General features: G+C 54.3%; 2 protein-coding genes across 3 annotated transcripts in view; both read left to right on the forward strand.

Moving 5' to 3' along the window:
• The first annotated feature begins 11,803 nt into the window (after nt 1-11,803).
• MTCL2 (microtubule crosslinking factor 2) lies at nt 11,804-40,597 on the forward strand. The gene is made up of 16 exons (XM_084218122.1): nt 11,804-12,100; nt 19,737-19,961; nt 21,522-21,680; nt 24,204-24,266; nt 26,869-28,086; nt 29,047-29,166; nt 29,320-29,445; nt 29,748-29,978; nt 30,126-30,233; nt 30,518-30,685; nt 31,670-31,921; nt 32,054-32,125; nt 32,506-32,576; nt 32,817-34,257; nt 34,353-34,494; nt 35,430-40,597. The coding sequence occupies exons 2-16, from the start codon at nt 19,764-19,766 to the stop codon at nt 35,456-35,458; spliced, it is 4,398 nt and encodes a 1,465-aa protein (XP_084074248.1). The 5' UTR covers nt 11,804-12,100; nt 19,737-19,763; the 3' UTR covers nt 35,459-40,597.
• Nucleotides 40,598-46,989: 6,392 nt separating this feature from the next.
• The window catches only part of ACSS2 (acyl-CoA synthetase short chain family member 2), a 30,239-nt gene continuing 8,251 nt past the window's right edge, over nt 46,990-68,977 (forward strand). The window contains exons 1-8 of one of the 2 annotated variants that reach the window (XM_084218129.1): nt 46,990-47,206; nt 47,398-47,593; nt 63,968-64,059; nt 64,546-64,649; nt 64,932-65,004; nt 65,784-65,859; nt 66,727-66,841; nt 68,374-68,412. In XM_084218129.1, coding sequence (XP_084074255.1) covers nt 47,083-47,206; nt 47,398-47,593; nt 63,968-64,059; nt 64,546-64,649; nt 64,932-65,004; nt 65,784-65,859; nt 66,727-66,841; nt 68,374-68,412 — 819 coding nt within the window. In that variant the 5' untranslated portion in view covers nt 46,990-47,082. The remainder of the gene's footprint in view (nt 47,207-47,397; nt 47,594-63,967; nt 64,060-64,545; nt 64,650-64,931; nt 65,005-65,783; nt 65,860-66,726; nt 66,842-68,373; nt 68,413-68,977) is intronic. The other variant, XM_084218130.1, reaches the window with a different exon arrangement.

A 68,977-nucleotide genomic window follows, 5' to 3' on the forward strand; every position in this document is an offset into this window, starting at 1 on the left:
ATTCCACTCTTCACAGAAGACCCTGCAGTGCTGCCTGCTCAGCTCTCACAACAGGATCAGTGAGAGAAGAATCCATGCCCAGCCCCTGACCTGTACTGGAGTCCAAGAGCTGGCAAAGCCTCCACCTCCTCAGCTGCAACCTCAAACATCCCTGAAAAAAATCCCCAAAGCCATAAAATAAATTCATAAAATCTCTCCTTGGCTAGTCTGAGAGATCTTTCAGTGGACCCAACACCATGTGCCCAAAGAGAAGCTTACAACAGAGATAGATTTCATCATCTCAAGAACATGTTTGTATTTGTGGCTCTGTTTTTGGAGGCCATGACTGAAGTGGACCAGCTATTGCTGGGATGATTTTTCCAATATTTACAAGATTTGCCATGGCTGCACTGCTGGGTGTCAGGGAAAAGGGGTCCAGACCCTGGATATGGGTGAGGTTCCTGCCCAGAGAATGTGCCAGGCTTAGACTCAGAGCCTGCTCTTTCTCCTGAGGTTTCCACATTGGAAGGTGGAATTACCATGTTAAAAACCATTGTTTAATGAATTTTTTCTTATTTTCTACATGGAAAAAGCATGATTTCCATCTCAGCTGTGTATTTACAGGATACTGGGAAAAATAGAGGAGAAAGAGTGCTCTCGACCCTGGGTGCTGCAGGATATCAGCTGAGTCCCACCATGGGCCATGGAGACACCCAAAACCTTCCACCTGCTAGGAAAGCATCACCCAAGCCTGTTTCAACAGCACTGCTTTCCCTGATGGGCCTCCACACAGATATCCCATAAAAACATCTTCTGCTGCATCTTTAATAAAATTATCACCCTTTTCAGAAACTCTCACCCTTCTTAGCCGCAGTGAGAACAGTGGGAGTAGCAAACAGCTGTTCTCTGCTGCAAACATTTGACATAAAGCACATCAAATTAGCAGCTAATGCCTCTTCCCTCCACATCCCCCAGCTCTGGGATCCCTTTGGGAGCAGCAGCCTACACACAAAGGCAGGAGCCACAGATGTTTGGCTGCACCTCCCACCTCCATACCTAAAAGTAGAGTTCAATCTCCAGCTTGGAGCTGTAGGAGCTCCCAGTTCATCCAGAGCCCAGGTTATTGATGTTCTCCATTTATACCAGCACATGGAAATGTGGTGTGTCAGACAGACAGGAAGCTCCCAAGTGTCCTGCTGAGCCAACCTCCAGGATGGTTTATTTTTGCAAACAGAGTGAGTGAGCTGCTGCTGGGGAAAGCACCATGCACCCTGAGCCCAGGGAGCAGAGCCAACACCTCTGTCTGCCCCTTCAGCCCTGGCTGAGGAGGGAGCCAGCAGACAGAGGATTCTGCAGTGATTTCTCCATCCCTCCCCTTCTGCACCAGATGCTCTTTGCTCTGCAAGGCTCAGGACGTTGAGATGATTGAGGAAATGAGGCTGGAGAGGGGCTGGGAACACAAACCGTGAGAGGAACCCCTGAGGGAGCTGGGGGTGCTCAGCCTGCAGAAAAGGAGACTCAGGGCTGCCCTCATCACTCTGCACAGCTCCTGAAAGGTGCCTGTGCTCAGCTGGGCTGGGCTCTGTCTGCAGCAGCACTGACACAGCCAGAGCACACAGCCTCAGGCTGCACCAAGGGAAATACAGGCTGGAGATTGGGAAAAAGCTTTTCATGGAAAGGGTGATAAAGTTCTGGAATGTTCTGCCCAGGGAGGTGGTGGAGTCCCCATCCCTGGGTGTGTTTAACAAAGCCTGGATGTGGCACTGGGGGCCAGGGTTGAGTTGAGGGGTTGGGGCTGGGTTGGACTCGATGATCTTGGAGGTCTCTCCCAACCCAGGGATTCTGTGAATTCTGTGAGTTCTGAGTCCAGGGTTCACCCCACAGCTTCCTCCATCCCCTGAAGGAGCCAGCCCATGCAGGGAAGTTTGTTTAGTTCATGTTTTGCACAGATTTTAGTCTCAGCCATGAGCATTTTGTGCTCTCTCCACTCAGGAAAGGCTGACCTGCCTGCACAGGGAGTCAGCTGCTAGCTGAAACCTCCCAAAACATTCCAAGGGTCCACTCCCATGGGCTTTCTCCAACATTTATTAACCCATTTATTTATCACACCACCAGCCCATCAGCTCCCCAGTGCTTCCACCCTTCAAACTCACTGAAACCAAGCTTGGCTGATCTTTGTTTTTTGGAGAAGTGTCTAAGAGGCAAAGATGGAAAGGATTTCTGTTGGCATCCAGATCTTTGGGAATTAAAGCCCAACATGGAAAAGCTTCAGTCACATTTCAGAGTCACAGATGGAGGCTGAAGTTCCTCCCTAGACTGCAGGACCTGCTTGGAGCAGGGGATCAGAGACCAAACCCTCTACATCAGAGCACAAACTCTCAGCAATTAAACTGAAAAGGGTTTTCCATTAATGAGCAGTAATTAGGGCTGCTGCCCAAAGCCAAACAATTCCAAGCCCATCTGGGGGTGGTGGCTGTGCCCTTGTGCCCTGGCCAGCTCATTACAGGGCCTTCATTTGTCACCTTCAGGTCAGACAGCACTGCAGGCACCTTCCCTTGGACTGTCCCCTGTCACCAGCACCAAGGTGGCCTTCCCTACACTGCACAGAAGAGGGGACAGGGTGGAGTAACAGAGCTCAGACAGGCAACCCAGGGGTTAAGGTGTAAAATCTACCTTATTCTTATACCTCACTGTTATACCTTATCTGGGAATTCTTACCCCTTACACTGAGAATCCACCTTACATTAACTACCTGCTGCTCATTCAACATGGCTCTGCCCCACTGCCTAAAAGCTGCCTTGGCTTTACTGGTATGACATGGTCTGAAGGCCCTACAGTGAATAAAACTTGTAAAAATCCCATTTTGCTCAAGCTCTCAAGAAAAAGCGAAGCCAGTGTGAGTTTTATTTCTGAAGAGGCACTCATCCCAAGAAATCCCAGCTCTCCTAGTTACCAGGGACCTGCTGAGCTTGGCTGAGAGGAGCTGAGAGCACAGGCCAAAGAGCTGCAGGCACATTTCCAGTACTGCTCCTACAGGGAAGCAGGACCCAGCTGCTACAGAGGTCACAACTCAAATTGCCAGAGACACAGCCTTCCTCATACTCCAAATTCAAGCACTTGGGACACAGACTGATCAAAACTTGAATTCAGGAGACATTTCTAAGTGTGCCATTCATTTTTGATTGGACTAAATCCCCTGAAAATCTGAGAGTTTGGTCTCTGCATTGGGTCTCCTCTGGATTTTGCTGTCTGAGTTCTGCTAATTAGAAACAGTCTTCAAACAACACATGAAACAGATGTGAAAGATGGGGAGGACATGGTACATCCAGGGCATGGGGAATGGAGCAGTGCAAAGCCCCCTCAATTGATCAAAGACACCTCCTTGCCATTTTTTAATTTACAACTCATTTAAACTTTTCTGGCTTCCTTTTCACATCCAGCCAGTCTCTTCCCTCACATATGGACACCCTCACTCCTCTTCCTTGCAGGAAGTTTGTCACTGTCATATTTTCTGAAAAATCCCTTCTCCCAGGATTTCTCTCCTGGAAAGCTGAGACACCTCAGAGAAAAGGAAAACAATTTTTATCTCATTTGCTTCTCCTGTGTTTTGCTGCTTTGGAAGCTGGTTGGAGATTAGTCATTAAGTTAAAACAATTCACATGATGGATAAACAATCATGGTCAGGACTCTGGAAGGAGTCACAAGTTTTCATTATTATCTTTTAGCCTTCTGTCTGTATCCTGTCTCTATTCTTTAGTATAATATAATATAATATAATATAATATAATATAGGTCATAAAATAATAAATTAGCTTTCTGAGAACATGGAGTCAGATTCATCATTCCTCCCAACAATGGGGGACCCCAAAAATACCACAGAAGTTGCTGACCCAGCCCTTTTCCCTTCCCACAAGGTGACAGTTTCTTTTCTGAGCCTGATCAGCACAAAGAGCTTCACCCACGGTGGGAGAACCATTCACTGCTTCTTCTGAGCCCTTCTTCCGCACCCAGATTTTCCCTAGAGGAAGGCCAGGCTGAGCAAGATCTCTGATCATCCAAATGAGCTCCAGGATGAGCTGCCCAAGGGTGTGAATCCCTGGACTCAGCAAACAGGGGAGGAGCAGCACAGCAACCACAGGAATTTTCCCCTGTCTCCTAGTAGGGGAAATGCTCCTTGCAACACAGCTCTTCCCTAGGGCTTCCCACTGGAATAGCACTGGCCCTCAGCTCTGTTAGGGCTGGAAACTGCCCTTGGCAGCTGCAAACGATTCCTTTGTGTGTAAATGTGGCTGTTCACAAAGCAGTTAGCAAACAGCAAAGCCATTGCAACACTGTTGGAAAACAGCCCAGGTAGATAAAGGCTGCAGAAGAATTCCCTCACAGCATCACCCCTGAGCAGTCAGGAGAGAGAAACCAGCCCAGAAAGTGCCACGGGCAAGAACTGAGGAGGAGCCATGGCTGGCCCTTAAATAGAATTCCAGAACTACTTGTGGAGTGTTGGGAGTGGGGTCCCAGGTGGGGCTCTTGGGGAGCTCAGGCTCACCAGGGGTAGCTGGTGAAGCAGAGAGCCAGCTTGGATGAGTTGAGCCCCCAAAATGGTCAGTGCAGCTGGCAGAGAAAGCCAAATTACCTCGGGAATCCCGACAAAGCTTAAATATGAGCGGGTTATTTCCTTCTCCTCTGTGATCACTAACTATCGCTTACTACAATTAGTAAATGTTGACAGTTTGTTCTGAAAGCTACAAAGTGCAGTTCTTGCTTTTCTTAGGAGAGCTCTCCTCGGAACAGCACTGATGGTTTCAGGAGCTCTCTTCCTTATCACTGCTCAAGTCCTGCCCTGGTTTCTGATTACAGTCTCTGAAGGGTGAGTGCGAGTGTAGCTGGGCTGGCACTGGGGTCAGAGCTCCTGGGCACTGCTGTAGCTGCAGAATACTGCAGTGACTTCAGAATATTGCTAACTCTTCAGGCTTTGATTGTTTAGTTCTTTCATTTCTGACAGATACATTTTTTTAAAAGCTTGTTATGCATACTACAAACTTCTCAAAAGCCAGTTTGGGGTCAGTGCATCAATGAAAGTGTCCAGCCTTGAAAATCCTCACATAGTAGGAGGTTGTAATTTCTCAGTGGCCAGGTTAACAACAGGAAAGAATTTATTTAGATTTTTCTTTATGTATTCTCCAGCTTTTGGTTAAATTGCTGTCCTTCCTTCCTCCCTCCCTAGTGTTGACCCCTGGCTGAACATCCTCAGGTGTCTCTGGTGGCTGTAGGGGAGATGGACACCTGTGCTCTCAGCTCTGACTAGGATTTACATTTCTAATGTTGTTAAAATGTTCTATTGGGTATCCAGAAAAAAAGAAATTAATAATTTGTATCCTTTGACTATGAGCCAATCTTTGCAGCGTTAATGTTCCTTGCTCAAACCCACCAGTACGGTGGGAGCCAAGGGGAGGCTTTTTGCCCTGCTAAAATGTTGCTGGTAGTGCCTAAAACAGGTTGGAGTGCTCTGGGCAGGGCTGGAGCACAGCTGTGGCTTCCGAGGGAAAGGCACAAAAGCACTGAAGGTATCCAGCACAGGGATACAATAGTCAAATTAAACACTGGATATAAGCTGAAGGAACTTTGTATCGCTTTTACTTATAAAGGCAAACATAATAACATTTCTATGGATGACGATTTATAACCGTGCTTCTACAACGCTGCTGTGTCTGCAGAGTGTTCAGAACTGTTTCCACCTTTTTTTTCCCCTTTTTTCCCATCTTTTTCCCCATTCCCAACAGCAGCGCAAAGGCGGCTGCGCTACTCCCTGTGGCCACCAGGTGGCGACGCAGCCCCGCAGCTCCCGCCCAGCAGAAATGGGGCAGAAAAAGCAAATTTGGGTTTGTTTGGTTTTTTTTTTTTTTTTTTGCACAACTCCGTTGTTAAAGGCCAAGGTTTGCTTTGGGCTTTTGGGTCACGAGAAGACTCATGGGTGACAGGACCCACTTGGCACGTTAGCATTGTCCCTGTCCCAAACAGCAGCCCCTGAAAGCTGAGCTGGGTGAGCTCCCAGCATTTCTAAGGCCACTCTGGTGCTCTAAATTCCCACAGCCATTCCCGGATCATGGCAGCCACATCCAGCCCGGGAGAGAAATGTCCAGCCTGGGAGAGCCCCGTCCAGCCCGGGAAAGCCATCTCCAGGCCAGGAGAGCCAGGCTGCCCTGCCAAGGTGCTGCAAGTGTGGCACCTCCCTGGTCCCACACGAGTGGGATGTGCTGAGGGCTGTGTTGTGTTCCTGGAGCAGGATTCTGCTCCTGAATGTCCCCACCCTGCCACACTGGTGTTGGGGACAGCCAGCCCGAGGGTCCTGCACTGCTGTCCCTGCAGGGCCACATTGCCCAGGGTGGGGGAGAGCAGAGCAGGGCAAGGGGAGGGCAGGATGGAGCTCAGTGTGGTGATCTTGTACCCCAAAAGCAAGAGGACCCCCACTTCCTCCCCAAAGCAGGTCCCAGGAGCACTGAGCAGCAGCAAAAGAGCCCAGGGGGGAGGGCAGAGCAGGCTGGGGGGCTCAGTGGAGCTCTGGGACTCGCTCTGAGGGCTGGGTGAGGAAGCTGTGGTGACAGGAGAGCGTGAGATGCAAAGTGCTGGGAGGTGGGCTTGGCTCAGGGAGAGGCTGGTGGCAGAGCAGTGGGTGCTGATCCTGGCTGAGCTCAGGGCCAGGGAAGGAGAGCCCAGAGTGTCTCATGTTTGGGTTTTTCCCTACACCTGCAGGCTTTCAATCCTTCACTGCCAGTCAAGGAGAAGCTTGTGCTGTGCCATGGAAACTGGGGGCTGCCCTTATCCCAGGGTGCCCTCAGCATTTGGGGGGGCTGTTCTGACTCCCTAAACCCCTGTGACCATTCCTGGGCCCAGGGCCTCCATCTCCAAAGGCCAGCAGCCATTTCAGAGGGCAATGCATTGGCATGGCTGGCTGGCCACAGGCTGCTGCTGAGCCCAGAGGCGTTGGGTGTCTGGTGCTTCCTCCTGTGGAATCCAAGCTGTAGGGCAGAGAAGCAGTGCTGCCCACCCTGCTGATGCTGGAGGAGGGAGCCAGGCTTTGGGATGCAGCTCAGGTTCTGTGGAGGGTCCAGCTGGTGCAGGTGGGATTGGCTGGAGCCTCTGGAGCTGCTCACTGCACCAGAGTCCTCACCTGAGAGGGGACAGCAGAGCCTCAACCTGGGCACCTTCCCAGAACTCCTCTCTCCTGCCTGGCCAGAGGTTTTTGCTGGTGTCTCTCAGGCAGCGGCGAATTTGGCAGAAATCAGCATCATTTCTGCTGGGGAAGGTGGAAATCCAAGGCAGCCCCGTTGCTATGGTTGCTGCAGCCCATCCTGATGCAACATCATGTTTAGCAGCTCTGCAAGCAGATGTGCCACAGCTGGAAAGCAAAGTGATTCCCCAGGTGTGAGCAAGGCATGGCAGGCCACCCAGAGTCCCCTGGGCTGCTTGGCTTCATGTCCCTACTCAGGGCCCTCCCTGGCAGCAAAATCCCTCAGTGGAAGCAGCACTGAGGACGGGGGAGCACAGTAAACAGTAAACAATGTATGGAGGTGTTTAAAAATCACACACTTGGAATATTTGTCATTCAAACAGTGTGTGAGTGTCTGTATAAAGTGCTGGAGAACAGCTGCCTGAGCATGACAACCATTTCTACAGCTTTTTCTCCTAAGAAACTGTAGAATCATCAGCTTAAGGGGGTTTGGTTTTGCTCACCACAGCTTGGGCCAGGTTCCCTGTGTCCATCTGCACCCTGGGGACTGAGGGCTCAGGCCCTGCCTCTGCCCCTCCTCAGGCCCTGCTGCACTTTGCTGCAAGGTTGAGCACCCCAACCTGTGATGCACCTGACAGCCTCATCAGAGGGCTGGAGGGGAGCCAGCACTGCCTCGGGAGCCAGAGGAGGAGCAGGGAGTGTGCAGAGCCCAGAGCCTGCTCCAGAAGGGTGTTCAGGTGTCAACACCTGCTGCTGGTTCATGCTTCTGCCCTTTGCACTGGACACAGAGGTTTGGGATGTCCCCCCAAGCCCCTGGGGTGCTCCTGCCCTTGTGCACACCAATGGTGCCATGGCTCTGGAGGTGACAGCTGGGATCCATCTGCAGGGTTGGTCCCTGTGCCAGGAGCCAGCACAGGTTGATTTTGCCTCTGGCCACCTCTCCTGTGTCCCTCTCCAGGCCCTGGTGAGGCTCAGGACGGGCTGGGTGGGCAGGAGAGCCCTGCTCAGCCCCAGCCCCGCCTGCAGTGTGCTGTGCTGGTGAGAGCTCTCCCTCTGCACTGCTCAGGGCTGTGCTGGATCCTGGCTCCAGCTGGCTGCCAGCCAGACCTCCCGAGGGCCCAGGGGGCTGGTTAAGCTCATTGCTTTCCTTTCAGAGGCTTCAGAAAGCCGCCTGCCCACATTTAATTCAAATTTATTGAATAATTCTCCTGGGAACAACTAGTTCAGGACCAACCACTGCAACAGACCATCAATGAGATCAGTTGGCACAGCCCTGGCCTTTGAGGGCTCTGTCCCCCCCAGCACAGCTCCGTGGCAGTGCCAGGGGGATGGTGGTGAGCACAGGGCCAGGCACCTGGCTTGGCTCAGCTCTAAAGCTGGCTGCCTGCATTGCCTCCAGCCCCAGGGGATGTTCTGAGGTCTGTTCATATCTCTCCCACCCCAAACCTCCTGCCTTTGAGCCCTGTTCCCTTGAGCAGCAGTCCCAGAATGGGGCTCAGCCCTCAGCTGCCTCCCAAGCCTGGTGCCAGCTCTGCAGAGGGGGTGAGACACAGCCTGCCTGTGGGGATGCACAGGTACCACGGGAGGCACATCCTGCTGTGATGGGATTCACATCCTCTTTGATTTACATCCCAGATTTACAGCCAGAGTTCACATCCATCGTGGGGCCACCAGGGATTGGCTCTGCTGGACATGGGGGAAGCAGAAGCCACCCCTGCAGCCCTCCCCCCACTGCCAAAACCCGGCCACACAAACCCAGCAGAGGTACAACAATCTGAGACCACCTGGACAGGAGTGGGGGCAAGCTGGGAGGGCAGGGATGAGTCCCCAGCTCCAGCAAGGGGGCTGTGAGTGGTGAGATCTAACAGAGGTGGGATTCCCTGAGGGAGGCTGCTCTCTGGGAAAGCCTTTCTACCCTGTGCTCAGCCCCAAGCAGAGTTTGGGGCATGTCCTGTCCCTCCTTACATCATCCTGGGGGCTGTTCCAAACATCCTAGGGGCTATTCCCAACATCTTGAGGGCTATTCCCAACATCCTGGGGGCTGTTCCCAAGGTCCAGGGGGCTGTTCCCAAGGTCCAGGGGGCTGTTCCCAAGGTCCAGGGGCTGTTCCCAACATCCTGGGGGCTGTTCCCAAGGTCCAGGGGCTGTTCCCAAGGTCCAGGGGGCTGTTCCTGGGGGTTGTTCCCAACATCCAGGGGCTGTTCCCAAGGACCAGGCTGCCGTCATGCTGCCCTCATGCCTCGCTGCCCTGCAGCTGTGTGGCTCCTCGAGGGCAGCCCACCGTGTGCCCGGCGTTACGCAATTAGCCACCGCCGGGAGCAGAACTAATGATGGTCGTTAATGAGCGCAGCGCTGCTCGGTCAGCGCCTGTCCCGCTCGGGGCATGTGCAGTCATGCAGCAGCACTAAGCCACGGCAGGGCTGCTAATGATGCTGTGCAGGGCAGCCCTGCCGCTAGCCCCGGGCACGGGCACGTACAGAAGGGCAGAGCTGTGCCACCCGCCCTGTCCCTGCGCCGCGGGACAGGACCTGGCGCTGCTCAGCCCGCTTTCCTGCAAGGTGTGGCACCAGGCAACGTGCCAGAGCCTGGAAAGCGGCACCTGTGGCTGCAAATCATCCTGGAAAGGGCAGGATGCCCGGGAACCTTCCTTTCTCAGTGCAGTGGCTGTGCTGCAGTGTGGGGCTCTGACACACAGCCCTTCTCACCTTCCTGGGGTCCCTTATTCCACCCCCACACCCGTTGTCATGCTCACAAGCTGCTGACAGGCTGGAGACACCACCTTGGCATTCATGGAGCCACGGGGGCGCTCAGCAAGCCGTGGCCAGAGGGACACACCGATTTATAGCCCCACCAGCCGCAGGGAGTGATACCAGCAACAAAAGGTATCACTGCAATCCTGGTTTGTCGTACAATCCTGGTTTTCCTGTGCTGGAGGCGCAGCTGGCTCCGGGCAGAGCAGGAGTGCAATCCCAGCCTGTGTCCAGAGGGGCGTGGGGAGGGGGCAGGGGGCTGTGGGCTGAACAGAGAGGGCTATTGAGCAACGTCCTAATAAACCCCACGTGTGTTTATTTTGGGCGGATTAAGACCGAGGTGTGCAGCGGGTTCTGCCCCTCTGCCAGGCTCGGGTTTGCCCCGGGCAAAAGCAGGCGCTGCCTTGGGGCTGCGCTGCCCAGCATTAAGGAATTGAATCTGAGCAGCGAGGGGGTCCCAGGCTCAGTGTGATGCAGCAGAGCATCGCTTCCCGTGCTGAGGCCACGCGGGAAAGCACAGAGGAGCATTTTACAAATACAGCCGAGGAGCATTTTTCAAACTCAGCCTTTGGATGCTCCGCAGTGGGTTTGGGGCCGGCTGGTAACGTACGACAGACGCGGCGGGTGGGTGGGAGCAGACTTGAACAGGCACTCGCTGCTCCAGGCTTCCCCCTGGAGAGGCACTGTGCGCGCTCCCGCTGCTCGCAAGGCAGCTGGAGTGGCCCTGGGCAGCGTGGCGGGGAGCGGAGGTGGCTCAGGGGCCCCAGGGAGCTCCCACCCACGGGGCACATGGGGGACTTCCAGCTCCGAGGATGCCCAGCACTGACAGTGGTGCCCCGGGGGACAGTCACCCTCCGTGTCCCTCGGGGACCTTCACCTCTGAGACTGCCCCGGAGGAGCTGCGCTTACAGGGACACCCTGGGGACCTCCTTTCATAGACCTGTCCTCAGGGACATTTACCCTCAGGGGTGTCCCAGAAGCTGAAATGCACCGGAGTAACCCTCCTCGGCAGGGGTACCCCAGCGACCCGCTCTGCAGGGGACACACGAGGGGACCCTGTCCCCAGGGATGCTGCAGGGACCCGCTGGGGAGAGCCTGTCATGTCACGGCTCCCCAAAGAACACGCGTTGCTGAAGACACCCGCGGGGGACCCCTCACCCCGGGGATGCCCTATCCACCGGGGATGCCCCCATCCACCGGGGATGCCGGCGCTCCGCCGGCACGGTGGGATGGCGCGGCTCCGGGCGGGCGGAGGGGTCGCTGTTGCCGCCAGCACGGCCGCCCCCCGCCTCCCCCCACACTCCCTCCGCCGCCTTTTGTTCGCCGCCCGCGCTCGTCCCCGCCCGGCGGCGGCGGGCGGAGCCGGGGCCGGGGCCGGGCCGGGGCCGCAGCCGCAGCCGGGGCCGAGCCCAGCGCAGCGCAGCGGGAGATGGAGGCCGCGCCGGCAGAGCCGGGTCCCCCCGCGCCGCCGCCGCCGCCGCTCCCCGAGAGGAAGAAGAAGCCGCAGCGGGCGCCGTCGCCCGCCCGCCCCAAGGAGGTGCCCGGCTGGTCGCTGGCCAAGAGCCGGCGCGGCGGCGGCGGGGGACACCCGGGCGCGGCCCCGCGGCTGGCGGCGAGCGGCGCGCACCCGCACCCGCACCCGCGGCGGCCGGGCGGGGGCAAGGACGGGCGGCCCGACAAGCGGGGCCCGGCGGGGGCCCGGGCCGGCGGCAAGGGGCCGGCGGGGCGCGGCGCGGCGCGGCCCAAGGGCCGGCGGCACGGAGCCGAGACGGCGGCCCCCGGGGCACGAAGGAGCGCGTCGGGACCCCGCTCGGTGCCCGCTCCCGGGCCGGGCTCGGGGCTGACCGACAGCAGCTCGGAGGTGTCGGACTGCAGCGCCTCGGAGGAGGCGAAGCTGCTGTCGCTGGAGCTGGGGCTGAGCGGCAGCGATGGCGAGTCCCCGGGCAGCGCCCCGCCGCCGCCGCCCTCGGCCGGAGAGGCGTCGCCGCTGCCCGAGGAGCCCTCGGCCGCCTCCGTGGCCAGCAGCCGCCTGCAGCTCAGCACCTCGCTCGCCTTCTCCGACCTCACCGAGGAGCTGCTGGACGCCGGCACCGACGGGCTGCTCCGCGAGCTGGAGGACTTGCGCTCCGAGAACGACTATCTCAAGGTGGGCACGGCTCGGTGGGGTATCCCTGCCAGGGCTCGGTGTGCAGTGACGTCCCTGTCACGGCTCGGTGTGGCGTGGCATCCCTGGGCAGTAGTGGTACAGCATGGCATCCCAGGGCACGGGTCAGTCAGGGTCAGCATCCCTGGCTATAGCGTGGTTTAACGTCCCAGAGCTTTGCAGGGCATCTGAGGGCATGGCTCAGCACGGTGCAGCATCCCTGGCCTTAGCATGGCATGGTGTGGAGTCCCAGGGCAAGGGTCAGCATGGTGCAGCATCCCTGAGCACAATAGAGCATCCGTGGTTATTGCAGCATGGCGTTGCTGTGCCCGGTGCAGCATGGCACAGCTTCCTTGGCAATGGCATGGCATGGCACAGCTTGGCATGGCATGGCTCAGCATGACACAGCATCCCTGGGAATGGCATGACATGGCATGGCACTCATCCCAAGGTGTAGCTCCATGTGGCACAGCATCCTCAGGTCCAGCCTAGTGCAGTTCAGCATGCCAGGGCATGGCTGGGTACAAGGCACAGCTCAGCTCAGCCTGGCCTGGCTCAGCCTGGCCTGGCTCAGATGGGCAGCACAGCACAGCATGGCTGGGTCCAGGGCTTGGCATGGCTCAGCCCAGCATGGCATCCCTGAACATGGCACAGCCAGGGAATGCTGGCCTGCCATGCTGTGGCTGGGCTTGACTTGGCACAGTGTAGCATGACTGGATGTAGGGTCTAGCTTGTCTAAGCCTGGCATGGCCACGTTGAACTTAGGGCAGAGCTCAGCTTGGCACAGCATGGCCCAGCTGGGCATGGTCCAGCGTGGTGTGGCATGCTGGGCACCACTCAGCTCAGTGTTCCATGGCATGGCCTGGCACAGGGCAGCCTTTGGCACAACGTGGGCCAGGCATGGCTTGCCCTGGCACGGCACATTGGGTGCAGCACCACCCAGCTTGGCATGGCAAGGCTTGGCACAGCCTGGGCTGGCACAGCTTAGCAAGGCTCAGCTCAGCACGGTATGGATGTGCTCAGCCTGGTTGGGGATCCTGGGACATAGTGTGGCATAAACTGACCCTGTGCAGCTGGGCATGGCCTGGCAGCTGGGCATGGCTCCCTGCTGCTCTCCCTGCCTGCTGCTGCTGCCAGACCCTGGGGACATTTTCCAGCTCTCTTCTTCCCGCTGGTTCCTATGCTCCCTGGGGCCTTTTTCCAGGTCTGCCTGGCTTGTAGGGGCATGGTTGAGCCAGGGCAGATATGCTGTGAGGGGACAGGGACACAGAGCCATCACACATCAGCCTGGTGGGCACCAGCACGCACCAGGTGCCACATCCTGGGGTGGCTGCAGGCATTTTGTGCCCTCTGCTCTCCTTCAGGGTGGAGCTGTTTGGGCAATCAGCTGCTGATGAGCTCAGGATTGGGTACCAAGGCTCCTCAGCTGCTCTTTGGGTGCTGCAGGTTGGAAGTCAGGCCAGCTCTCCTCAGGTGCTGCCCAAGTTTGTGAGTGTCAGGGTTCCAGCCCCGAAGTGGGCATTGGGTGGTGCACTGGAAGATGCTCAATCAGGCCCTTTGTCCATTTGCAAAGCCCCAGTGCACGGCTGGTGTCCCAACTCCTGCCAAAATTAGCAGCAACAGCTTAAAGGCTTTGATTTACTGGGGGCTGGAAAAATACAGATGAGGCCCCTGGGTTTCCAAGAACGAGTGCTGCCATTCCTGCTTCCTCCATTCCCACGTGATCTCCTTCCTGGCAAGCTGCAGGCCAGCAGGGTGTGAGTGATTTACCTGCCCTGAGGGGTGGCAGCTGAAATCCCCTGGCCAGGGAGAGTGGGAGAGGGCAAAGCTGCTGGAGTCATGCCCCAGGAATGGCCATGGGGATGCTGGTGGCATCGTCCCTTCTTTGCCAGCACTTGTGTCCCCTCCCTGACATGTGCATCCTGCTTATCTCCGTGTTTCCGTGTTGTAGCTCGCTTCTCCTGACTCTGGAGCAGGAGGTGGCTGGGGTGGTACCCTGGCTCCAGCTGGGCAGAAGCCCAGAGCACACACTCTTATGCTCCAAAAAATGTTGGAAAATTTGCCTTGTTTCTCCAGCAAGGAGCAGAAAACTGGGCTGGGCTGCAGCAGAGTGCTGGCTTGTGCCATCTGTGCTAAAAATTCAGGCATTTCAGGACTTAAAACAAAAATAAAGCCCTAACCCGAAGGATTGGCACTGCCCATCCTGCCATGCAGCTTGGGTGTGGATGAATCAGACTTATCCCAGGTGATTTATTTCCTAGGACTCACCCAAAAAGCTGCAGATGAATATTTTTTTGCACGTATTCATCAGCACCAGCTAAAGCCTAGTGCGTATTTGGAGCGAGATGAGGATTTTTGGGGGCGGGAGGACTTTGGTGACGTTCTGGCACGAGCCAGACGTGTGTGGTGCTACTACACCCGTGTGATGCATGCTGGGCTTGGGAGCTTCCCAGCAGAGCTCCAGCAGTGCCAGCTCACGTCCCATCTTCCCTCGGCTGCCATAATAAAACCCACTTGTTTAAGCACACTTCACCCATTTCTCTTTGCACCCCACATTTGTGCAAGGCTCTGCTTTCCTCCTCCCTCTCTGGGTGTGCTGGGATCTCCTCTTGCCCCTGCTCTCAGGCCTGTGCACCTGCTGTCACCCCCCTGAGAGGGTTATTCTGAGTGTTTCCCCAAAAAGGGCTGCTTTCACAGGCAGCCTGGCAGCCTGGGGAGGGAGGAGGTGGCTTGGTGTCCTTGCCCCAGCTCGCTGTTGCTGAGCTGTGTGATGGAGAGCAGCTCCAAGCCCTGCTCAGCAGGCTGGAAAATGTGAGATGTGATACGGCAGCAGCTGCAGAGGGACAGGCAGACAAAGAGTGGGCACGGGAGGGTTTGGAGCAAGGGGAGGGGATGCCTGCAAAGCCTCTCCTCTCCAAAGGAAGGGGTTTAGGCAAGAGCCGTGTAACACTGGGAGCTGAGTGCCCTTTTCTGCTGCCTGTCCCCCTCCTGCTCCCTGCCCTGAGTCATCCCACATCCCCTGGGGCTCACATGCATTTCCCAGCCCTGTGGAGAAACATTTATGTGGCTGGGTGCCTTGTTTTCCCCAAGACAGTCATGCCACTATCTAGGGCTCTCTGAGAGCCCCAACAGGGTTATTGGGGGCTGTGTCTGGGCAGCTTGGTTGGCACTGAGTCCCTGCTCTGCTGCTGCCCAGACCCTGGCTGGCCACAGGGGCAGGGACCATGCCTGGGAGCCCCAGTAACCACCTGCAGAGCTGGGGACCAGAGCTCTCTCAAGCAGCCACCCTGCAAGGGGTTTTGCAACCTCTTGCCTTTTTGGATGCTGCACAACATGGGATGTGCTGCAGAGAGCCCCCAGCTGTTTGCCTGGTAATTTATGGGGGCAGGTGTAAAGCTGAGAAATGTTGATTTTTCTCCTCAGTCCCATTACCAAGGGGGAGCTGCCATGCCAGCCAGGGGCAGGGATCAGCAAACAGGCTGCTGCACTGAGCTCCAGCACGACATGGATGGCCAGTGTTTGCTGTCAGAGCTGGGCCAGAGCTGCTGTTAATGCACCCAGAGAAACCCCTGTGTGTGACATGGGTGTGCCTTGCCCATCCTTCCACCCACTGCACCCTGCCATGGGCTTGTGGTGTTCTGCATTTCCTGTGTTCCCCTTGCTGGCAGGGAACATACCTGAGCACCCTGGGCAGTTTCCTTTAAAAATCCCCTCTGGATTTTCTTTTTTTTTTCCCCTTAGCAAATTCAGGCATAATTCCCTGTGCTGCCTGCCGGGCTGCCTGCTCAGAGTTAATTGAAAGCTGCTGCTTTTGTGCTGTAATCTGGGAGGAAGCCGTGCTTGTTGCTCTCCTGCACGGTAATCCCCAGCTTTGCACGGGGCCAGCGGCAGGCACAGCCCTGCCAGCGCAGCCCAGCTCTGCACAAAGGCGCCTCTGCCACACATCCAGGCTGCTCCCACCCTTCCTCCTCCTCTGCTGAGCTTTGGGGATGAAGATGGAGGGTGTGCCCCCCAAAATGCTGCCCATCCCCCACGGGCAGGCTGCTGCTTGGCTGTGCCTGCCAAGGTTGCCACAGCCAGCCATGGCTGAGCTGCATGAGCCTGTTTTGTGTCCCGTGCTGTTTTCTGCTTCTTGGAGATAGCAGGTCCTGCTGGGTTGCACAGTGTGTGCCCCCTGCTCTGCTCAGAGCTTGCTGCATTCTTGCAGGAGCCAAAGTCAGCGTGTGACTACCCTTGGGTAGGAGATCTGAGGGTTTGCTGTCTGCTTCTGTGACATGTAACGGGTCTGGTCTGCACTCCGAGGTGTGCTCTGCCATCTCCACTGGTCCCTTTCCTGCCCTGTCACTGCTCAGGGTCATCACCCTAAAGCTCAGCCCTTCCTGAAAGAGCTGATGTCCTTCAAGTGCATGTGTGGACCCAGCTGTTGCCTCCTCTTTCTCTAAAAATGCATGTTTCTTTTTCCTGAGCTGGAAACAGGCAGTTTGCATCCCACCTTTCCGCTCCTTAGTTTCCTTAATAATCTCCCCAGGGAGAGACAGTGTCTCCGAGGTTTGTGTGGAGGAGGTTGAAGGTAGGTTGTCACTTGAGCTCCTCCACTGAGCATAACCTGGCTCCTGCAGCCACGAAATGGGCTGTTTGCTTCTGCACACAATCCCTGGGGCATTCAAATGAGTCTCTCTGGACTGCAGCTTCCCAGCATTTTATTCCAAGACAGGAGATTTCCAATGTAAAATCCCTGTGAAATCTTTGCTGCTGCAGAGATGGGATGAGCAGGGTGCAGTGGTGGGTGATCCTGGAGGACAGGCAGGGGAGCAGCCCATGGGTGCTGGGAGGCTGTGACTCCACATAGGGATGTTCAGCCTGTTGTTTACAGGGCGAGTGGCCCAGCAGGGCAGTCCCCAGGGGCGTTTGTGGGGGAGAGAAGTAGTTTATTTCCTCCTCAGTATTGCCCACCTGCCACCATGTCACACTTCATCTAACACCACTTACAGTGCTCCATGCTCAATGCCACCCCTGAATTTGGGATGTTTCTGTGGGGTCCCTCCCCTCTGCTGGTTCTGCTCTCACTTTAATCCAGATTTTTTGCTGGGTTGGGCATCAACTCCAGAAAATGTGCAAAGGGTGAAGCTCCATGGCCATCGTGGACCCCTGAAGCTGTGAGGAGACCCCAGTGCACCCCATGTGCTGCCTTGGCAGATCATCTCTGTCCTCCAAGCTCTCTTCCTGGCATTTTCCACTCTCCAATCCTAATCCCTTTACTGTGGCTTAGCAGCATGGCTTGCCTCTGTGGGGCAAACTGGGGCAGATGTGGATGCCTGCTGCATCCACCACTCAGAGGATTTGTCAGGTTATGGGATGTGGGTGAATTCCTGCAGCTGGAGCAAAGGCAGGCACTGCTTTCCCAGCCCCCAGTGCTGCAAATCCCCCCAGCCCCACTCCATGGCTGTATTTCCAGGCTTTGCCCAGGCTGGGCACGGCCTCCCCCTAAAATAACGGTTGCTACAACCCAAAGCATAAACAAGCTCTTAGCAGGGCAAGCCCAGGCTTTCTTCCAGCAAATGCAAGATGTGGTTGGGTTTTTTCCAAGGTCCCTGCTCCCTGCCCTGCTCAGCTGCTGCCTGGGAAAGCCACATGGCGAGTGAGAGCTGGAATGGTCAGCGCTGGAGGAGGATTGCAGTTGTATTCCAGCCACGATTCGTTGGTGGTGAAAGGAAGGCTGTTCCCCACCCGCTGCAGTGCGCCTGCTCACCTGCAGTCCATAATGCCTTTTTATCTACAAAAGCTCCCAAGGAATACATGCCACATACCAGCTCTCCAGGCTGGTTTGGTTTTTGGGGGTTTTGCTGGTGTCCCCAGGGCTGTGGCCCTGCCAGGTGGGGAGGTGGCAGTGCTGGTGGGGGGTTCCCATTGAGTTTGTCACCCCATGGTGCAGCCCAGCCCTTGCAGGAACATGTGGTTTGTCCCTGGGGGGTTTCACACCTGACATGTCCAGGAGGTTTTCTCAAACATGTCTGCAGTGATGCCCCTTCACAGGACAGTCTCTGGCTGTCCCTGGAACAGCCTGTCCCCAGGACCCCCTCTGCCCATCTCAGAGCCTCGGGGCTGTTTCTGTTCTGAGACAGAACAGAAGCAGATCTGTTCTCAGGGCCCCCTCTGGAGAAGCAGAGCAGCAGAAGGTGACAGGACCCTGGTGGCCATGGTGCCACCGGGCTCCGTCAGCCCAGGCCAGGAGATAATCTGGGATTGTCTAATTGAGGTTCCTTCTTTGTTACAAAGTGTTTAAAGGCAACAGTGAGCGACTGTGACTTGTCCCTGCAGCTGCCAGCCCTTTCCCCAGGCTTGGCTTCTCCTTTCGGGGAGTTCTTGCAGCTGGGGCTTTGTCAGGCAGGGTGAGTGTGGCAGCCACTGTGCCAGTGCCTGGCAGAGCCAGCACAGAGCTGCCATCTCGGGCTCTAGGTCACTGTCACAGCAATGAGGGGGCAGTCCCCTGTCCCCTCTGCCCAGGGTGAATCAGGGCTCAACATCCCCAATGCCTGTGCCAGATCCTTTTGTTCCCTCCCTGACCATGCCACGGTGGTGCAGAGTGGCAGTGTGAGCCACTCTCAAGTGGCAGTTGCATTTGGCAGTGTCAGGAGGTCTTTAGTGTCAGGGGTTTTGGCAGGAAAGCAGATCCTTGATCCCTCCCAGGAGGGATTCCTGGTCCCACTGGGCCTGGTGTGGTGGGTGGAGTGTTTGCCTGGGGGATTTGGGTTGATGTTCATGGTGATGTGGACAGAGCTTGGTCAGTCCCCAGGGACCAGAGGGGACAGTCCAGTTCTGGATGAGGAGGTGGCACCGGGGACCCCACAGTAGTTGTGTGCCACAGCCCTGGAGGAGACTCTGGGTCAGTGTTGGTGTCAGCAGGATGTCACCCTTGGCCCTGCTGTGGCAGTGATGCAATTCCTCTGTGCCAGAGGCTCTGCTGTGCTGGAGGAGCTCACTGGGAGAGCTGATGAGACTGGGAAGGGGACCCAGCCCAAGGCCTGCTGCTTGGTGGCAAAACAAGGGGCAGCCCCTGGTTCCCAGCACTGCTGGCATCTGGTTCATGTCCCCACGTTGCCTCCCCTAACAGCTGTCCTCGCCTGCCATCTCCTCCTTCCCTCGCCTGCCTCCCTGACACATCTTTTCCAAAGATAACCTAATTTTTTCTCCCTGTGGCTGCTGCCTGAGCTGCTCCTGCAGCTCCTCTCCCTCCCCCACCTTCCTCTTTCTTTTACCACAAAGACTCTCAGGCGCTTTTGTTGGCTGATCCCCCCCGCGTGACTGGCTCACCCCTGGGTGACGGCATCCAGCTGGCTCTGAGCTCTTCCTGCAAGGACTGGGCTTGGCCCAAGGGGTTGGAGACCCGTGAAAATGGCTGATGGGATGGATGGATGGATGGATGGATGGATGGATGGATGGATGGATGGATGGATGGATGGATGGATGGATGGATGATGGATGGATGATGATAGAGGATGGATGGATAGATAGAGGGATGCAGGATGGATTGATGGATGGATGGAGGATGGATGGAGAATGGAGAGCCATGGTGGGGAGGTGTCACAGGCGAAAAGAGAGCAGAGCAAGCTGCAGGGTCTAACCCAACATCTCCCTGCAGGATGAGATCGAGGAGCTGCGTGCCGAGATGCTGGAGATGCGGGATGTCTACATGGAGGAGGACGTGTACCAGCTGCAGGAGCTGAGGCAGCAGCTGGACCAGGCCAGCAAGACGTGCCGCATCCTGCAGTACCGGCTGCGCAAGGCCGAGCGCCGCAGCCTGCGCGTGGCGCAGACCGGCCAGGTGGACGGCGAGCTCATCCACAGCCTCGAGCAGGACGTCAAGGTCAGTCCAGGAGGGCACCTCCCCACCCAGACAGCCCCCATAGGGGGTTTGGATGAGTTGTGGCACAAAGGTGGCAGGGGATGTCGGGGCGCAGGGAGCTCCGTGAGGATGTGCAGTTTGTGCTCCGTGAGGATGTGCAGTTTGTGATGTGCAGTTTTGTTGGAGGTGTTGTAATTCCCTGCTAGCAGTGTTGATGTGGGAAGTGGGGAGCAGTGCTTTCAGCTCACAGGTGGTCTGAGGGGGTCCTGGTGGTGGAGAGGGTCAGCACTGCCTGAGAATGTGCCATATGTGAGCGGGCTGGAGCCCAGCCCTGTGTCCTGGGGCTGAACTCCCTTATCCTGCTCCTATGGGGGTGTGATGGGGCCACCACTGCAGGATGGAGCATCACAAGTGTGCAGGGAGGGAGGGTGGGGACCAGAACCCTTCAGGCTTAGGAGCTGCTTCTCTCGGCCTTCGGGAAAACCTTGCAGAGCCCCAGGCATGGTGGCACGCGGTGCTGGGGCAGGGACAGGAGGATTTCTGCAGGGTGACGTGGCTTCGCCCTCGAGGAGCCTGGTGAGTGTTTGCTGAGGGCTCTCACCAAGGAGACTGCTGCCAAGAGGGGATGCAGTGGCAGTTGGAGACAGCTCAGGATGGATGTGCAACAGCTCGAGGACTAACTTTGTTTTTTGAGCAGAAAAGAGCCAGTCCTGGAGCCAAGACATGCCACAAGTGCTGGGCTGTGAACCCGCCTCGCTGCCCATCCCTGCTGGGGCCCCAATCCCCTCCCTAAACCACCCATCAGCATCAGCTCCCCCCCAGCTTGGGTGGCTGCTGCCAAAAACACCCCCTCCAGCTTCTCCCTTTCTGGGAAAGAAAGCACAGCCCATCCTCGGGGGAACAGGAGCCCAGCCCCATGGCCTGAGGTCCTGCAGCAGGGCTTGCTGCTGCCTCCACAGTGCTGATATCCCAGGCTGTGCAGGAGACCAGTGGCATTTGGGACAAGTTTTGCTGTCCTGCAAATGCAAGAGTGAATGTTTTGTGTTACTAAGCTGCCTTTATGCTGGGACTGCTCCCGTGCAGGGATCTGGAGAGGGGGAGCTCTGGGGGGGATGTAGTCACCCTTCACCCCGGGGCAGCTGCTGGTTTTTCTGTAATGTGATGCAGCAGCTCGCCTTTCTCCTGGCCAGCACAGCTGCTGCCTGCAGCGACAGGCTGCCTGCTCTGCTGCTGCCTACCAGCTCTTCCAGCCTTCTGGGGGCTTTTCCAGTTTTGTGGTATGGGAAAAAGGTGATTAATGTCTCCCAGCGTCATGCTAGGGCTGGGGAAGGCAGGATTTGGCCAGGGAATGGGGATGCAGGGCAGCCTTGCAGCTGGTGAAGGAACAAGAGCAGTCACAGCACACAATTGAGGGGACAGACACAAGGGCCAGGGGGTCACCCCCCAACACCATGTCTCCCCACTGAGGGTCTCAGTGACTGCCTGGTGATCTCCTCATGAGGACTGTGGGTGCCCAGGAGCTGGAGTCTCAGCCCCCTGCACATTGTGCCCAGTCTGATGAGAGCCCTGCTGTGTCCCCAGGTGGCCAAGGACGTCTCTGTGCGGCTCCACAATGAGCTGGAGGTGGTGGAGAAGAAGAGGATCAGGCTGGAGGAGGAGAACGAGGAGCTGCGCCAGAGGCTCATCGAGACCGAGCTGGCCAAGCAGGTGGTGCAGAACGAGATGGACAAGCTCAGAGAGGTGAGTGGGACATGGGACAGGACCAGGAGGTGTCCCCAAGGCTCTGCTCATAGCAGGTGTCCTGGCCCTGGATCATGGGATCCCCCAGCCCTGCCTGAGTCACTGAAACCCAAACCCTGCTACAGATGCTTGTGAAACCTGAGCAGCACCTGCCCTCGGCGTGCTCCATCCCACCCTGTGGGCACAGGCTGGCTCTGCCCCATCCAGGGGGGGCTACAGGACTTCCCCACTGCTCTGGGGACACTTTATATGTCCCTGGCCCCTTGCTCAGCCCAGCCCCCTGGGCTGTGCCCAATTCCATCTGGGCAAAGCTCCGACTGATGTGTGGGGTCCCTGTCCCTGGCAGAGTGCCTGGTGCTGGCTGCATCCTGACCACATCCTGCAGGTCCCAGCAGTGTCCCAGTGGTGCTGTGGAGCTGGGTGGGTGCACAATCCCCTCTGTGTCCTGGGCAGCCACAAATGTACCCACATGCACGGGTCCAGGGCACTCCCTGTCATGCTCTGTTTGGAGCCAGCTTCTGGCTGGGATCTGTGTCAACCTCGGTGACAGGAAAGGCATCCTGGTGACAGCATGGACTTGAGATCCATTGCAGCCCTTGTAACCCACTTCCCTACTGCCCGGGATGCCTTTGGTCCCCGGGGAGCCTTGGGATGCATCTCTGGCTGAGCCATCAGGCCAGTGTGGGGAAGGAGGCACAGCCAAAGGAAGGTTCTCACTTCCCCCACTGTGCTTCCTGCACAGGGCAGCTCGGGATCTCTGGGGCCAGCCCTGCTTAAAGCCAAGCCCAGCTCCTGGGAAGCTGCAGGATCCAGCTGTACCCATCTCCTGTCAGCCATGCCCGTGCTGCTGACAGCATCCCCCACACGGGGTGTCTTGCACAGCCCTGCTAACAGCCGTGAAATGGGTTTCCCTGCAGCCGGGAGCACGGGCTGAATGACAAATGGCAGCAGTGGGAGCTGGGCTGGAGCTCTCCCTCACTTGGAAAACAGGCAGGGGAAATGGTTCTGTGGTCAGCGAGGAGGGCTCTGAGAGGCAGGCACTGCCTTGCCCTGGCTGAAGGGTGTGGGGTGGGATACAGCCCCTCCTGCAGCTGCCTGAGCCCTGGGGACACTGCTGGCTGGCACAGCCTCAGAGATGGTCCCCAAGCTCAGGATGGCATGTCCCCGGGCTAGCAAGGGCATTGAGGTTACTCGCTGATTGCAGAGTGCTAATTAGGCAAACATTAGACAAAGTGAGCTAAAAGCCCTCCTGTCCCTGCTGCTGCTGCAGGGCACAGAGCCTGGCAGAGCTTGTTAGCAGCCAGAGCCAGGGACTGTGCAGGGCTGCACTCACCCCTCGGGGCTGATTATTCCTCCCTTCCAAGAGGTCTCTCCCATAATTGGATAATTGTCTGGGGATCATTCCCGAAGGCACAGGCATTTTCCCCTCTTCTGTCTCCTAAAGGAGTCAGAAAAAGTGGGACCAATCTGGGTACCCCATGCCAAGCCTGCCACACCAAGCCTGGCCTTGAGGGGACCCTCAGGCAGGGCCACCCCAAGGCTGCTCCCAGGGTGGAGCAGTGACAGCCACGTGTGCCCAGGGTGCTGTGCCCGGGGCTCTTTGGGGCTGGTGCTGCCCTTTGCCAGCTGCAGTCCCCAGCACGGTGGGGCTGGGGGATGTGATGTGGCACAGCCAGCCCCTGGGAGAGGCTCTGCAGCTCCAGCAGCTCCAGGGATGGTCGTGGCCTTAATAGGAAAGCCTGGAGCCCTGCACCTTGGCACAGGCAGCAGCTTACATTTCACAGCTGCTTTCTCTGGCTGCTGGGCCTCAGCACCAGCTTGGAAAGAGGTCCAGGGCAGCTGCACAGATCAGCCAGTGCTCATGGGAGGCTCTGTGGATGTTCTTGAGGGTCTTGCCCCAGCTGCCTTCCCCAGATAACTGGCTCTGCTCTGGGCACCTGCATTTTTACCGTGCTTTTGGTCTGCCTTATTGCTCTGTCTGCCTTCCCCACCTCCCAGCTGTCCTCACTAGCCTGGACATTGTCCCTTATGTCCCCTTGTGACCTTGACAGCAGAGTCAGCATCATGCTGCTGAGGAGCCAGGACATATCCCTTGCTTGGAGAGGTGATGGGGAATGTCATCATCTGCTGCTCCCACACTGGAATGTCCTCAGAGCTGTCCCTTGCCCTGGGGGCTGAATTCCCTGCTCCATCCAGCCCTGACAGGGACAGTGACTCAGCCTCTCCACTCTCCATGGCTCATTTCCTGCTCACTCCTGCTTTTTCACTGCTCCTTTGCCTGCAGGGGGAATTTCTGGCCAAACCTCATGATGTGATGCTTGCCAGTCCAGCTCCCTCAAAGCAAAGGGCCTCCCTCAGCCCACCAGGGCTCGGGTGTTCTCCTGGGGTCCAGGAGCATCTGGGAATGTCAGCACCAATGTCCATCCATACTGAATCTGTCTGTCTGTCTGTCTGTCTGTCTGTCTGTCACTGCTGGGGTGCAGGGCCATCGCTGTGGGTCATAACTCTCTGTTCTTCCTGCAGAACTCCCTGAAGAAGCGGGGGTCTCGCTCCTTGGGCAAGACTGAGAAGAAGCCATCAGTGCAGGTATCAGCACCTGAGCACCCAGGGCACGCCACAGTGAGCCACCAACACCCCAGCTCATGGTGCCAGCTGGAGACTGAGCCCATGCCAGGAGCAAATCCGGGCATGGCAGCGCCATCCCCTCCTTGCAGGGCTTTGCAGAGCTTTCCTGCCTCTCAGAGCCCCTGCATAAGGGAGGGATTGATGTGCTGGGCCATCCTCTTTGTCCTCACTCGCTCCCTTGTCTCATTTATCAATGGAGCAGCAGTGGCTTTAACCCTTTCCCTGTGTAAGGAGCTGAAGGAGTTTGGCTTTACATTGCAAAGCTGCTTCTTCTCCTGTGGCTCTTGCAGCCTGTGTCCCTCCTGCCAGTGCCAGCAGCTGTGCTTGAGGGTGCTCTGGGAGCTTCACAGGGTCTGGGGGAGCTGAGGGTCCCTGTGGGGATGGCTGGAGGCCACACCACTCCTGCCCTCACAGGGGATTTGCAGCAGGATTTCAGCTGTCACTTGCTGTTGAGCTGAGCTGCTGTGACTCACTAATGCTGTTACCAGGGCTTGGAGAGGCAGAGCTGCTGTTGCAGGGATAGAAAGGCAAGAGGAAAAATCCTCTTTCAAAGGCAAAAGACCTGAAGGGTTTATTTTGGGGAACAGATCTGCTCCCCCAAAGCTGGGACACGGAGGCAGACCATGTAAAGACACTCCTGACATGCTGCTGAGTGTCTCCCAGCAGGAACCCTGAGCAGCCTAAGGGGTTTGGGTGACCTGTGTCCTTCTTGGCACAAGCCCTTCTGTGCAGCCACAGGACAGAGACTCCAAGCCTTCAAAGACTTTCCCTTCCAGTCTTTATTCATCACCTCCCTTTAGCTCCATTCTTGAGAGCCCTTTCTGGTCAGCTGATGGTCGCAGCATCCTTCTCCTCATTTCCCCAGACAGCACTTACAGCCAGCTCTGCCCTGACTTGAGGGGTTCCTCCATCACCCTCTTCCTGAGGCTGAAGCCCCTCATCTGCCTCCTCCTGGGGCAGGAAACAACCCCAACCCTCTCTGCTTCCCCATGGAGCTAAGACCCTTCAGCTTGGGGTCAGGGTGGCCCCAGTTCTGTGGTGGGACCAATGCTCCAGGAACTCTGCCTGGATGTGGCCCCCATGGGCTCCCTGTCCCTGCTCAGCTGTGGCTGGTGGCGCTGTGGGCACAGATTCTGTGACTCATCTGTGGCTTCCTGGGCCCCTTTCCTGCCTGGCTGTGCTGGGTGAGTTTCAGCACTCCCCAAGAATGGAGCTGGGGGGCACAGACTCAACACTGAGGTCTCCCCAGACCCCAGGAGCACTCCAGGTGGTCTTGGGGATGTGTGTGTCTCTCTTTGCTGATGCCATAGAAAGACACACTGGGTTGCTGGTTTTTTTTCCCCCCTGGAAAAACAGGAACTGAGGTCATGTCTGCCCTGCCCACACCAGCCCTCCCTAATCTCCTCACCTAATTAGGGGGGCACAGCTTTAATGCGCCTTAGTGAGGTCGTGTCCCGATGCACAAGCGTGGAAGTGCAGCAGGGTGGTTCCTGTGGTCACTGCAGGACATTTAGGGAATAAAATAGCACCCCAAACTCATGGGAACCCCCTCTCCATCACCCCTAGCCTTGTTATGAGCAGTGCAGGAAGTCAGCAGAGTAAATACTGCTGAAGGGTTTGGGGTGAGCATGGGCATGGCTCGGGGTTCAGAGCTCCCAAAGAAGGGCTCAACTTGTTTTTGCAAGCTGAGGAAAGGGGAAAGGGGGTGAATTCAGCCAGGCAGAAGGCTACCAGGGCCAGCAGCCATCTAGCCAAAGGGCTTGGCCACCTCCAGCACTGCCCAGCTGCAGTGGGTGCAGTGAGGTGAGGGTCACAGCCCAGCAGGTCCCCTCCTGGCAGTGACCACGCCGCAACTCGGAGCACTCAAGTGACCCCAGGGCACGGGAAGCTGCGAGCTGGACGTCAGGAAATCCTGGTCCTCCATCCAAAAAGCTCCCAGAGCAGAGAAATGGTCTGTCTGGGCAAACAGCCAACATCCTAACTGCTAAATAAAAAAAGAACACATGGAGAAACGGTCCTGAGAAGCAGAGGTGCTTGGGAAGGGACTGGTTAGCTGGTGCTGAGGCTTTGCCTGGGTTTTCAGTGCCCTGGCAAGGTGGTGGCAGCAAGGCTGGGGGTTGGGACTTGGAGAGGTTTTCAGCAGCTTCTCTGCCCTGGGATGAGAGTGGGGGGCTGAGCAAGAGAAGCAGAGCCCTGACGAGGGCATTTCAGTGCCAATTTTGGGGAGGAAGCCTTAAAAACCCTGTGGAGTCTTGAGATCTTTCCCTTCCTCTCTGCCCTGTTGTGGATCAGGCTAGACTTGGTCCACACATCCCTGGTGGTGGCTCAATGTCCTTCTTGGGGCAAGACCCACAGGTCTCCTCCTCCAGGGCATCCTGTCCCATCTCCAGGCTCACCCTGAAAGTCTCCAGGATGGATCTCAAAGCTTTTCCTCCTCTGGGAGCAGAGCCAGCAGCTTCCTTGGGACGACAAGTGTGGGAGGGTGGCATGTCCCAGAGCTCTCTGGGAATCACCATGGTTCCTGGGAGCATCTTTCTAATACCCACCCCCTCTGGGTCCCCAGGAGGACAGCGCAGACCTGAAGTGCCAGCTGCATTTTGCCAAGGAGGAGTCAGCCCTGATGTGCAAGAAGCTGACCAAGCTGGCCAAGGAGAACGACGGCATGAAGGAGGAGCTGCTGAAGTACAGGTCCCTGTACGGGGACCTCGACAGCTCCCTCTCCGTGGAGGAGCTGGCTGACTCTCCCCATTCCCGGGAGGCCGAGCTGAAAGTCCACCTCAAGCTGGTGGAGGAGGAAGCCAACATCCTCAGCCGGAGGATAGTGGAGCTGGAGGTGGAGAACCGCGGGCTGCGGGCGGAGATGGATGACATGAAGGGCCAGGGGGACAGGGAGCTGCCAGGACAGGACACGCGGTTCCTGGTGGGCGTCTCTGGCTGCGGGGACACAGGGGACACGGTGGCCGAGCTGCGGCGGCACCTGCAGTTCGTGGAGGAGGAGGCCGAGCTGCTGAGGCGCTCGCTGCTGGAGCTGGAGGACCAGAACAAGCTGCTCCTGAACGAGCTGACCAAGTACAAGTCGGACCACGAGCTGGACGTGACGCTGTCGGAGGACAGCTGCTCGGTGGTCAGCGAGCCCTCGCAGGAGGAGCTGGCCACGGCCAAGGTGCAGATCAGCGAGCTCAGCGGCAAGGTGAAGAAGCTGCAGTACGAGAACAGGGTGCTGCTCTCCAACCTGCAGCGCTGCGACCTGGCCTCCTGCCAGAGCACCCGGCCCATGCTGGAGACGGACGCTGAGGCCGGCGACTCGGCACAGTGCGTCCCCACCGCCGGCTGGAGGGACGGCGCGGGCGGCGGCGAGGCCGATGGGCAGGACAGGGGGCTGGGCGCTGGGAAGGTGTCCGATGGCCCTGCCAAACTGCTCAAGCCCAAGGACCTGGAGACCTTGCTGGGCATCCGGGACCAGGCGACGCTGGTCAGTAAAGCGATCGATGTCTTGATTTCGGATGCTAACGGGTTCACCTCGGGGCTGAAGGCTTGCTTGGACAACGAGTGTGCGGGGGTGCTGCTGGGCGAGGCAGTGGGCAGCGGTGGTGACAGCCCCAGCGATGCCAAGCTGATGAACGTGCTGCTGATGAGGCTGGGCGTGCTCCAGCAGGACCTGGGCTGCTTCGTGAGGAAGGTGGACCACCTCACCGGTGGCTTCAAGGAGCACACGGACTCGTTCCCCTTCTCCAGCCCCAGCAGCCATGATGTCACCAAAGAGCATGCCTCTGACTTCCAGGTATGGCTTCTTCCCACATCCCTCACAGCAGCTGCCGCTTTATTTGCCACCACGTTTCCTCCTGCTTTAATGGAGCAAACCCCGATCCCCACTGTAACCTCCCTCCTGCCTCTCCAGAGCAAAATCCAAACTAACACCTCACTGCATGCCAGTGGCACCGGGGACAAGGTAGGACTCTGCTCCAACAGAGTGTGCCCAGGGCAGGAGGCAGTGGGTATCCTGGCACAGGCTGGTTGTGCCAAGGCTGCCCTGCCTGTGGCCAGGGGCTCTCAGGTGCAATCCCACCTTAGCAGGGGCTGATGTTTTGGCTGCTCTCCCTGGCTTAGCCCGACATTGTGTTTCAGAAGCTCTTTGCTTGTTGGGAGTGAGCTGGGTGGGAGGACAGCAGCCTGCAGCCTCCGAAAGCAGCCCAAATTGCAGGGATCCCACTTGCAGCAATCCTCCATCCCCAGAAGTACCCAGGCAGGGTAGTTTGGAGAGCAAAGGCTTCAGGGCAAATCTGCGTCCAAGAGAGCAGTTCATGCCCTGCTGTGTCGCTGTTCTCAGGGGTCCCAGCTCGTGCCAGGGGCGTCAGTGGTGGTTGGGGCTGCAGGCACAACCCCTTTCTGGAGCACACTCGCTTGTTCAGAGTCCTATTGTTCTGCATGTGGTCCCCCCAGCCCGAGGTCCCAGTCTCCCCCAGTCACTGCATGGCACCATAACTGGTGTTTGCACATTTTTTCCCTCTTTCTCTCTTTTTTCCCCTTTCCCCAAACAATCCAGGCCACGTGTCTCCTCATCCTGTGTTTCCTTTTGATTTCCGCATTGTCTCCCGCCATGGTGATGAAGCTCCTTCTCCTCCTCATCCTTTTTGTTGTCTTGTAGTTCTTTACTGTTTCGGAGACCCATTGTTTTGTTTTCTGGTTTTTTTTTCCTTCCCGCTCTTTTGGTTTGTTCTCATTAACTTGCCCACGCATGCAGCAGCCTGATTTTAGGGACGCCGACCCTTTCCGCATCCCCCACGCCAAGGACACGGACCCCGCCCATGCCCGGAGCTACAAACCCTGCCGGGCTGAGGAGAACGACTCCTATGCCACCGAGGTATGACACAGCCTGGGAGCCACGTCCCCTCGGCCACAGGGCTGTGGGACAGGCTTTTGAGAGCTGGGGACAAGGGGAGCTGCAGAGCCTGGTCAGGGAGGGACATGGGGAAGTGCAGGCCAGCTTTCCCATCCCCTTCTGGGGCTGTTACAGATGAAGGAGCTGCAGCTGGTGCTGTCTGAGGCCAACGAGAGCCTGCGGGGGCTGCAGGAGCAACTCTCACAGGAGAGGCAGCTGAGGAAGGACGAGGTGGACAACTTCTCACAGAAGATCTGCCAGGTGAGTAGGGAACAGCCTCTGCCCCTGGGAGACAGCTGTCCTTAACCCATGGCAGTGCCACCCTCACCTGGGTGTCACCTGGGAGCACACACAGCATTTTCAAGGCTGAGCACACTCCTCCTTGCACATGGAGCCAGGCAGGGCTTCCCCCATGGCCCTGCTGCCCCCAGCATGCTCCCAGAGTGGTGCAGCTCCCCTGCATGGGGATATGGGGCTGGCACCAAGCTCAGCCCAGACCCTGGGGGGGAGGCATCACATGGCTGCCACCAGTGCCTGTCCTGGAGCCACTCGTCTCTCCACAGCTGAAGGAGGACCACCAGAAAGCACTGCTGCGACGGGAGTTTGAGCTGCAGAGCCTCAACCTGCAGAGGCGGCTGGAGCAGAAGTTCTGGAGCCAGGAAAAGAACCTGCTGGTGCAGGAGTCACAGCAGTTCAGGCAGAGTTTCCTCCTGCTCTTCATGAAGCTCAAGTGGTTCCTCAAGCGCTGGCGCCAGGGCAAGGTGGTGCACAGTGAGGGCGAGGACTTTTTGGAGGTACAGTGGGCTGTCATGGGTAGGAGGCCACACTGCTGGGTGTGTCCCTCATGCCTCTTTGCCTTGCCCAGGGCTGTTTGGGTGTCCCCCATCCCTGGCCAGGGGCTGTGGGTCCCCATATCACCCCAGCCATGGTGTCACCCACAGGTGAACAGCATGAAGGAGCTGTACCTGCTGCTGGAAGAGGAGGAGCTAGCCCCACAGCAACAGGCAGACAACAAGATGTGTGCTGGGGACACCTGGACCCCCAACACGGTGAGCAGGGTCCCCACAAGCCTGGGGAATTGGATCAGGGTAGGATCAGCCCCTGCTGTGGATGTGTGGCATGGGCTGGTGGCTCGTCTGGGGGTGCGTGCCTGGGTGGGGGTGCTCCTCCCCAGCACATCACCCCTGAGGATGGTCCCCTGCCCTGGTGGCTTCCCCTGTCCCTCGCCTTGGCAGCAGCCTGCAGGGCTGGGATGCAGAGAGGATAGCTCCCACAGAGTCCCACCCTGTTGGGTCCCCTCCTGCTGCCTGTGCTCACCCCTGTTCTCCTGCAGCCCAACGAGTGCATCAAGACTCTGGCAGACATGAAGGTGACCCTGAAGGAGCTGTGCACGGAGCTGCGGGAGGAGCGGCGCGGTGCCAGCGAGCTGCAGCAGCAGTTCACCAAGGCCAAGGCTGCCTGGGAGATGGAGCGTGCTGAGCTCAAGTGCCACATCGCCCAGGTGGGAGCCCCGGGCACCCTGTGGGGTGGCAGAGCTCCTCCATGCCTGCTGGGGGGCTGGGGGCCTGCCTGTGCCCTGTGCCAAGCGCTGGGCTGGGAGCGGGGTGGCACTGTGGGAATCTTAATTAGCAGCCACTCAGGCAGGAGAGTTTCCATGGCAACGGAGCTGGCATGGAAATCTGACTGTGGAGCAGCAGAGGATGCTCTTTATTCCTCTGTCTGGGGAGGGTGGGATGGGACAGGGGCTCAGCATCCCTCCTGAGGACAGGCAGCATCAGAGCCCACCTCTCCCCCTCCCTGAGTCACAGCACTCCTGCGGATGCTGCAGAAGGGATCCACGGCTGCAGGGAAGGCAGGAGGTGGAGGGAGGGCAGCCTGGGCAAAGGGAGAAGCTCCTGCCTGTAGGATGAGTCCCACCAGTCACTCAGCCCTGTCCTCCCAGCACTGAGAGGTTTCCACTCACGCTGTGCTGGCAGCAGCCCATGGCTGTACATCAGCTCTGCTCCCCAGCACGGGTGCCAGCACTTTCCAGGCAGGATTTCTCCTGGCAGAGCATGAGTCCCCAGTTCCCATATCTCCTCCTCAAAAGCGAGCAGAGCAGCTGTGGTGGCAGCATCCCAGTGGTGCTGCATCCTTGGGGGCCACTCAGGCAGCACTGCAGGTGATGGTGCCCCTCTCCAGGAGCCAGGTCCTGCAGGCAGGAGCACAGCCAGGCAGGCAGGACATTCAGCCTGTGTCCTGCTGGGTGACCATCTGCTGGCCAGCTGGCATGATGTGGCTGCAAGCCAGGGCTGGCCATGGCTTGGCTATTCCATGAGCAAGCCATGTTGTGTGTGTCACGTCCTTGGGGACATGCTTATAGCCCAGCCATGCAGCATGGGAGTGGCACTGGCAAACAGGATGCCCGCAGCCCTGCCTGTTGGCTGGAGATGTCCAGCACCACACTGGAGCCCTGGGTCCCTCACAGCCACCACTGTCCCCACAGCTGGAGTCAAAAGCAGGCAAAGGGATCGCAGAGCGTGCACTGCCAGACTGGAAGGTGGCACTGAAGAGGGAGCGTGAGGAGCACCAGCATCTCCTGGCTGAGTCCTACAGCGCTGTCATGGACCTCACCAAGCAGCTGCAGATCAGCGAGAAGAACTGGAACCAGGAGAAGGTGGAGCTGCTGGCTCGCTTCAAGGAGGAGCAGCAGCAGGCAGAGCAGCAAGCAAAGGACCTGCAGAACAAACTCAACCAGGTATGGTGCCCCCCATCCTTCATGTGTCCTCCAGCCTCTGCTGCTTGCCCCAAGAATGTTTCATGCTTTTGCTTGCCCAGAGAGGGTCATGTTGCACCTCAACTCATGTTGAGTGACTGATACATTCTCCAGTTGCAGAAAGGATCCAATCCATGGGCATTGAAGCACTCTGAAATGGAGAAGCACAGCAGCAACTGGAAAGAGGTGGGTAAGAGAGGGTGGAGTGCTCTCAGGATGCTCTTAGGGCCCAGGTCTGTGCTAAGGGTTAGATGGGAGGATGTGTGAACCCAAATTAACACCCCCTTAAACAGCAAATGAGGCTGCAAGGGCAAGCACCAGGAGAATAAGAGCATGAAGGGCATGGCTGAACCCCCCAAGAGCTTCTTTTTATAAAAAGCAGATTTTAAATAGAAAATAGATGTGGTTGCAGCAAGCCCCATGCAGTCCTGGGACTGCTGTGCCTCAGTGTTTGGGGAAGTTGGTGGAGCTGGAGGGGAGCAGGATGCAGCCTCTGAGCTGCAGCCCATCTCTGTGCTCTGGTCCTGTGCTTGCTGACCCCGGAGCTTTCTCCTGTGCCCTCCTAGGCTCTCAATGAGAAAATCACAGACAAGGAGACAATCTCTGAAGCAGAAGCCAAGGGAACCAACCTCAAAAGGTGAGTGTGCTGGTGCCTCCATAGTCCCTGGAACATAGAGGGATCCCCTGGGCTTGACATCCCTGAGAGTCACAGGGAGATGTAACCCGTTCCAGGGTAGTCCTGGAAGCAAAGGGCTCCCTCTAAGGAGCAGGACTGGGTGCCCAGGAAGGTCCCATTGGGGTGGGAGCAGAGTGCCTCAGCTGTTCCCCAATCCCCTGCCCTGCCCCCTTTTGATCCCTATCCTCTCTCCTCCCACAGGACCAAGTCTGTTTCCTCCATGTCAGAGTTTGAAAGCTTGCTCGACTGTTCTCCCTACCTCTCTGGAAAGACCGTGCCAGGGCTTGGTGACCATGCCCGCTGCAAAAAGTCATCCTCAACCACCCAGATGCTGCCCAAGGGGATCCGGGACAGCGCCAGCCTCCCTCCCTCCAACTGTACATATGTGAATATCGAACAGCCTGTCCCTGACAGCCTGGCCAAGGAGAAGCTGGGCATCTCCTCCTGGGACTACTCACGGGCAAGCAGCCTCTCCGGGCACGACCCAGCTCAGAAACAAATCCAGAGGAGCTACACGGCACCCGACAAGACAGGGATCCGCATCTACTACAGCCCGCCGGTGGTGAGGCGGCTGGAGGCGCCTCTGGTGCACAACAAGGAGGGCAAGATCATGATCGAGCCTGGGTTCCTGTTCACCATGGCCAAGCCGAAGGAGCCGGAGGAGTCGGCCAGCGCCGAGGGCACCTACAGCCAGTGGCTGTGCAACTTCTCCAAGCAGCAGCAGGAGCTGCTGGACGGCGGCGCGGGGGAGAGCGCGGTGCCGCCGGTGCCGCGCTTCCCCCCCTCGCTGCACGACCTGGAGATCTCCGGCAACATGAGCGACGACATGAAGGAGATCACCAACTGCGTGCGCCAGGCCATCCGCTCCAGCTCGCTCGAGAGGAAGGTGAAAAGCACCTCCAGCCAGACAGTGGGGCTGGCCCACGTGGGCACACAGACCATCCAGACGGTGAGCGTGGGCCTCCAGACCGACCTGCCCCGCGGCGCCAGCATGCATGGCAAGAGCTGGTCCCCGCGCAGCTCCTCCCTCGTGTCCGTGCGCAGCAAGCAGATCTCCTCCTCCCTGGATAAGGTCCACTCCAGGATCGAGCGGCCATGCTGCTCCCCAAAATACGGCTCTCCAAAGCTCCAGAGGAGGTCTTCCTCCAAGCTGGACGCCTCCAAGGACAGGAGCCTGTGGAACTTGCACCAGAGCAAGCAGAATGGCTCTGCCTGGGCCCGCTCCACCACCACCCGCGACAGCCCCGTCCTCAGCAACATCAACGATGGCCTGTCCAGCCTGTTCAGCGTGGTGGAGCATGCGGGCAGCACCGAGTCCATCTGGAAACCGGGCTACCCCGAGAGCAGCCGGGCCAAGCCCGAAGCACCCAAGTATGGCCTCGTGCAGGAGTTCTTCAGGAACGTCTGCGGGCGAGCGCAAAGCCCCACCGCCCCCCAGGAGAAGAAGGAGGCCACTGGGGAGGAGAGCAAGAGAGCCGAGCACCCCAGCCCCGCCACCCACCACGAAAACATCTCCCGTGTCTTGAACAAGAAGGTCCTCAAGCAGGGCAGCTGTGAGGACCCCAAGCCCTCGTCCCCTGGCCAGGGCAGTAAGGACGCAGCCCTGCGGGACCCCGACCTCATCTCGGCTATAGCCAGCGAGGTAACGAGGCACGGAGCCCCCCGGGGTGTCCCGCCGTGGCGGGGGACAGGGTGCCTGACCCCTCTAACTCCGCTGTGCCCTGTCTATCTTTGCAGGACACGGCGTGTGACTGCAGCTCCCAATCCCTCACCTCCTGCTTTGCCCGGCCATCCCGCTCCGCGGTCCGCCACTCCCCCTCCAAGTGCAAACTGCACCCCGCGGACCCCCCCAGGGCGGAGGAGAAGCCGGGGGCCTCGAGTGAGTGAGGACGGGGGGCCGGGGGACGCAGCGTGCCTGCCATCCACTGTCCTGCCGGAAGAGCGCCCGCGCTGAGCCCGCGGGGGCCCCTCTCGGAGGCAGCGCGGGCTCATCTGTCTCCTAAACGTCCCCTCGGCCCCGGGGACGCTTACGAAGCAGATGTGGAGCCGGAGGCTGCCGGTAGCCCCGGGGTGCGGGGACACCCTGGCAGGGTGGCTGCATCACCTCCTGCCTGCGCAGAGACGGCACCGGGGGGTGCTGGCGGTGCCACCGCGCCGGGAGTGCCAGCTGAGAGCCTGCTATGCCGAGGGCTGAGAAAGGGAGAGCAGCCAGGGAAGGCTGCTGGTGTCGATAGGGAGGGCTGGGCCGCTGTAGGGAAGCACCGGCCGAGGGGTGATGCTGCACCCACCCCGCGGATGGAGGGTGTTGGCTCCGGCTGCTGCCAGCGCTGCCTGGGCTGCAGCATCGTGCCGGCATCCCGGGCCAATTGCCCGATTGCCGCGCGGTTGCATCAGCCGCGGGCTGCGTGTGCTTCCCCGGCAGGAAGGAGGAGGGAGGCTCCCTGTGGTCACCCGGGCTGGGCTGGCTGGGGGCCCTCCTCGGCCACCCGTTTGTTCTTGGGGTGCTGCTGAGGCCCTTGGCTGCTGGGAGGGGTCCGGGTGGTCCCCGGGCTCCTCCAGCTGCAGAGCTGGGATCGCTGGGTGCACAGCGTGGGGAGAGGTGGCCTGTGCCTCTGTGTGTGAGTGTGCACATCCCCTGCTCCCAAGGGGTTGTGGTGCCCCTGCCTTGCACCCACCTCCCTGCTTGGGGCCACTTGTAGTTATTTCTTCTCCAAGTGCTGAATATACATATTTCTCTTATTTCTTTTCTTTTCTCTTTTTTTTTTTTTTTTTTATTTTGTTTCTCCACTTCTGGCCCTGCCCAACTCCGGACAGCCTGCAATGTAAAACCAAGTGCATTTTAAAAATACCGAAATGAGCTACTTTGGAGAGGCACCAATTGGATTAAGAGATTGTGGTTTGGGAGGCTGCAGCGTGGCCCGTGGTCTGTGCCGCACATCCCTCTATCACCACCAGAAAAAGCCTTACCCAGGGAGGGAGGGGGCAGCAGCCACAGCCCCCAGAGCACTGCAGAGCTCCTGAGGCTGGGGGACTGCGACCCAGTTCCACACAGAGCAGCCTTGGTGCCCCTGTGCAGCTCCAGGAGAGAACAGAGATTTCTGAGGCAGCTGCCTGACCTATTTTCCAGCCGCCTGCCAGGGGCCAGGCAGGGATTCACCCAGATGGAGCTGCCTGCAGGTGCCTGGGGCTCAAGCATTGCTCTGGGGCTGTGTGCCTTGTTCTGGGTGCTCTGTGCATGGCTCCAAGGGCTCTGCATTGCTCCAGGGGCTCCATCCACTGCTCCGAGGTCTCTGCATTGCTCTGGGGCTCTGTACAGTGCTCCGGGGGCTCTGTATGCTGTTCCAAGGGCTCTGTGCATCGCTCTGGAGCTCTGTACACCACTCCAAGAGCTCTGTGCATCGCTCTGGAGCTCTGTACACTGCTTCCAGGGCCTCTGCACATTGTCATCTTGCAGTTTCTCTTAAGAACTGCTGGTGCTGCCGAGGCTGCTGCCCTCTCCTGTCCGGCCGCTCGCTGCCCGCAGCAGCTGCTGCATCACTGCCACGTCGCAGCCTCCGTCGGCATCTCCGTGACAGCCGCTCACTGCCGGTGTCCCCGGACACACCAGCATCAGCCAGGGCCCAGCAGGCCCACTACCCATGGCCTTTTGCTCCTGCAGCACCCGGCCAGCCCCCGGGGGACCCTCATCACCCAGCTGGGTGCTGCCCACCCTCACCAGCAGCCAGGGCCGGGCTGTGTCCCTGCCTGCCACGGAGGAGTTGGGTGCAGCACTGCCACAGGCAGTGTCCTGCTGTACATAGATATTTTCGGGGTGGTTTTTAGCATTTTCATGGATAATCGGGGTTTTGGTTTGGTTTGGTTTTTTTAAAAGACTCTCTACTTTTTGGAATGTGGTTTCTCATTTTTAAAACTGCCTTTTAATTATTTGTAATATTGGTCAGTTCTGTCTTACTCTGTAAATAGCGGTGCTGGGCATTTCCCAGGGGGGCTGAGATGAGGCCGGCAAGGAATTTGTGGGGAAATTTTGCTTAAGGTGTGGAGGTGGCTGATTCTACTCCAGCCCCTCCATGGATTCTGCCCCTATCCACATGCCAGTGCCCAGCCTGGGGTGAAACCTGAGGTGTTTTGGGTAAAGCCGTTTGCCCCTGCCCTGTCCTCCTGCTTCCTCTCACCAGCCCATGCCAAGGTCGCATGAAGGGCACCTCCTGCCCCGATGACAGGCTCTCTGCCCACCCCATCCTGCACCCTTATGTCATGCCTGCTTGTTGTGTGATGAATAAAGGCCCTGCAACCCCTCACCCCCACCCTTGGTGCTGCCTTCCCGTGCTGTGGTGGGGGGGAGCCATGCTGCCTGTCCTGTGTGGGGCAGTGCTGCTGCAGAGGGAGGTGTGGGGTGACGTGATCCTGTGCCTCTGTTCCTGCCATCCTGCCTGCTGCCCAGCCACACACGGTGTCCCATGCTCTCCTCACCCACCTGTCTGTCCCTGACACCATCCCCATGTGCTGACCCCAACTGTGCCACACCACCAGGGCTCCCTGTCAACTCCTGTGGGTCCTCACTGTCAGCACTGTCACCAAGCTGCCCTCAGCTCTGCATTGTCCCTGTGATGCTGGTGTTGTCACGGCTGCCATGTGCCATGCCAGCCTGCACACACACCCACATCCCCCTTCCCCTGCTGCCCATGGCTCCCTGCCCTTGTGGCCTTCAGTTGGACTCGATGCTCTCAGAGATGGTTTCCAACCTTAATGATTCCCTGATCACCTGGTGGTCCCAGCCTCCCCTATGTTCACTCCATGAAACTGTCCCACCCTGAGGTCCTCCACGACCCACCAAAATCCACGCTCCTTCTTTTGCTCTTCCATCATCCTTCATGTCCCATCCTTTTCATACCTGCTCTTGTTCCATCCCTCTTTATTGTGCTCTTTCATCAACCCTAACCCAACCCAGCTCTCCTTCTTATGCTACACCCCATTCTTCTTTCCCATGTTCCCATCATATCCCATCCCTCCTGTGTATCTTCTTTTATGTTCCAAGCCTTTTTCCACTGCTCCTCCGTTGTTCACCCATCCCTCCTTCCTTGCAGTCTTCTACTGTGTCCCATCCTTCCCTGCCACCCTCCTCCATCACCCACCAGGTCCCATCCTTCTTTTCTGTGCTCATCCATCAGCCACAATGTCCTCTCCCTCCTTCCTGTCCTGCACCCTCCTTCATCCTGTCCTTTTTTGTGCTCCACTGTCACTCACCATCTGCAGTCTCTCCCCACTCCCTTCACATCCCATCCCTCCTTCCACACTCCTTCCAGTGTGCTGTCATCAGCTGTGTCCCATCCCTCCCTGCCATGCTGTGCTCCTCCATTACCCACCATGTTCCCTCCCACCCTCTTGTGCTCCTGCATCCTACACTAAATGCTATCCCTCCTTGTTCTCCTCCATCACCCACCACCTCCCACCCCTCCTTCCTGTGCTCCTCCACTGCCCTCCATATCCCACCATCCAGTCTTCCTGCCACACTTTCATCCCATCCCTCTAACCTGCTCCTTCATTCACCACATCCTGTTCCTTCATTCACCACCACCTTCTTCTCACATTTTTTCCTTCTTCACCTTCACCCTGCCCCATCCATCCTTGCCTTGCTTTGCCTCCAGCTTTTCCTTTCATATTCATGTCATCATCTCACCATCCTCTTCAGCTCCCTCCACCACTGTCCTCTACAACTTACCATCAGTTTATCCCTGCTTATTCTCCATTAGCTCCCACCTTCACCCCAACCTCCTCCACTCCTTTTCCCCATCTTTCTTCATCCTCTTCTCTCTTCCTATCTCCTCTCTCAACCTTCTTCACTTCCCTATCCCAAAATCCACCCTCACCTCAGACCATTTCACCATTCTTTCAAATGCTAATGTCACCCAATTTTACTTTCTCCACCTCCACATTTCCAATCCCTCCTTGTGCTTATCCATTTCCCATTTCCTCATTCATCTTCCTCCACTGCCCTCCGGTCTTTCTCTTCTTCTGTCCCCTCAGTGTCTCTTGTTCCTCCTGTCATCCATGTCCATCTTCCAGTGTTTCCTCATCCTTCCTCTTCTTCTCCATCTCCCCTCCATCTTTCCCTCCACCACCTGCCATTTCTCCTTGTTTTCCTCTTTGATTTTGTCCACCTTCTTCATCCTTCACTTCCACTGTCCTCCATCCTTCCCCATGCCCCACACCACCCACTATTTGCCTCCACTTCCTACCATCTACCCAGTCTCCTCATCCTCCCCAACCTTACTTTTTGTATTCATTGTCCTTTCCACCATCTTCCATCTCCTTCACCTTCCATCTCATACTTCTTTCTCCACCTCAATTCTTCCTTCACTTCCATTGTTCCCCATACTTTTTCCCTGCAGTTTCACCTCTTCCCTGTCCCTCTCACACATGACCTCTGGCTATCTCACCATCCTCTGTCATCTGCCTCCCACAGTGTCCCTGTTTCTCCTTATGCTCCTCCACTTTTCCTCACCTTCCTACCCCTCTTTATCTTTAAGTGTCCATCAACCTCACAGATTTCCCTCTCCACCCCTCCCTGACCTCCAGCCATCCTTCCTTACCTCACAGCTCCCTCTCTAACTGGCCTTACATTCTCCTTCATCTCCTACCTCTGTCCTGACTTCCAATCTTCTCCCAGCCTGACCTCTCCCATTCCTCCCTGCACTCTTTTACTCCCAGCACATCTGACTCCAGCTACAATTTTCTGCTTCTCTTCCCACTTCTCCTGCCTTATATCCCATCCCTTACTGACCCAGGAAAGCCACTACCAGCTCAGCCACCCCTGATACACACAGGAAGGGCCCTTTCCTAACATCAGAAAACACTTCTCCCTAGGGCTAGTGCAGCTGGAACTGGTCATGGGGGGAAAGGGGATGACCTCTGCCCTTGGAAGGTTTCAGTAACCAGATAAAGGTTTCAGCTAGATAAAGTCACCAATGTCCCAATCTAACATTAGCAATAACTATGTGGAACATGCAGCTTGACTAGATTCCCCTAGGATCACTTCCAGCAGTGAAGGATTTCCAGGAGGGGCGAGGAAGGCCAGGAATGGCTTTGAATGCATTGCTTGGGATGCTGTAGGACGTGAAGAACGATCCCTGCCACTTGCAGCTGCTCCATGGTGCTCAAGCAGACCCACCACACTCTGCTCCAGCAGGACCATCCCATGCTCAAGCTGGGCCATCCCATGCTGCCTGAGCAGGACCATTCCATGCTGTTCCAGCAGGACCATTCCATGTTGTTCCAGCAGGACCATCCCATGCTGATTAAGCAGGACCATCCCACCCTGCTTGATCAGCAGCACCCCTCTGCTCAAGCAGGACCCCTCTGCTCAAGCAGGACCTCTCCAGGCTGCTTGGCCAGGATCATCCAATGTAGCTGGAGCAGAACCTTCCCATGTTGCCCAAGCAGGACCACTCCATGTCACTTGAGCAGAACCACTCCAGGCTGTTCAAGCAGGACTATTCCCAGGCTGCTTGAGTACCGTGGACCAACCCAAGAGGCTTCCTGAAAAAGCTGCCAGCTCCCAGGCCAGTGAGTGATCCCTGAGATGTCCCTTCAGACCCGAGAGCCAGGGATCTTTGTCATCCTTGTTTACTGCCCCTTGGGCTGGGCCCTACAGGGCCATCCCCTTCCAACAGCCTTACAGCTGCAGTAGGGCACAAGGCTGCTGGCAGTGCTGCCAAGGGGAGGACAGGTCTCCTCTCCATGCCAAGGGAGCTCCAAACCCTGCAGGACCTGCTCGCAGGGCCTTCTTAGAGCATCCCACATCACTCACGCACAAGGGCCGGCCAGCCTCACTTCCCTGAACACTGCCTTGCCATGCTGGAGGCTCCCAGCCATCCCATGGAGGGGAGGATGCCCTTTCCTAGGGGATGTGCCACTTCAGGGACACAGCACCCAGTGTCTTTATAGGGTGGGCGTGACATTTGTAAAACATTCCTGCCTATATGCCTTCCTGGCTGGGAAATCTGGGGGAGGGTGGAGGGAATTTGCTACCTGTGTTAGGAACTAGCTGAACTTACGTGTCTCCCCAAGCTGGATTTCTTATTCCAAATGTTCAAACTGTTGTATATTGTACTGGGATTTTTACATTGAATTATTGTAGAAAACAAAAATTTAAACCAAGTCTGTTAAAAAACAAACATTAAAAATCTCTATGAAAAATAAATGTGAGCTTGTCTCCAAGTCTTCTCCTTACAAACATGCCAGAGCAGGGATGTTTCTCCAGCGGTGGCTTTCCAGCGTGAGACCACACCACCCTCTGGTGTCAGCACCGACCTCAGCTCCGTGCTGGCCCTGCTCCAGCCGTGTCCCTTTGCTCCCAGCTCTGCCTCCCTGCCAGCACCCCTTAAATCCTGCTCAGTCAAAGCAGATCCCATCCTGCTCCCAGCGCATGGCATGGCGCAGGATGTGGCCAAGCCAGAAGGAAGCAAAGCAAGAGCAGAGCTGCTTTGTTGGGTGCTGGCATCACCCTCCCCGCCCCACTGGTGCTGATTCCCAACCTGCCAGAGTGTGGGATGTGCTCCTGTGTCCACACAGCCTCACCCTGGGCATGACCAGAGCTCCAGCTATCCCTCCCTGCTCAATATAACAGGGACAAAAGAAGGCAGCCACGTTTATGGCAGTGAAAGGACACTGAAGCCTGGGGACAGCTCACACAGGGAAGCTGTTTATTAAACCCCAGTTTCCTTGCTGTGCTGCTGATGAAGGCACTGCCTCTCCTGAGGCAGTTTCCCTTCCTCTGCAGCCCAGGCTTCCAACAAATCTCTTACCGACCAGGCCCCCTCTCCCAGAATGAAAATAGCACCAGCTGGCAGAGCCCAAGTAAACAAATGAGCCACTGTGAGAGGAGAGAGCATCTTTATAAGTTAATTGGCCCCACTAAGAGTCAGACAGACATTTTCATGTGGATAGATCGCCCGAGAAGCTCAGGCAAACAGCACTAACATGTCTCCTGGGTTTGATTTATAAGCCTGATTGCATTACTAGCTCATCTCCATATAGAATGATTATGAATATATTGTCTGTACTCTGCAGAGGGCTAAATTACCAGGCTCTGATATTCATCAGCTACTCCTTGAAGCTTAAAACCACCTCAAATTCAGAACCCTCTCTCCCAGTGACAGCAGGGGTAAAAAGGAAACAGCTCAGGGTTGATCCTTGTTTTCAGCACAACCTGGGCTGTTTTAACACCCTGATTAAGGGGTGGCTGGAGGGAGGGAGCAGCCTGAGCCAAAGGGCTGTGGAGCACGGAAGTGCCAGAACCCAGAGCCAAGTGTATTGGTATTGAGCAGTTACATTTACAAACAAAGGAGCTGATAACTCCCAGCAGGACTGAAGGGCTCTTATCACGGTGCTGATTAAAATTTCCTCTGCAGCCAGCGACAAGGGGGAGTGTCCTCAGTGGGGAGACAGAACAACCCGGTGTTTAACCCCGCTGCTGCTGAGTGCTGATTCATCCAGCACAAGTGAAGAGCTGCACAGCCTGGCTATGTGCTGAAAATTAGCTCAGAAAGCCCCAGCAGGAAGACCCACAGCCTGGTCACATCCTCTCAGTCCAGCTCCTGTGCCTTCCACTCCATCTCACCCCTGCTCTGAAGGTCCCAGGAGTTTTTGCTGGTGTCACTTGTGATTCCTTCTAGATCCTTTGGTCTTTTGTTCTGCCCCTCAATCCTTTTCCCTTGCCTGTGGTTAAAGAAATCTTTCCCTTCCCACTTTGGGAAATTCTGATAAAGACTCCCAGTACTCTTGCACAACCATGCAAGGCACAAACTTGTGATAAGTTCACCAAGAGTAAGATCTATGATAAAAAGATGCCTCCTGTGATTAGCATCACTGACAGGTGTTATACCAAGCCCTGGTCCAGGCTGCCCTGCCCAGGAGATGCTCTGGGAGGAGTGGACAGGCAGTGGGAGAGGAGGTGGCTTGCTGTCCTCCTCCAGACAAGCCCATGAGGCTCAGCCATCACACTGGTGCCTTGGTGTAGCTCAGACTCCTCTGTGACTTCCTGGGTTCCTTCCTCCACTGCTGTGGGTTGCATCCTTCCTGCCTGATCTTCTCAGTGATTTGCATGAATGGGGATGTGATTCCCACATTTATTGGCAATAAGGCCAGAAGGCAATGATCTGTGACCCCTCTTGGACCCTGGACCCCCAGGTAAGTCACCTGCCCACCTGGAGCAGTACTTTGCCCAAATTAGCACAAGTTTCCCATGTGAGGCTGCCTCCTGCTCACCCCTCCAGGATCAGGAGGTCTGAGGTGCACAAACCAGTTCACACTTTCCAATTTCTTTCTCCCATCCCCAGCATCTCCAGGACTGAGATCTTTCATGTCAGGGAAGATGCAGTGAAGTGCTGCTGAGCTGCTGTGGGTGCTGCACTTGAGAGGCTGTTTCCAGAGTATCCCAAGTTTCCAGAGTATCCAAAGCAGAGTATGAGCAAGATACCACATATCCTGGCCAGTATAATTTTTTTGACCCTCTGAGTCTCTTCGAGAGACCTTAATATACATTAACATATACATTTTAAGTCATATCATTAACATATACACTTTAAGTACTTTTATTCCTTTACAGGAAAAGGTAATAAAGAGTCTAACATGCAGCTGATTTTCCAGGACTGCCTGGTGAGAGAGAGGGAGAGCTGGGAGCCAAGCTCAGAGCAAACCCTGTAACATCCAGCTCCAGCACAGACCAGCCCCCAGGGCAGGAGCCCAGCTGGATGCAAACTGCCCTGGGGTGGAGGAACTGGAGCATCAAAGCATGGTCACACAGCAGGAGCCCCTTTCCTAGATCCTGTAAAATCACCAAGGGAAGCCTGGGCACATCCACAAAGTGTTCAAGGCCAGGTCGGATGGGGCCTGGAACAATGTGGCCTAATGGAAGGTGTCCCTGCACATGGCAAGGGCTTGGGATGAGATGAGCTTTAAGTTCCCTTCCAACCCAAAGCATTCCATGATTCTGTGATTTTCCAGCTGTGAGACACTGAAATGAAAAGGTGAGGAGGGCTGTGTCTGTGCCATGGGGGTCTGACTGATGGTACCACCTCTGTGGTTCACAGCCCTGTATGCAGCTGCTTGGAGACCTACTGGAACATGAGAGAGCTGGGGAAATCAATAGGAGGCTATTTGGAATTTTCTGCTTTGCAGGTGCTTTCTGAGAGGAGATGCACCCTCTCCCCATCAGGCAGCTTCCTGGGCCACAGCTGTGGACAGCTGCAGCACAAGAACAAAATTGCCTGGCTGCAGCAGCCCAAGCTGGACAATGTTGGATGAATGACAGCTGTGGGGCCCGTGGGACATGGTGTTGCCCCAGCCTCATGGCTCACGATGTCCTATGCACACAGGCAACAGTTGCTGGACAGAAATCATGCTGTCACTGAGGCTGGTGGGGATTTCAGCCAGCCAAATCACTGAAAGCAAAAGGCCAATGAGAAGGGAAGCAGAGTGCACCTCCCAGATCTGCAAACCACTCTTCACTGGCTCTGGGACACTGTCCTGTGACAGAGAGAGCAACAAAGCCCTTTCCCAGCAGTGGGGTGAATGACAGCCCCCTTCCTGGCACTTAGGGGGACAGAGGGTTTGTTAGGAAGCTACTGGTAAATGCAAAATCCCTGGGACACAGGCTGCTGGAACTGAAGGTTGGCAACTCATAACAGAAAATTATCAGCTTGAGGTGTCTTGTGAAGGACATTAGAGGTGCAGGGTTTGTCCCACTTCTCAGGAGAGGATCAGAGTGGTTTCCAGCTGGGATTAAATGATATGCCAAGTGTATCCAGAAATTCATGGAGCCATTCCCAGACCATCAATCCAAGGGGAGTGCTGGAGTGCAATTCCCTTAGCTCCTGAGGAGCTTCAAAAATACCCCTGTCCAAGGAACCCAGGCTGCAGAGTCAAAATGACCCATCTTTTGTAATTGGGAACTTGGAGGTAATGATACTGCTGGCTGGTCAAGGGAAATTTCTTGCAAGATTTGGCTGTATCCTCACTGGTTTGCCCACAGAGAAGGCCTGGCCTCAGAAACTGCTGATCCCAAGCTGAAAGTCCAAAAAGGAATGAGCTAAAACTGGGTATTGGACTTGTGCTGCAGACTTCACCTTCACCCATGTGATAGAGATTGAGACCCTGCACATTGATGTTCCTGTGATTTTTTTTTTAATTTTAATTTTTTTTTTTTGTTAAAAACAATGAAATCAATAATATGAGGCCACACCGTAGCTTTCCAGGACAGGGATTTTATATTACATGGTTGAACAAGTTTTGTTGCATGGGCTACAGCACGGTGTGAAGGTTGCTGACAGATTTTGGATGTAAATCCTGCTGAGCTCATGTTGGAGGTGTGTAGAGAGTATCTCTGGAGTGATACTGCCCACAGGACACAGTCCACGGAGGGAGGTATCACCTGAACTACTCCTGGGTTTCACCTCGGAGTAAACCAGCTGTGTCCTCCCACACGGGGTCACAGAAGAACCTTTGCCCTGCAGCAGTGTGGGCAGGCAGCAAACTGACACCAGAGCAGGGAGCTGCAGCACAGCTGTGCCCTTCAAAACTAGGGAACATCCTAAATGAAAAATACACACCAGTGCTGCTGCTTTTGTGCACAGAACTGTTTCTGGCCTCTTTGCTGATGAGAACATCGCTTGGAGTGGCAGACAATGCTCACCAGTCCACAGGCTTCTCCAGTCTAGAGCAGGGCAACACTCCCAGGAAGTGCACAAAAGCACTTGGGAAAACCCAAGGATACTAGAGTAGGCTGTACCTGCTCACTGACAGTGCCAGCTTTAAGTTTTGCACTTTAATCTTTTGAGTTTGGGCCAGGGCTCCTTGGCCCTGGCCCAAACCAGCACAAAATTCCCAGGGCAGGTGGCTGCCTGGGCATGGCAGTGCTTTGCTCCAAGGGGTGAGTTCCCCAGTGGAGAAAAGGAATTTGAGGTTTTGGCAGCCTTCCTAAGAAATATCTTCTTGGCAGGCAATGACATAGAGGTAGGCAATGCTGTTGGGGCAGTCAGGCTCAATGCAGGGAACATTAAGGATTGGGATGACAAGGGATCTGCTGCAGGAGGTACAAGCACAAGCAACTCCTGCTCTGAGACCAGACTCTTGGAATCACGTTGGTCCTTGGGAGCCCCCAGCTCCAGCCTCCTGCTCCAATGGGCATGGCTACTCAGGGGCTTATCTTGAATTTTGTCCATCTAAGGACTGTGACCCTGCTCCTACTTTGGGCTCCTGTTCCAGCATTTGACTGCCTTTTTGGTGAAAAACAGTGAAAAAAATGCTTAATTTCTCACTACCTCAGGAGATCTGTACAAAGTTTTTGCAGGAGGAAGGTGTTCAGTGAACTGCCACGGCTCGCTGTGCACACACAGCTCGGTGGAGAAGCGGAGGGCTATGGATCCACACGAAAGTTGTTTTCTGCTGGGGGACAAGGCATGGAGCGTGGCCATACCTGCTGGCCTGCGCCGGGGCTGGTGAAGGAGGATCCCACGGATCTCATGGATCTCAATCCCTCCGCCTGGCAAAGTGTCAGGGACTGGCACAGAAGGGACACAGCTCCTGCTGGCGAGGGAGAGGCGGCTGACAGGGCAGGGCTGCTAAATGGGGACAGGGCTGATGTGCAGGACAGGGGGCTGTGGGCTGATAGGGGACACCACTGACAGTGGGACATGGCTGTCAGGGGCACACCGCTGACAGGAGACAGCACTGACAGGGGTCACCGCTGGTCTTGGGGACACGACTGTTCGGGGGGACACTACTGACACCAGGACAGGGCTGTCAGGGACACCACTGACAGGGGTCACTGCTGACAGGGGTCACCGCTGGTCTTGGGGACACGACTGTTAGGGGGACAGCACTGACAGCAGGACATGGCTGTCAGGGACACCACTGACAGGGGTCACCGCTGGTCTTGGGGACGTGGCCGGCAGGGGGACACCACTGACAGAAGGGCCACAACTGACAGTGGAACACCACTGGAGAGGGACACACTGACGACAGGGGGGACGCGGTGGGTAGGGTACATAGCTGCAGGGGGACTTGGCTGATAGGTGGTCACCACTGGCACAGGGGACACGGTTGACAGGGCGTCACCACTGACACGGGACAGCACCGAAACAAGGACACGGCTGACAGGGGGACACCGCTGACAGAAAGGACAAGGCAAACCAGGTGACACCACTGACACAGGGACACTGCTGGGAGAGTGACACCACGGACATCGGGACCCCAAAGACACGAGGACACCAGAACAGGCTCTGGAACATGGCCGCCGCCCCGCTCCGCTCCGCCGCGAGGGCGGGCCGTGCCCGCCGTGCCCGCCCCCCACGCGGCGCGGCGGCGGAGCGGCCCCCGCTCGCGCACAGCCCCGGTTGGGCGGCCCCCGCTCGCGCACAGCCCCAGTTACTGGGCGGCCCCCGTTCGCGCACAGCACCGGTGCCTCGCCATGGTGCTGCCGGGGGAGCAGGCCCGGGTCTTCCGGCCGCGGCCCGATCTGCTGCCCGCGGCCCACATCCCCTCGCTGTCCGACTACCAGCGCCTGTACCAGCGCTCCGTGGAGGAGCCGCACGGTGAGCGGGGCCGGCACGGCGGCTCCCCGGGCCCTCCGGGGGCTGTGGGGAGTGCGGGGAGCCCTCCGGCAACCCCCGCGTGTGGGGTGCTGAGGGGGGCCCCTCGTGTCCCCACAGACGTTACCTGCCTCATCCCTGTTCCCTCATCCCTGTTTCCCGCTCACGGGCTCCGGTGCTCGTTGCCTTTGCAGAATTTTGGGGGGAGATCGCTAAAGAGTTCTACTGGAAGAGTCAGCACACGGGTCCCTTCCTGAAGTACAACTTCGATGTGACCAAGGGGAAGATCTTCATCGAGTGGATGAAAGGAGCGACCACCAACATCTGCTACAACCTCCTGGACAGAAATGTCAATGAGAAGAAGCTCGGGGACAAAGTTGCTTTTTACTGGTAAGTTTCGGTTTTTATTGTGGTAGAGAGGATGTGTAAATAGCACCCTAAAATGTACAAACAGTGTCAATTTCTACTGAGGTGAATGAAAACGTAAAACCTGAGGGGGGCTAATCCTTAGATGGGTTCAGCACGTGTTTGCTTGCAGTGTCCTTGGGAAGAGCTGTGCCGGGAAGCTTCTCTGCCCTTCCCGGGAAGCTTCTCTGCCCTTCCCGGGATGCACTGAGGTGCCCGGCATGGCAGTGGGGAGCGCCTGACTCCCAGCTCTGCCTCCGCAGCTGCACCTGCTGAGAGCTCGGAGCGGTCAGACTGCTGGAGTGAGGCAGGTGCCACAACTGCCTGGGGAAGGAGGTTGATGTGGATAGAGCAACGGCCAACATCCGACAGCTAAAAGCTAATGAGCCCCATTATCTCCCGTGTTTATGTTTTGTGGGCTGGCGAGTTTCCACTCCTGTGGCAGAAAGGTGCTCCTAATACCAGATATAGTTTATATCTGGATTCCTTGCACTTGAATGTGAGGAGCTTTCAGATAGACTGGCTTCTCTGCCTTTGGGGAAAAAAAGTTACTTCCAACCTTATCTGAAGTATGTTTCTGGTTTTTTACCAGAGTAGTTACTAGTGTTACAATCCATGTAAAACTTACTTTTCATACTGATGTAAAGTAGGTTTCACTTGTGATGTCCAAGCTCCAGAAGTAATGCACTCCTGCTGAACTAGCTCAGCTGGCAGCTGTGTTCTCAGACAGAGCTGTGCCTGCCTCTGCTGTGCATTTTGCTGTTTCCCTTGAGCTTGTGTTCATGTAACCTGGCTATGACTGTATGTGACAGAGCAGAAGCACAATTAAATGTACCCCATGGTCGGCATGCAGTAACTTACTGGGATATGGTGAGTCCTTTGAGCACAGCAGAGCAGATGGAGAAATCTTGCTGTCATTGCAATAAAAATATCAGAGAGTCTAAGTGATTTATTGTGCTGCTGAAGGTCCCCCTTAGTCACCTGGTGTAAAGTTGACTGGGGAGCCACCCTGCTGCTGAAAGGAGCATGGTTATAGCAGTGTGGCACTGGCTGTGGCTGTCAAATTGGCTTCATAGAGTTTCTGCAGTTCCTATCCACAGGCCTTTTGCTTCAGTGAAAGAATTACACACACTTCCTAGTACTTAATCATATTGATAAGGCACAGGTGAAATGCTGGAAAGTGTTTACTTCTGTGCTAGTTAAATAGATTCTATAAGTGACTGATGTAAAATGACTGCAGCTTCTGAATGAAAACTCCTTTGTGAACTGCAGGTAAAGGTGTAAAGCAAACAAAGCCATTTGGCAGCCAGTTCTGTCCCTCTGCTGGGGTTTGTTGAGGGACTGGGTTCTTCATGCACGTAAATCTTTGTGTGACAGTGAGGCAGCTGCTCACTGTTTTAATTTGGGCTTGGTGAACATTTTTCTTGTTGGTTATTCTGGCAGCCTTTGTGGGGGTATTTGTGATGCTGAGAAAAGCTCGGGGTGGATATGAAAATGGTGGGTGGCTGTCAGTTGTGGTGCTCACAGTGCTAAAAAATAAAATCTCTTTCTCCTAAACAGAGAGTTTCCCCTGACTGTTTTGGGACAAACTTTCCTAGCGTGGCTCTGTCACAGGTGACCAGGCACTGTAGTGTGGAGCTGTCAGCTAGGAATGCTGGTGGGAGCAATTGAAGAGGCACACTGTGACAAACCTGTGGCACTGAAGACTTGGGAAAGCAGGGCTGAGGGTTGCAACTCATAAAATTACTCCTCTCTGGGCACGTGGTTTTCTTCAAAACAAAACAATAATTAATTTCTCTCATCTTGTCCTCTCACATTTTGTGTTGTAATGAGCCTGGCTCCCTAAAACACTTGACATTTCTTACAGTCTATGAAAGGTTAAAAGAAGTTAAAGCCTCTGAAAGGTGAAGAGGTTTTTATATTTTTAAATACTTGAGCCACTAGATTGCATCTAAGAAAGTCTGTAGCCTGCTAGATGGGAGAGGTGCTGAACTTATACCAGGGTTTGGTTGACTGCCCAGCTCTGAGAGCTCTGAAAAGATACAGGACCATGTTCATTGCTTTCAGAGAGGAGGAGATTAGGGAAAAGTTGAGTTATGTTTGGAGGCATTGCTGAGTGTCTCTGAGAAGCAACATGTCCTTACAAAACTCAGAACTGCTGCCTGTGGCTGTCTCCAGTCCTGCTTGGATGGAAAGGAGTGAGCAGCTTATCTGGGTTTGTTAGGCCAAGCTGCACTAAAGGTTCCTGCACCACCAGCAGTCCCGGACTGCCCAAATTGGCTCCACTCAGAGGGTCTAATCCCAAGCCACATGGAATTGCATTTTCAGCACAAAGAGCAGGACATGGGATTGCCTAATGCTGCACAACTTGTACATAAGTGGTGTTTGCTGTCATGGTGTTGTCCTCATGGTGCTGTTAGGACTGTGTAGTTCCAAATGGCCATCCTGAGGTGGTAGGAAACATGGATTTTCCCCTGTTTTCTCCTTCACTAGGATATCTCAGGCTTCTTGTGAACGTTACAAATGTTTCTGGTTTCCCTGTTTCTGATTCCTCTTTCTCTGCTTAGTATTGCTGATGTGGCCTAAAAAAGGGAACAGAAACTGCAGGAAATGCTTCTGATAAAGTGCTGCTCTCAAAAGTGAAATCCTATAATGGTGTATAAAGACTGAGGTCAGTATCAGTGGTTGCTGTGCAGGTGGGTACCTGTGGTGACTCTCATGGGCTTCGCAGGGGAGAAAGACTGGACCAGCTACTGGGACATTAAGGGGACTTGCAGCAGTGCTGAGGACTTTGTGAGGGGTGGTTAATTAGGGCAGGGGCACAGTATTCCTTCATCCTGCTGTAGACATCCTAAGTCACTTGGACAGCCCTTAGTTCTGTGCTGAAGTGTCTGTTAATCTCATATAAACTTCAGCCTGGACAGCCTGAAGGAGGTAAAAATATAACCATGAGGGAATTAAAAAAAACTACCACCTATTGCAAAACTCTCTAATTAGACCCTGGGGTGTGAAAGTATTTGGATGAGGCCTGTTTTATGTGTAACCTGTGCCTCTGTTTCTCAAACCAGTTATCCCAGCTGCAGTGCTGGTAGTGCCTGGTGAGACCGGGGCAGAGGCAGGAGGTAGAGCTTTGTTTTTAGAGTCCCTCTAGCCAAGGAGATGGGGCTTGGCCAGTGCTCCTGGCTTCTGCCATCTCTGGGAGAATGTATTCATCTTCTCCTTTTATTTATATTGGTGTATGACATTACATATCTAGAAAGGAGCAATAAAGATAGTAAAGGCTGCCAAAGCTTATTTGAACTTTGTTTAACAAAACAGTAAGTGCCTATGGTTCCTCCTCTGGGTCTAGAACAAACAGGACATGCAAATGTAAAATTAGGAGGTGTGGTTTGTTTGATTTGGGTTTCTTTATATGATTTGACTTTAAAATGTAATAATGGATTTAGGGCCTTGTAGCCTTGAGGTTTCTTCCAATAAAACTTTCTAGAAGAAAAAAACCAAGCAACTATGAGAGCATATTTAAAAAAAAATAAATAAAAGTTACAAACCAGCCTCACACATCTGTCATATGCACAGATGCTGTGGCAGAGGATGCTGGCTGTTAACATCCAGCCTTTCCAAGGGCTTCTACATGATGCAGTTGGCCCTGTTGCTCCCACTGGCTCCAGGATTTTGGATCATCCTGTGTCAAACTGACCATTCAATTCTTTGGTAACTTCCTGGATGACTTGTTACCCTTCCAGTGATGCAGCCTCTTTCTGGTGATGAGAGCATATCCCTAAATCCCAGTTTGTTTAAAGAACAAAATTCACGCCTGGGAAGGTTCCTTTTACTGATCCACATTTGCAGGTGTGTGCATGGTTTGGTTCATGCCCACAAAACTAGCCAGGCTCAGCAGAGCTCCTTTCCAGATGGGGATTCTCCATGAGAAAAGGGGTGGCCCCTCAGTCCTTTCTGAGGTGCCTCAGCCCTTTCTGAGGTGCCTCCACTAATCTGTGTCATCTCCCTGTTGTGTATGCAGAGGGATAGATTGCTGGTTTTGGCAGATAGTAATTATTTTGGAAGCACTGCTGAACAGTACAATGCTCTGCTTCTGGAAATCAGGCACATTATGTGCACCTTAAGTAGGTAATAAATTACATTGAATGTATTAGTATTTTATGAAGCTATAAATCTTGTACCTTCTTCAAGAGCAGTGATAGTTGTAGATTCCGTCACAGAAAGTGTAACTCTTTTCTGGTGGGCTTTGAAATCTACCAGTGTGGGAGAGGGTGACAAAACTGAGGGTTTCAGACAGCATTTCTCATCCCTCCAAAAGGGAATATCCCTGCATCTTGGGGATGACTGAGCTGCGTGGGTAGTGCAGGAGTAGGGGTGGGGGGAGCATCAATAGAAACATGAGATATTAAAACAGGGAGTAGTGTAGTACCTCAGGCATGTCCAAGTCATGTGCTTTCCTGGCTTCTTTGAAATGTTTCCTCTTGCAGTTCTGGGCAGTCACCAAGCAGTGTGCTTAGTGCTGTGTGGTAGTGCAGGCAGCCACTGTGTTTGGACACTCATTTATGAAGTACAGGCTGGGACAGGAGGGACTCACAGCTTCTCCCCAGGTCCCCTGACCTTTCTCCATAGGTGGATGGAGTCTTTAACTTTGGCTGTGGGCTGTTTGGAGCAAGGTCATGATGGGTTTAAAATTAACTGATTTCATGTAACTGCTCTGAATTCCCTGCTGTAGGGTGCAGATGAGATACAAAGATGATGCTGCTCCAGGGCAGCATGGTGATGCCTGCTTAAGGGTTTGAGGTTGTCAGTTTGGCCTGAGGGGCAGGAAAACACTGGGATTGTGATCTAAAACTTGTAACTAAGGGCTCTGTGTGTGTGTGCTGAGACCCATTTTCCTCTGTCATATCTTGAGGTTCTTCTGTCCCAAGTGTTTCTGTTGTATTCATGTGCTGCGTCCTCCGTTCTGTTCATTACCAGTGAAATCTCCAAGGTAGTTCCCAGGTGAGTGGTTGTGCCCAAGGGATGAAATAAATATCTGAGAACAGCAAACTGCCTCCTTCAGGCATGTGTGGGGTGTGCTTTCCTGGATGCTGTGAGTCAGCAGATTGAGCACTGTGGTGCTCAGGCACTTGGCATGCTCAGAGTCACTGGAAGTTGTTTTTCCATTGCAAGGACTGACTTGAAAGCAGAACTTGACTCATCCCTGTCAGGTACACTTGCTGGTTTGCAGGGAAGGGTGATAAGTTTGATATTTTGGATATCTCAAGCCCCATTCCTGCTTTGCAGAGCCTCTTCCAACCCACAATGCCAGACAGGGCAGGAGCAGGGAGCTGGCGAGTGCTCTCATTCTGCTTTGCAGTGCAAGGAAAGGGACAGATATTAAAGCTTGGTGACCACTTGATTACCCAGTGCCTGTGGTCTCCTGTGTTTTTGCCCATTCAAAAGCACCCCTGGGCGTGTGGCTCCATGAGAGAGCATTCCACATTATTGAAGATTTTCTCTGGAAGTAGTTTTTTACTGAGCTCAAATAACACATAATCCTGCTCCTGGAGACAGAGTGGGATTTTTCATCTCTGTTAAATCAAATCTGTTAAGAAGGAAGGCACTCAGGTAGCACTTGGGTGGTTGCTCCATGGCAAAGCAGTGAGGACAGGGGTTGTTTAACCTCTCCTGCCTGGGAGAGCAGCTCAGCTGCCTTGAGTCAGGGGAGCAGCTTTCATTTGAGTTTTGTTGGATCTGTTTCTTTCCAGCCTTTTGCTCAGAAACCTTTGGTAGCTGCTTCTGGCTGGGATACAGCATCCATCCATATAAATACAAGGGATTATCCAGGAAGTATTGGACCAGATAAACAAGTGGGATGTCCATAAGTGCCCAGGATTAGATGGCATGTGCCCCAGATAGGGGCAGCAACTTGAATGTGGAATTGCAGAGCTGCTGGCCAGGATATACTGGTGGTATTTACAAAGGGCTGCAGTGCCAAGGGCTGGGAGGTTGCCAGTCCCCCTTTGTCCAGAGAGGGTCCTGGGAACCAGTAAATCTGACTTGTATCCCTGGGGGTGCAGTGGAACAGGGTTGCTGGGAGAGGTGGTGGAGTTGCTGGCAGACTGCTGGAGCACGAGGCCGGTGGCACTGAGCGCACAGAGGTGGCTCTTTTCAGACCACCTTCGGGAGGTTTCCCACAAAAAGTTGTTCAGGAAAGTAACTCAAGTGTGCCTGGAAGAACAGTGTTTTTATGAAGCTGCTTTAGCCTTGTCCTTTGCTTCCTCACTTTCAGTGGACACTCTTCAGGGTCAGCAGCAGGACTGCCAAGGGCAGTGTTGAAGCAGAATTGCTGGTGGTGGCCAGGCTGACATGCTCCAGAAACAGCATCTCCTGCTGCTGGTGCCCCTGGAGGCCAGACATCAGCCATGGTTCTGACCCAACATGGTACTTGAGTCTGAGAGGCTCTTGGCTGAGCTGCTGGGAGCACAAGTGCAATACTGCTGTGTAAATGACAGCAGTTTTTATGTTCTTATTTAGTACTTTTACCTCATCCTCCTCATTGCTCTGACAGCTCTCTAGATTCAGCATGAGGGATTTAATAATTCGTGCTGAATCTAGAGCCCTACCTGAAAATATTGGTTTATACCCTGTGCAATACTGCCTTTCTGCATGGTTCTGGGGTGTGGTTGTTACAATAACTACCTTGGGGCAGTATGAGAGGTGGGTGTGCACAGGCAATGGCCCCTGGATTTTCTCATGTCCATGAGACTTTTGTCTTGTTCTGCTGACAGCTGTTACAAACAACTGGATATGTTTCAAAAATACTTGGTTGCTTTAGGGAGGGGCACTATGGTTGTGCAGGGATGGCATATTGCAAATGTTGGCCGGAGGTTTGAAACTTGTGGATAAATGGAGTTCATGGACAGAGAGGATGGTGAACTTCTGTATGGATTCAGGACACGGAAGATCAGAGCCTTCAGTTTGCTCATTGGACTAAAAAACCTGATTATTTTAGCTGTGTGAATGGCTTGTGTGTTCTCCCTTGGCACCCTGAATGGAGCAGCAGTGGACAAGGACTCCAGCTACACGTGGGTGAGACTTGTTCCAAGTAGGGAACAAAATGTTCAGGCTTTGCCAAAAGAGGTGTGAGTGGGTGCTCGTTCAAAGCGTGGCATTTTTCTGGTGGGTTGCTGTACTTGCTGTGCCTGGGGGACTCTGTGCCTGGAGCTCCTGGGCTGAAGTGTCAATGGGCAGTGGTTTCACAAGAGCTCTCACCTCCCCCTTTTGTAGCAGGGTTTCAGTTCTCTGTTAGCATTTCTGCACATCACTTGGAAATGTCGAAATGAGGTGCGGTAGGAAATTGTGAGCCCTGGCAGTTTGCCATTAATACATTTTCATAGATGTCACCTTCCTTCTTCAGGAGAATCCCTCAAGGAAGTTGTGGGCCTTCCTGTTTGCTTTGTCACACCTGGCTACCTGATAGTGCCCAGAGAAACTGTGGCTGTTCCATTCCTCGGGTCAGGGCCAGGTTGGACAGAGTTGTAGCAACCTGGTCTAGTGGAAGGTGTCCATGCCCGTGGAACCAGATTGTCTTTAAGGTCTCTTCCAACCCAGGCCATTCATTTTATGATTCATTTAGTGATAGTGAAGCATGTTTTCCATTCCTGTTGCCACTGACCGTCTTCTAAGAGATGTTTCCTAAATGACATTCCAGCAAGTGACACCTGGCCTCCACCTCTGGAGGTTTATGATGCATGAAATTGATATGTCCACCAAAAATCTGATTAAAAGCTTAATTTCCTGCCATGTCCTTCATGGACATTGTTTGAACCTCCATTGAAATTGCCTTGCCTGGCTTTCTGTGTTTCTAGAAGCTCTTCAAAATGTGACAGAATGTTCCCACCAGGGATGCATCTATTTTCCAAAATGGGGCATTTCCCAGTGGCAGGCAGCTTGTTGATTATTTTACTTACAGAAGCTTCATCAAGGGTATGTTCAACAGCCCAACTGTAAATTGTTTAAACAAGCAATCAGCTGTTTTGTACTGAATATAAGCCCTACTCCCACTGGACTGGTAAAAATAGTCCATGCTCCTTTGAAAACCCAACTGATGGTAAACATTTAAAATGTTTCCTCTCATGTCAAATTTGCACATTCTTCTGCAGCATTCAGTCGTTTTGGCTGATGGGGTTGCAAGTGCTGGCTGAGGGCAGCCAAACTCTGATATGCTGGGGCATTCTTGCACATGACCTCTGTTGCAACGCTATATGATTCTTTTGTTTTTAAAAAAGTAATTAAAATTTGCTTGAATAAACCTCTCCCCTAAATAAAATAGGCAAAAAGCTGTTGTTTTTCTCCATTGGTTGTTTTCTTGTGTTTTAAAGTACTTCAGAAAGTAAGAGTTAACGCTTTTCCTCTTGACTTGGTGATTACTCAGTATCAAGTAAGTAGGAAAATCATGAAGCCACAGAGAGCAAATTCTCCTTGCTGAGCCCATCAGCACAAAGTGGCCATTGACACCGTGACCAGAGTATTTACATATGGTCTGTGTGACTTGTAAAATGACTTATCTTGTCAAATGAGTCAGGAGGGTACATTTCCCTTGGAGAGGGATTTCCTGGCTGCTGTTGATCCTGTCTTCCCCAAAACCCTTCCCCTGGGGTGTTCTGGCTCTCAGGTATTAGTACTGAGTGTACAGATCCCATGGCACTGAGTTCACTTGCCCATGTTGGCCGATGAACCAGCAGCACTGGGATGTGTTGATTCCTTTAGAGATGTCTGAGCATCCCACTGCCTAAAGAAAGGGGCTTGAAGTAGATTTCAGGGCATAGCCTGACATGAGTGAGATAACTGGAGGGAATTTTGGCAGGTTGATAAATAGAGTGGTTTTGGATTAGTGTCCACCTCCAGCTGGGCTCTGTAGTGTAGGATCACTGAGGGTATGGCAGAGTGAACAGTGGTTGGGCTGCACAAGATAAATATTATTTCTTTAGATGCATCTGGTATTTGTTCAGCTTCTGAAATGCTGCAGATACAAAGAGCAGCTGGGAATGTATTTAATGAGAAGGAAGGACAGAAAGATGGATGTGGTTTTCCTATGGGACAGTAACGGCTATTCAGGGTGTTGGGTGTTTGCTTTGTAGGCTGTGTGTCCATATAGCTGTTTTTAAAGGTGAGTAAAGGATTGATTCCTTGATCAAAGAGCAAATAATGACCTAGTATCCCTGTGGAAATAAGCTCCATTTTGGCTGTTCTGTAAAATACATAGTGCCTGTTTTGGAGTCAGTTGGGCTGGAGAGGTTGGGCTTGGGGCTGAACACAGAACATTGTTCCCTGCAGAGCACAGGGCTCCTGCTTTGACACAGCTGGTTTGAGTTTCATAACAGCAGTAGGAGCCCATTCATGCTAGATACATGATCAACTTAAATTGGGATGGTTTGGCTCAGAGATGGATTTGAGAGCAGGGCTTTCTTAGGCCCTACCTAAGTGTATGGGGCACACTGGAGGGGAAAACTGATGGATGGTTTTAATGCAGTGGTCAGACTCAGCTGTGTGGATTTAGGAAGTGATGGCATTAAACTGGTAAGATTCTTCTTTTCTCTGGGCTTTCTGTCCCCAGGTTTTCTCAGCAATGTTCTCTCAGTGCTGCCAAATACTTCTGAACACACTGGGAAAACCTTTTCGCCAGCCCCTCCCAAGCTGAGCTCTGTCATTACACAACTTCTTCTTTCTTGATCCGTGCTGTGATGCAAGAGGATTTAAGCGTGGGTGATGACGGGGTTGAGCTTTCTGGTAAACTTGCTGCTCGAGAAACCTCAGGCTTCCCAGAACTCCTTTGGGAATTCTGCATTACTGCAATGGGAGATGGTGACGTTAAGCATGGGCAGGGCTGGGCAGTCTGCCCCATTATGATGAAATGTTCTCATGGAGGTTTTTTACACACCTGCTGCAGGCCCATCTGTTTGTGCAGTTAAGAGCATTTCCATATTGAACAATCCATGCAGATACCATAATTTTTTTCTGATGAAAGGATGTCTTTTTCTGATTATCTTGCACAGCTGCTCTCCCCAAACTTCATCTTTCAATGTAACCTTTTTTCTCAAAAACAGGTTTAAAAGGCTGTCTTTACTCGAGTGCCATTCTTCTCTCAAATAGCTTAAGCAAGGCTGCGGCATAGGGAGAAATCCTATTTTTTTTCAGTTTTGCCTGCTGTTGTTCATGAGAAACCAAGATGTGTCCAGGCAGGCCCTTTTCAAGCAGCAGTTTTTGGGGCTATCCTAGGAACAGCCATGGCAGGAGGTGTGTGAGCAGCTGACACCACGGTGGCCGAGCACGCCAGGGGCTCTCGCTGCCCATGCGGCTCACACGTGAGCACATTCCCCACATGGCAGGAGCCTGGCTGGCCCTGCTCTGCCTGGCATTTTGGCTGCTCTAATTCTGGATGTGGAACAGATCAGGAAGCCCAAGATCCCTCCTGGCCACCCCTGGTGACCTTGCACGTGAAGAGCTATCACCACAGCAAGAAAATTCCTTCCTTTACCCTGTATCCTACTCTGAGGACAGGCTGCTGGTGAAGCAGGAGCTGGAGATCTCTCATGATGCATTTCGTTCCATGTTTAGAAAGGATTTTGGGCTCTGAGCATGTTTTAGTTTAGATGGCAACAGAGATGTTCTAGGGCAGACATTCCCACAGTCCCTATCTCTGGTCCTGCATTATGAAAAATTGTTTTGTGGGCTACCATCACATCTCTGCCAGTCAGAAAATGAGACCTGGTAGCTTTGAGATGGTTTGCTGTGCTCTGAAAATTTACCTTTCAGGTGCCTCCCACTTGTGCTTGGTAACTTTGGATTACTGCTTTTACTCAATCACAAAATGGTTTGGGTTGGAAGGACCTTTAAGCTCATCTTGTTCCACCCCCTGCCATGGCAGGGACACCTTCCACTATCTCAGGGTGCTCCAAGCCCCGTCCAGCCTTGCCTTGGGCACTGCCAGGGATCCAGGGGCAGCCACAGCTGCTCTGGGCACCCTGTGCCAGGGCCTCAGCACCCTCACAGGGAAGAATTTCTTCCTGATATCCAGTCTAAACCTATTCTCTTTCAGTTTAAAGCCACTGTCGTTTGCAAAAAGGGAGTGAGTGATGTGTTCACAGGAGCTTAGAGGAGAAACTTAACTGATCTGCAGCCACTTTGGTCCTCAGTGGGAGCGTTTCCAGGGAAGGCTTTGGCTTTGTCCCTTGGTTGGTTTGGTCAGTGATTGTCTGTTTCTGACTGTATGGATCTGCAGATGGTCTGGCAGATCTTAGAAACTTCGAACACTTCACTTGCTTGGCTGCATTTCCTCCTTTTCTCCTGTAACTCACCTTCTCTGTGGTGTTGTAGCCCTTATAAACCACAATTATCATCCTCAATTCCTTTGACAACTGTAATTGCCGCTGATGCAACCTGTGCTTCCTGCTGCTCTGTGCCAATGCTGGGGCAGCTTTGCCTAGGGAGTCGTAGTCATCTGTTACTCAAACAAGTAATGCAAATAACTTTTCTTTAGAAATGTGGTGAAAGAGAAGAACCAAACAGTGTTGGTGATTCATTTCCAAGTCAGCTTTTCTTGGTCTGTTAGGGTTTGTTTGCTTTGGGAAGTGTGAGTCCCCATGGCCATTGAGTTCCTGTGCCTCCCTTGTGTTTGTCACCCTACAGCTGAGACGGGCTCAACTCACTTGGTTAGGTGATGGGTGGGTGAAGGAGACCATGCTTTGGGAAGTCCTGTAGTCAGCTGTGGTGCTTGGCAGAGCACATTAACTTCTTAGCCTGCTTTGGTGCAAATATCTAGGAGAGCATCTGGGCACAGCATCCCTCTCCCATCTGCTGCTCCTCATCCCTGACTGCTCCACAGGGTCAGTGCTTGAGCTAATGGGGCTCTGCAGAAATGCTTGCCTGCTCCTACAGACCACGTTGCTTGCTCCTACAGACCACCTTCCCTACTACTCTGTGTGTGTACAGCAGTAAATCACTTGCTTACCTGCATGGTGGCTCTAACAGGGAAGCTTAACCTTGATTTACTACCTGGGCATCAGGTGAAACAGCTCTGTGGCTCTGCACCTCCAAGGTCAAACTCCCAGCTAAGCAGGCAGTCTGTGAGCCCCCTGTGAGTGTGGCAGTGCCACAGAGGTGACAAATGTTCAGCTTTCCCACCTGGTGTTTTCTTCCTCCCCTGCCCATGCGACTTCTCCATGCAGTTGTTCCCTGCTCGGGTGCTGGCAGGGTCTGTTCCATGGGGCTTTATGTGTTTCACAGCATCTGCTCTGAAGTGGGCAGCTCCTTGTTTTAACTGCTGGCAGAAGGGAGCAGGAGGGTAAGAGCTCTGCAGAGCCTGGGCTGCCTTTCATATGTTGACAGGGATCTGTTTTGAGCAGGGCTGGCACTTCCATCCTTCACACTGCAGTGGTGGTGGTTCCCAATGCCCTCAGGGTGTCTGGCCCTGGCAAGGATTGCCTGCAGGCAGATACAAAACTCTCCTCTTTGCAGGAAAACTGACTTCTTTAACAAGTCACAATTTCTAGGAGAAGACCTGCCTCAGAGGGCCTCCAGCTGTGCACCTGTGTGTTTAGTTGAAGAACTTGCAGTTACTGAGTCTGTGGCTGGTTCAGTGGAGATCTTAGAATCAGAATGGGTTGGGTTGGAAGGGACCTTAGAAGTCATCTAGTTCTACTCCCTGCCATGGGCAGGGACACCTTCCACCATCCCAGGTTGCTCCAAACCCTGTCCAGCCTGGTCTGGGACAGTTCCAGGGATCCAGGGGCAGCCACAGCTTCTCTGGGCGCCCTGTGCCAGGGCCTCCCCACTGTCACAGGGAAGAATTTCTTCCTTATGTATTCCATATGGCCAAACTTGTCTTTTTCCAGCTGAGAATTCACACAACATGCAATATGTAAAACACAGGCTTCTCAAGTGCTAAAAATCTCAAATGCATTCCTGCCATGAGCCAGATGATACTGTAAAATTTTGAATTACAGTTGCTAAATGTAGGACTTGGTTTGAAGATGAAAAAAATGTCAGACTCACTATGCTTCACCACGTATTTCATCTAATGATGTATCTGGGATGTTTGGGGAGCTGAGAATTGGATTTTCCTTTCAGAAGAAGCCTTGCTGTTAGAGCACAGATTGCGCATGAACAATCACAGCAGCACTGCTGCCACCTATTTTCACCAATAGATCTTAAAAAAATATCTATTTGGGGAGTGTTGGATTGGTGGGGTTAGAACTGTGTGGGTGGCGCTGTTTTCAGAGAGTGTGGTTTATTTTTCAGTTGAATTTGGACAGGAGAGCCCATGTGAGACACTCAGGGCTGACAGCTCTTGCTTATGTGAGAAGGGCATTGTTGGGAAGGTGCTGCTGGCAGAAGATGGATGCCATGAGTTTACAGGCTCAGTTTTGATGCAGAGAGTACTCAATAGCATGCAAGTGGGCATTCCTTTAAATGCCCTAAAATCCATCATTCACTGGACTTTTGTGCCAGAACAGAATCCTGAGCAGTCTGAGTGCTGCTGTAGCCCACTGAGTACAGCTGTGGGCACTCCAGACTATTTTCAGAGGCATGGATATGTAAAGCAATTGCCTGCTCTTGGGAGACTGCTCGAGGCCCTGGCTGGAGATGCATTGAAAGGAGGCATCTTGTCCTGTAGAAACAAGGACATGATTTGTTTCCCATTGAACAAAAGATCTTCTTAAAATCTGAAGCCTGAGGTTTGCCCTGCTGGTGGTAGGGAAGCTGTTTTGCAGTCACGCAAATGGATGGAAAGGACTTTGAAAAACCCCTGAAAATCCTTGTAAAAGTTTTAACTTCTCTTTGAGTCTGCTCTGTGCTTTTCCTGCAGTGCCTTATGCAAGAGGCCTTGGTTCTGGCCTTCAGGACGAGCCTGGGTACATTCCTTGGCCTGAATGTCCCTCCAAAATCCCGCCAAGGAGGAGGACCTGGCGTGTTTGAGATGTGCCTCTCTTGTGCAGGGAGAGCAGGAATGTCCCAGCAGTGCCTCGTGCCGGGTGGCTCAGGGCAGCTCTGTGTCCCTCATGGGCACCGTGTGCAGGGCTGTTTCCCTGAGAACCCACAGCTTGGCTGCCTCTCCCCTTGGCTGCTCAGCCCCCAAATAGCACCCAGGGCCCTGGGAAGCATGTGCTAGTCTTTCCTCCCAGTGCTTTCCTCTCTTAGTAAGGGCTGTAATTAGATCCTTTGCTGGGCCAGAGCATAGACAAAGGGGCATCCTTCCTCCTGCCCTGTTTGTTGAGCTGGGGGCTGGCTTGCACAGGGCCTGCCTGTAGTGCCTGCAGACCCCAGTGACCTTCAGGTGAGGGATTAGTAGGCTGGGATGCTCCAGCTTCCATTTGGAAGCATAATAATTGCCTTTTAAAAGCTATTCCATAGCAAGGCTCGTGGCTGAGGGGAGAGCTGCACACACAGTGATCCTGTACATCTGGACACAAGCAGGTTTGCACAGCACCAGCCTTGATGTAGGTACACAAAGGAAAACCTGGATGGTGAGGGAAGGCGCTCAATGTGCAGCCAGACAGCAAAAGCAGATGCTGTTCCTGTGAGCCAGATCAGTTACAGCTGCTCAGCCCAGCACTGGGGGCTCTTGCATCTTTGACCTCAAGAAACAGAATGAAGAGGGAAACTGATTTCCTGGTTTCCCTTTCCTAGCTGAGAGTCCTGCTGTAAGGGACCTTGACGAATAGTTTCACATGTCATTTAGCTCAAAGTGATGCTTCTGGCTGTGATGGGAAAAAGAGAGGAAAATGCTGGGATGTCAAGGCTGAGCTGCCTGCTTTGGACGCTGGTTCACATTCCCACACTTCGCTTTAGCTTTGTATTCTTGTCTCTCTCCCCTTTGCTCTTAGAAGGGGCCAAACTTGCATAAAATATCAAGCAGGGAATCACCCTTCCAGCAGCCAGTGCTGGGACAATTCCCTGTCCTGTGTCAGTGCAGGTATCCATGGACCCAATTGCCGCAGAGCACTGTGGAAGCCAGGAGTGTAACTGGGTATCAAGAGGGATAAGGCAAGTTATGTAAGCAGCAGATCCACAAATGATGATCCAGGTGTAGCCACCAGTTTTGAACCCCTGTTCTACGTGGGGCAGGAGCAGAGCTTGTACCAGTGAGGCTCTCCCAGCTCTTGCGGCTTCTCCACCAGGGCCATGTCTGCCACTGGAGCATGTGGTCACTGTTGTGAATGACATGATTTACAGCATTACTTGGGAATTAGGCTGTTGCTGTATGCATTTCTGCATCCCAGAAGCCTTTCTGCTGTTTGTGTTGCTGGGGCAAGTGGTTGGTTTTTGCTAGAATTCCACACTTAATTTTGGAGTGCTCTATTTGACGTGTTGAAGAGGTGAAGTTTCTGTTTCAGAGCTAGGCAGAGCCTGGCTGCAGTCCTGAGGGAGCACATGGCATGGAGGTGCTTCCTGGCCTCTCCCCAGCACTAGTGGTGCTTTTTATTTGGCTGCACACACTAAGGGGACACTTTCCAGAAGCGCTGGCAGCTGAGAGTGATGTGATACCCCTATTCATCTATGGATCACTGGAGTTTCTGTGCTGGCTGCCTTGGAGACCTGTGGAAGTGTCTGTGTCCTTCCAGAACAGAGGAGACTGCTGTTTCTCCACTGAAGTCATGTCAAATTCTTTATGAATCTTCTGATATTTTAGGAGTACCACCTGATTTGCATGGCTGAAGTGTTGAGTCACATTAAAATTAGCTGGTTTTTACTTCAGTAGCAAGTCATTTCCCTGGGGATTTGACAGTCCTGTCCCTTGGCTCTCCCTCCCATCAGAGCCTGGGCTGCAGGAGCTTGGAGTTGGTTCACAGAGGAGCACAGGGAAAATAAGTCATGACACTGGACAAACATACAAGGGTATATTTATATGTGACCTTGGAAAACAAGACAGGCCTTGGCATCCCATGGCAGCCCATCAGATGTCAGGTATTTGGGGGCTGGCTGTTGCTGCACGCTGGGCTGTGTTTCATACCAAGATATCTGCAGGCATGAGCGCCCAGGAGAGAGGTAGCCATGCCATAAATCCCAAAGTGAGCCTGTGCACTCTTAGTTTTGGTTCTTTGTTGAGCTTTGGACTCTTCCTGCCTCTCTGAAAGTGCCGGTATTTCCATTTCACACATTCAATTGCTTTCAGTAGTGATCTACTCAGGGCAGGGCACTTTGGACTTGATTTTCCTACAATTAGAGAACTTTAGTCCAGGATTGGATTTCTGGAGTTTGGTTACTCTATGCCCAGAAGGGCAGGTGAGGACATATTTGTTGGCCAGAGCAGTTTTCAGTGTCACTCTTACCTTGTACTGCTGCACAGTAACAAAGATTATCTTGCTTTTCCAGGGAAGGGAATGAACCTGGGGATTCCATGAAGATCACCTACCGTGAGCTGCTGCACCAAGTCTGCCAGTTTGCTAATGTCCTCCGCAGCCAAGGTACACAGCTGGGGCAGCAGAGCACTGGATACAGGGGAGGCATTTGGCCAAGTTTTTTTGGAGATTGGGGTCACTGCTTGTGTGGTTGCCAGTCTGTTGAGTAATTTTCATCAATTTGTTCTGCAATGCACAGATTCATTCCTGGCTCTGTCTGTGAAAACTGATCAGTGCTGGTCATACCAGCTGTACAAGGAAGAAATCAGTGCTTAATGATGCTCTGGGGTTTTCCAACAAGCAGCAGGCTCTGGTTACTTTCCGGCTCCCTTCAGGGAGGCAGTTGAGAACATGGATTGTTAGTCATCATCTCTTAAGAGCCATAGTGCTTGAAAGGCAAAACCCATGGCTGCTTCAGCTCTAATTGCAGCTGAAGCTTTATTGTGTGCATATAAATGTGGAATTTAAAGATTTGATTTATTTCTATATCCTGTTCTTTTGCCATGTAACATGTTCATTTTGACAAATGCCATGTTCACTTTCCCTCCATAGGGGTGAAGAAAGGAGACCGGGTTTCCATCTACCTGCCAATGATCCTGGAGCTGGTTGTAGCCATGCTCGCCTGTGCCAGGATTGGAGCTCTGCACTCTATTGTGGTAGGAACGAGCTTTTTGTGCTGCTCTTGGTGCTGAGCTCTGAGGGGAGCAGCTCTTGGTTTTGAGAGACGAGCTGGAAAGATGAGTGCTGACCATGAGATGAATGGAAGCTCAATTAAGATGCTGCTGTTTGCCTGCATTAACTGTGCAATGAGCTCCTTTAGCTCTCTCCATCAGTGCCTGGTGGTGAATCATTTGCCTTGGGTGAACAGCACAGCAGCTGTGGGGTGTGGGCTGGGTGTCTGTATGTCCTTGCTGACTCTGCTGTGTACTCTGTGGTAGTTTGCAGGTTTCTCTGCAGACTCCCTTTGCGAGCGGATCCTTGACAGCGGTTGCTCTCTCCTCATTACAGCAGGTAAAACACACATCTGAGCAGCTCTCTTCCTGTTGCATGGCTGAAAGGTCTTTATTTTAAAAGTCTGGAAATGGAAGAGAGAAAGCCAGTGCCTCAGCTGAGCCTCTCAAAGTAAGATGCACTGCTGTGGCTGTGCCCAAATGCTGCTTCCCACTCCAGACGTGTGGTGAAGCCTCTGAGCAGCCCCTCAGTTTGTCCTGTAAAGCTTGATGTCTAATAGAATGTTTCCAAATACTTCTCATCCATGTTTCTCCTGAAAATCAGCCAGATGTTTGCAAGATGTATCATGAGGGAGGCCTAATGTAAGAATTCCCACCCTTCCCAGTTTTAAGGACATTTCTTCTGCAGCTCCCGGCCTTGTAAAGCAAAGGATCAAGAGTGTGGCAGTAGTTGCATGTAAGCCCACTGCATTTCCCCAGCTGTTTTTGCCAAAAGTGCAAGAAATAGTGTTTTTATTAATTCCCATGGCATGAGAAGGACCCACTAAACTGCAATCTATGTTCTGGATGCATTGGATTATTTTCCACAGAATATTCCCAAGAGATTTTCCAGGTCAAACTGGGACCTCTCCCAGAGAAGGAATTCCACCATGTCTTTTGGCATCTGTTTCTCTGAGCTAAAAGGATGCATTAGGAGAGCTTTCCCATCAGCTGTTTGTCTGCTTCCTCTCACTCCAGTGCATGAGTCTGCTCTGCCCTCCTGAAACTGCTTATTGCTCCAGCTGTCCCAGGCTGCCTTGGCTGGGAAACCCTCCTGATGTTTCCCTCACCATTTTGCAGATGCTTTTTATCGAGGTGACAAACTGGTCAACCTGAAGCAGATTGCAGACGAAGCCATCCAGAAATGTATAGACAAGTAAGTTTGGATTCCCTTCTAGAAAAGGGCATTGCTGCCAGAATCCACTCTTGCACAAGTGGGAGTTGTCATAGGTGGGCAGACTCTGCAGCAGGTCTGATACAAACAGTCATCAGATGTTACAGAAAGGGAAATAATCCTGCTGAAATGACTTTGCCAAGCTTACAGACACAGCATCTGTGTAGCTTGTGTGAGACTGAACGTGGGTTTGTGTGTTAGATCAAACATGGAAATTCAGGGCAGATAGAGATTCAAACTCTTTAAGAAAGCATAAGTCTTTATGTCTGTAAAAATAGGTACCTGGGAGGACAGAAGTGATCCCAAAGGTGGGAATTAACTGGTGGAGACTGTGTTGATACCCTGAACAGGGTATAAGATCATTCTGTCAGTGTTCTGTAGGCTGTCTTTTCACTCAGAAGGGGGCAAACACCTACACCTTTCCTTGATGTATAATCAGGCTTTGGAAGCCTTTCCTCCCTCTGAGATAGTCAGTCATGCCGTGGGGTTGGAGCACCCACTAACATCTTCTGGTAGCAGGGCTTCTTCCTGGTCACAGGCAGGCAAATTTGGGATTTGTAAGGACTCTCCACAGCAGTGTTCTGGGAGAGAGACTTGTGGGACCCCCAGGAATCACACCTGATCAATCCCCAGTAAGCTGTGCACAGAATGTTCCTGCTCTCTGAGCTGTTCCTCTGGCTGGTGTCATTGGAAATTCATGGTGTACCTGGAGTTGGCATGGCAGCAAATGCTCCAGCTCAACAAAAGGAGCTCCAGGCCCCTGCCCTGCCTCCAGTAATGCCTGTGAATCCCAGGAAGGGCTAGCTGAGCCCCTGAGCAGCCCAGTGTGACAGCTCCTTCCTTTTACAGGGGATCCTCTTTGAAAAAATGCATCGTGGTGAAGCACCTGGGCAGGGAAGAGCTAGGAGTGGGCGGGACCTGCAGCAAGTCTCCTCCTCTGAAAAGGCTGTGCCAGGAAGTGCAGGTGTGTTCCTGGTGGGATGAGAGGGGGGTTTTATTACCACGGGCCAGAGACCAGCAAATTGATCAGTGCAAAACCACCTCAGTGATTCCCTGGACACTCCTATTCCTGTTTTCACCCCTTCTTGCTGATGTTGCTGTGTGAGTGGTCTGAAAAAATGGTTCCTATTTCTTACCAAGATCCTCTCCTTGCTGCTTCCTTTAACACCCTCACAAGCTGCCAGCCCACAGGACCCCTGGGTACATCTTCCAAAGCCACTAGGGACAAGATGCCCATTTTCCTCTGCCTAGTACAAGGCTTTTCCTTCCTAACCATTTGTCTCTCTCCCCTTGTGTGCAGAGACCGATGCTGTGCTGCACTGTAGTTGTGACAGTGGCAGCAGGAGGGGACACCCAGGAGATTTGTGCTGAAATCTGAGTGTGAGCTCAGTGCAGCCCTGTGACAGGGCAGCAATCCTCTGCTGAGAGCAGTGCAGGGTCTGTGCAGCTGGCACAGGGACTCTGTCAGCTCTCAGGCTGGGGCTTTCCTTTGCAAGTAGAGATGAAAGGACGTGGGTCAGAGGCATATGGTGAGACAGAGGGGGAAGGAGGAGAAGGTGTCCTGGAGCTGTGGCTGCCTGCTGAGCTCCTGAGGCTGCTGAGCAGCCCTGCTGTGCCCAGCCCTTACCTGCTCCAAAGGTTACTTTCAGCTACCCCACAGCTCCAAATCTTCCCACGTTGTCTTCTGTCCCTCTGTGTTGGGTGATTATTTGCACTGAGTTATCCCCAGGCTGCTGCTGGCTCAGAAATGGGTTGTGTTTGGGGAGTATTTGAGCTTTAGACTCTGCTTTCAGGAGGAGTGGTCTGTGCACATCCCTGGAACAAGAAGTCCAGCAGATTCTCTACCTTTGAGTTATTTTCCCTCATTCAGATGTGTCAGTTTTATTGGGGTGTTGCTCTTTGTTTGCCAGCCTGGCCATGTTCCTTGGCCTGCTCTGTCCTTTCTCTTGTGAGGGTAAGGTAGATACAATGAATGGGAAAACTGGAGCAGACCAGCCTTTATGTGTGAGTTTCCCTGGCAGGGTGATTGCAGGGCAGCCTGTCCCTGTGCTGGTTCCAGTAGATGAGGTGAGGTTTTTGTGCAGAATGTTCTGGGGGGAGGCTGGAGGGTGTCTCTTACCCTTTGGCTCTCTTTACTCATTGCCATACTTTATTAAGGATTCTTTCTCTCGTGGATGCATTGTTACTGTGCCATTGGCTTGTGTGAGGCTATTGGATGGTCTGTGGGCTGTGTGCTGGCTCTGTGCCTCTGTTCCCAGCCAGCCATGTGCAGGGGTTGGCCTTGGGGACCTGCCCTGGGGGCAGCTGGTACCCTGAGAAGGTGATGGAAATGGGCAGGCTTCTGCCCAGAGGGCATCTCCTGGCCTGGCCCTGGATCCAGCCTTCCAGGGTGATTTCCATCATCCAGGCCTGTAGGCTTCCAGCTCCCTGCCTGCAAAGCCCGGTGTGGATCCTCCCCTTCCCAGATTTCACACCCTCTTTGTGGATTTTTAACAGGAAAAAAAGACTGAAAGCTCACAGAGACGCCATCCCAAGGTATTTACACACAGCACTGCCTTCCTCTTTTTGGCACCTCCCTTCTGCTTCCCATGCAGCCCCCCACCTCCCTTAACTGCTCTGGCTGCCCAGCCACACGTGCCCTCCTAACCGTGGTGCCAGCAGCTGCATGCCAGTGACAGAGCCCACCCAGCTTGGCAGAGCTGCCCACGGCCTGGGGGTGAGTGCAGTGCCACCAGTGCTTCCAGAAACAGAGCCACATGGGTGACCCAGGCACAGGGAGCTGCCCTGGGAGTGCAGAGCCACTGGGATGTCAGCATCCACGCCAGGGTTTGGCTCTCTGCCTTTCAGAAGCAGCTCTCACAAAGCCCTTCCCTTTGTGGGGAGGCTGGCAGGGGGCACCTGCAGCTTCCTGGCCACAGGCAGCAAACCTGGATCTCCAGATCCAACAGGTGGACTCTGCCTGCCTCATCCAAGGAGCTGTGGCTGTGACCCCCAGAGCAGGCAGGCAGAGACACACAGTGCCATGAGTGTGACTCCTCCCTGGGGCACTGGAGTCTGGGTGCTAAATAAGGGATCCTTCAGGGAGGGATGCAAGAGAAAA

This window comes from Fringilla coelebs (assembly GCF_963513975.1).
Source record: "Fringilla coelebs genome assembly, chromosome: 18".
In the NCBI taxonomy this organism is placed as follows: domain Eukaryota; kingdom Metazoa; phylum Chordata; class Aves; order Passeriformes; family Fringillidae; genus Fringilla; species Fringilla coelebs.

What these genes read in the sequence shown, in the direction of transcription:
- MTCL2 (XM_084218122.1), top strand. Translation starts at nt 19,764, where the DNA reads ATGCTGGAGATGCGGGATGTCTACATGGAGGAGGACGTGTACCAGCTG. An exon ending in AGCATGCCTCTGACTTCCAG is followed by an intron (nt 28,087 to 29,046) that starts GTATGGCTTCTT and finishes CCACGCATGCAG; the next exon opens with CAGCCTGATTTTAGGGACGC. An exon ending in AGGGCGAGGACTTTTTGGAG is followed by an intron (nt 29,979 to 30,125) that starts GTACAGTGGGCT and finishes TGTCACCCACAG; the next exon opens with GTGAACAGCATGAAGGAGCT.